Source organism: Phaethon aethereus (genome assembly GCF_964289735.1).
Source record: "Phaethon aethereus genome assembly, chromosome: 4".
Taxonomy (NCBI): domain Eukaryota; kingdom Metazoa; phylum Chordata; class Aves; order Phaethontiformes; family Phaethontidae; genus Phaethon; species Phaethon aethereus.
The window spans coordinates 22,854,481-22,926,569 of NC_138578.1; positions in this window are offsets into that span (position 1 = coordinate 22,854,481).

Below are 72,089 nucleotides of genomic sequence, written 5' to 3' on the forward strand. Positions count from 1 at the left end.
TCTGTTGCCATTTTATCATCCAGTATCCAAAGAACCCTTTGTCATTTGACACCTTCCCAGTGTTCACAGAATATCTTCACTTCAAGGAAACTCAGTTGCAGTCCCACTCACAGAATTTTGTCTTGGCAAGACTTAACTGCCCACGTGACTGACAGGCAGAAAGGGACCCAGCAGAAAGCAGTCCTCTGTCCTTCCATGTTGAAAATTGAGCAAAGACCTTGACAGATCATATGTGCTAAATGCCCTCTCACAGCAGGAAAGGGGACCTTTCCGTCCCATTCCTCTGGGATGGAAAATGTCTGTGGGGCATTTCAAGACAGATAGTGCTTTAAGAGGAAAATTAACTCAGCAGGGAAGAAACATCTGGATGTGGATCTTTCCTATGCCACTCCATGTCACTTAGGGTGTATATGAGAGACTCTCATAGTAAATCAGCATCTTTCAGCTGGGGCCACAAGACGTTAACTGAAAGTTAGAAGGTCTGCATATATGACTTGCTTGGCAAGCTGATTTTTGCCTTTTGTTACTGGGGTTATTTTTATAAGATCTGTTACATTTTATATTCTTCCTATTCCATCAGGTTTCCAAAAGTTAAGTGTAATATGTTTCCACAGGTTTTAAAACACACTTGCAAGGTGAATGCTAACCAGTTTCAGATTCCTGAGGTGATAAACTCCTTGAATCAAGACAAGCTCTGTTGCCTGTGTGGCTTTGCTTTATGGAAACAGAACGGTATCTTCATAATTGTAAGCCTGTACCTGATCTAAAATAAATAAATAAATAAAGGAAAATAGATGATGTGGTTGGCAACATGCTACTCTTCTATTGAAATTGTTTCCAAATTGTTGAAATGGCAAAGTATTGTCTCATCTTGTCACATTATTTATATTACACCCATTACATAGCCTATTTTAATGTGGTTTCATTCAGGGTTATATTGTTTAGCTTTTGCAAATCAACAGTTATGAGAAAAAGAAAATCACAGTATTGCACACTGTCTCACATTCCATTAATCCAACTGAAGCTACAGTGAACAGATGCGCAGCATGTTATTATACAAGTCATATGATATTTATTTGAATGGGACACTTTCAACAAGAAAGCATTCATAATGCAACAACATTATCAACGCTATAAGGAATGTGACATTGAAATGCGATGTATTTTTTTTAAAACCAGTTGAAACTACGTACATTACTAAGTTTAGAAAACCTACTAGGCAACATGGTATACACCATGAGCTGCCTAAATACCTTTGCATTGTGTTGTTCTTGTTCTTGAAAGGTATTTAAATGTCTAATTCCCAGTGACATCACTAGGACCAAGGTGCCTATGTACCTGTGAAGGTTCAGGTTTCCTATAGTGTAAGGATAATATTTTCAAGCCCAAGAGGCATACTTATTGCATACACCCTTGTAAAAAACCTTTGCTCTTCCACATCTGCTGTGCCTCACAATGACTTTTGTATTATTTGCTGTTACCTTAGGTATGGATTTAACTCCCAGTGAAATCAGCAAGGCCTAAAGTCAGACCTAAGATTAAACACGTGTTAATACATTCTGAATGAGAAGAGTACTGAGTTATGGTATTACAGAGGGATTACCTGGTATGGACTTCGTGCGTTTTCATTTGGGTTTCTAAATTGCTTGATATGTTGTCAAAGTGTTCCTTTTAAGAGCTCTGGATAAGCATATTTTCCTCTTTTTCAAGAGATTGCTTTCTTCAGTTCCTGCAGAGTCCCTCTAACTAAATCAGTGCCTCATTTTAATACATTTGACATAATAATGCTCTGCAGCTGCACACAGAAGCCATGGATAAACAGAGCACTGAATTAAGAGGCCTCTGAAAACTTCCCAACTAAAATTTTTAACATATTACAGCAGTTACAAAAAAAAAGGTAAAAAACCCCACAAAACCCTAATAAAATATCTATCAATATTTTATCATGCATTTACAATACAGATCCAGACAGGTTTTGTTTTTTCAATCATTCTTTCTCAAAGGCATTTCATTGATATCTGACCTTCTGATACATATTTAAAGGCACAAATTACCAAGACTTGGGACGTTTCTAAATAACAGGGGAATAACCCTATTACTGCTCTTCTTTGCACCTACTTGTCAATTACTTAGATACAGGAAAAGGATTTTGGACTGTTAAACAATTAGAATTCACCTTCAGTCAAGTAACAAGCCTGTGCCAAGGTTGAGCTTCCAAATTAAGTAATATTCTTATATTTAAATATCCTCTTTTATATCACTTGAAAGATTATATTTCTGAACTGAACCCATCCACTGCCTTTTGTATGCTGTTAAAGATTTCCCAGGCTGCTTCCCAGTAATGTCTGATTTCTACGTTAGAGATCCTTCAGGGTGACAAGTGCTGTGTTAGATCTGTATTATAGTAAGAAACTAATTTTTTTTTTCTATTTGGTTAAGGAATTTTGTGAGGGTTGGAGTTTTTTTTCTATGAAAAAATAACTTTTCAGTTAAATGAAAACTTGAATTAATTATATTTTTAATCAAAATACATCAGATTTATGGTAAAAGCCTCACATGTTTCAACTGCAATTGGCTATGAAAACAAAATAAATTGCTTTTGGTTAAGACTTTTGTGGAGGAAAAATTTTACTTCCTTGCTATTTCTAAATTTGCTCCTGATCCAATAAGTGAAGTACAAAAGAAATAAAAGCCAAGAGAATATAAAATGTAGCAATTAATAATGCACACACAATTGCCCCACTGGAAGGAGGAATAACGTGAGAGATGCATGTTACATTACCTTATGCAGAAACTTGTCAGATATCACAACGATGGGTATAATACACAAGCCTGTGTAAGAAACTTTGCCACCCTTGCAGACAGCTGCAGCACTTTAATGCAATGTGCTAAATGAAATTTTATGCCCAGAAGATTCAGTTAACTTCTGAGCAATGTAGTCTCAGCAATATTTAAAACTCACTCTGAAAGTCTCCAGCTGGCAATTATTTTCCCCTCACCAAATGTATTTCTCTTTTCCACGTTTTAGGTCAATTTCTGCTTGTCCCTCTACTGTGGTAGGTTGTAGCATGTGAATCTCTCTCCTTTCTTGATCTTTGCCTTGTGCACCTCCTCCAGTTTTAGGCAAACACCTGCAGCTATCCACCGGCAACCTTCTCTCCCTTTCCTCTCACAGATATCTCTTGCTTTGGCAGCTTTTTTCCCCAGCTGTTTCTTGAGTTCAGGAGCCTATGCACTGTATGGTAAAACAGATGTAGGGCAATGCCTGTGGCATATAATATGGAGGTATGACATGTTTTTATGCAGTCAGTACTACTGTCGTTGCTCCCCTGCTGTGTAGTTTCATTCATATCTGCTTTGTTAATCTGCATTATACTTATTGCTGTACTTTTCTGCTACAGAATAAGAGGTTATGAGGGCACAATTATAACAATTCCCTATACTTACATGCATATAAAATCTCAAATTTTTTCCACTGTTCAGAAAGGAAAATTTGTGCCTTACCAGGTCTGGGGTTGACTGTTTACTTGTCCCCCAAAATCCATGGCTACCTACCCTGGCAGGGCCAATTTATGCCTTTATTCTGCAAAAGTATGTAAACAGTGTTGGGGATCTGCCAGATAAGTGTTCAAAAAGTGATATCCAAGCCTCTTTGCATGGATATAAAACTCCTCATGAGATAATAGCTAAGAATGGGGATTCATCTTGATGTTCTTGCTTAAAGGCTCAATTGCAGCAACTGTTCAGGAACTCAGCAACTGATGTGTGCCAGAGTTGCCTACCAGTTGCCTACCAATTCTGCCAAGCAGAATTTGCTGATGCATTCATGTGTTCATCAGGATATCCAGGTGCTCCATGTATAGCCTGAGCATATTTATACTATTTGGGCTGGAAGATGTTAGGTAAGTGTGCAACATATGTGATGACAGTAGCATTATGCCTTTAAAATTCCTGTTTAGTTTTCCATTTTCAAAGGAAATGGATTCATTCAAATAAATGGATTCATTCAAATAAATGGATTGTAAGCCTGGAATTTTCAGAAGCACTTAGCATTGGCCTGTATTAGCTATCTGAACTCCACAGGGGGTCCTCTATTGACAACAGTGCCAGCAGAGTCAGGACAATTATGAGTGCTTTGAAAGACCCCATGTTCACACACATTTATTCAGATTTATTGTATAAAGTTAAATTGAAGGTACACATATCAGAAATACTCAGCACTCACAACTGGGAGCAACTTCTTTAGAGAATACAGTCTTTGTCTACAGAAATCAATTATCATTACGGTATCACAGAATCATTAAGGTTGGAAAGGACCTGCAAAATCATCAAGTCCAACCATTAATCCAGCGCCACCGTGCCCCCTAAACCATGTCTTGAAGCGCCACATCCACACGTTTTTTGAACACTTCCAGAGATGGTGACTCCACCACATCCCTGGGCAGCCTGTTCCAATGCTTGACCACTCTCTCTGTACAGAAATTTTTCCTGACATCCAATCTAAACCTCCCCTGGAGCAACTTGAGACCATTTCCTCTCGTCCTATCTCTAGTTAGTTGGGATAAGAGACCAACACCCACATCGTCACAACTCCCTTTCAGGTAGTTGTAGAGAGCAATAAGGTCTCCCCTCAGCCTCCTTTTCTCCAGACTAAACAAACACAGTTCCCTCAGCCACTCCTCATAAGACTTGTGCTCTAGACCCCTCACCAGCTTTGTTGCCCTTCTCTGGCCACACTCAAGCACCTCAACATCCTTCTCGTAATGAGGGGCCTGAAACTGAACACAGGATTCAAGGTGCGGCCTCACCAGTGCCGAGTACAGGGGCACAATCACTTCCCTACTCCTGCTGGCCACACTAGCTCTGATACAGGCCAGGATGCTGTTGGCCTTCTTGGCCACCTGGGCACACTGCCGGCTCATGTTCAGCCGGCTGTCAAGCAGCACCCCCAGGTCCCTTTTCTGCTGGGCATCTCTCCAACCACTCCTCCCCAAGCCTGTAGCGTTGCATGGGGTTGTTGTGACCTAAGTGCAGGACGCAGCACTTGGCCTCATTAAACCTCATATAGTTGACCTCTGCTCATCAATCCAGCCTGTCCAGATCCCTCTGCAGGGCCCTCCTACTCTCCAGCAGATCAACACTCCCACTCAATTTGTTAGTATTACTGGAGTACCTAGATGTTGTTTCCGTCACCAAGCCCTACAAAACAGGCTCTGCCCAAGCCCCTGTTAAAGATAAGAAAAATCCCCTAGCTTCAGTGGCTCAGAATCGAACCCAGGGAAAGAGACAGTCTATGACTCAAAAAGCTTATCTTCTAAATAAACAAGACAGACAAAGCCTGGTTGAAAACAAATCTGTCAAACTTGCAGAGACACTCAACAACTGCTGGCTTCTGTTCACTGAGTCAAGCTAAAACAGGGCTCTGATGCAACTACCTGAGTAACTGAGTAAAGATATAAGCACATGGCAGTGTATTTATAGGAATCCTTGGTCACTGTTTTTGTGTGCAGAGGTCCAGAAATATTGCATGTCTTTGTCGCCGGGATACGAGGATAGGATTCTGCACCCATCACAAACCATTAAAAATAATGTGCTGGATATTCCCAAGATATCATGAATTAGAATGTTTTTATTTCTTAATTAATATTTTTATTTCAATCTTAGCCAAGCAAATTTTCTTCATCAGAGGCTGTATACAGAACATGTCACATCTGAACTTCCTAATGAAACTAGTCTGATTGCTGAAGGTCCATCTGAACAACAATCTCAGAGCAAGAAAACAGAGATGTTCAGCCTTTTCATCCTTGATAAGAAAACTCTCTCTAATCTTTCACCTCTTCTCCCTCTCCTCCTTCAATTTTTAAAAAATAATTTCCAAATACAGAAAGATACTAGAATAAAAGTCTGAATGTGCATTAAAAGAGAAAAAAAAACCACAACAAAAGAACAAAATCTGTCACTCAGGAATTTCTGAGCAGAGAGGTTTGCTGTGAAAATCTAAACACAGAGAAACCAGTTCCTGGCTATTTTCCCTATCTGAAGGAGAACACACTTGCACTTTCATGTTCCCCATTGGGCTCAGATGGGACTGTCTGACCTCTGGTCCAACTCCAGAAATGAGCTTGAGCTCTCCTTTTGTCAAAAGAAATTTAGAAATATCTCCACTTTCACTGTCATTCAGTAGCAGGATGAGAGGTTGCAAGGGAAGAGAACATTGACAAGAAGTGCGCAGTTGGTATGGGTCTCTGTGAATAGCTCTTGGTATATCTAGTGAGCTTCCCTTTCCTGACACCTTTCTGCTGGCAACAGAATGACAGCAGGTCCCCTGAAAGACAGTTCAGGGCCGCTGAGGTGTGAACTTGGTCTTAACTGCCCTTACCAGGAGTCTCCATCTCTCTCCACCAACCACAGGGGGAGCTGACAGACACTGTCTACTAGTAGTCACTGTGAATGTATTGCTTTCCCCACAGGAGAACCTAGTCAAGACCCTCAGCGGGTCCTGGGCTAGCTGGATCACTACTGTGACCCCTTAGTGCAGTTTTTATGTCCTACATTGTCACCTCATACCTCTGTGGCACATGCCACATTACTGATGGAATACAGCCAAGGCAAGGTAACCAAGGCAAGAGGAAAGCGGCAGATACTGGCATCGCACTGCCATTGCCAGTCTTGTCTTGAGGCCCCTACATTGTACCAGATCAACTAAACTCTCTTTTGAGAGAAATAGTCTTTATTTATTTGATGACATGCGCATCAAATAAATCCAAAGTTATGGATTCCTAAACAACTCCCCCAGTGCCTCCTCCATAAGCTGAATAATAACCATCTGGTGGAGCAATTTTTAAAAAGTGCAGGTATGCCAGAATTTGCTTGGCAAGGTTTTATTTGAAGGAAACAAACCTGCAAACAACATTCTCCTTCACTCCACAAGCCTGATTCATCCACAGACATCATCCCTCCTGTGCTCTGGAGGAGGTAGGTGTCCTGTGGGGAAAAAAACCCACCACAGTGGGTAATTGTTCTGTTAAAAATAATACTTACTGTGGACCAGAATAAATTCCACAGATACTTGTATTTCTAGCACTTCTCAGTTCCAAATTCTTGATTCTGAATACTTCTCAATCTTCTGTGTGGGATTTTTTTGAGTGTGTAACTGTAATTGCCCAAGACTTCCCTGGTTTTATTTCAGTTTTGATTTTCTGTAGCATACTTGCATTTCAAATTTTTATCCAGTGACTTTACAGGTGAATATCAACTATTCAGATTTGGAACAGGGATGCTCACATACAAAGTCTTTCTTTGAGAGAGTTTCTTTCACAGTCCCATGTGAAGAAGAATCATTTTGATGCAGTTTGGATCAGGCTCTAGCAGCTGGAAAAGATGCAGTGACTCTACAAAATGTACACTGGCATCAGGGTCTTATGTGTTAAAAATTACCTTTGAACAGCTCACATCTAGACTATTCTGACTCCTTTCCCAGGACCAAGACATTTGTAGGGAATATTATAAAGTCACAGTTGCAAAGATGGTCATATACTCCCAGACCAACTTTGAGAGAGAATTATAGTATATTCTGGAGTTACTAAGCTCTCCAGAGCTGCTTCTACAGTCACACAGGCAAGTCTCTGCATTTTTTTTCCACTATTGCTTCCTGTTGAGCTGAAATGGAAATACCGTGTTCCTTTTTCTGAATGGGCATGGTCTGTTTTCATACTGTAACATTAGTGCCACTAGATTCCTGCCTGAGAACAGGATCCACCTGAGAACTAGAGCTGTCCTGCACTCTTGCAAAAGCATAAGGGTTCCTCCATACCACAAAGAGTCCTGTAGCATGCACCAGAACTTCTAGCAATCATCCATCTTCAGTTCAGCTCCTCCCTTTCCAGCCAGTATTTATACTACTACTGGGGAATGATAGGAAGGCAGCCAGATGAAAGTAATGGCTAGTCTTCAGTAATTGTCAGCATTCAACAAATACATGTATTAGAAAACACGTTGTGCTTGGCTGAAAGGTCAAGCTCCTGCTATCTCTTTATCTTGATGATCAATTTGCCAGAGTTTGCATTTTGAGGACTTTAATCTCTTCCCTACACAAGGGAAACAATATTTCATTTAAGATGAAGGCCCTTCTTCAACACCCCACCCACAGCAGGGTGTTGATTTCAATACCACATGTCAGAATTAATCAATCTACTTTTATTTCAAGGTTAGCTAAAGGAATGTTCCTAAATTTGAGTAGAGAATTAATGTTACAGAACAAAACCAGCATATCCACTCAAAGCAAAAATGATTTGGCCTCTGGAGTTAATGGAGAGCCCTCAGCAACCCATGACAGACTTTGTTAATCATTTGCCTAAATTTAAAACAATGTAGAAATAATTTGACACCTGATTCAGGAAATGGGATTATCTCTTTCCCCTTTTTTGCTTTTTTATTTTAGGAGATGTCTGCTCTCAGCAGCTGGATTCAAAGCCTCTCTTAATATTTAAGTTATATTAAAAAATCTACAAGTAACTGATGAAATGTTTTCAGTAAGTCCAATGAGCTGGCTGCTCATCTGTTTCCCCCATACAATATCTTAAGAAAGCTCTATTTGTGCAGTCAAGAACACAACACATTGAATTTGTACTCTTGCAGATTAGGCTGAATTTCTGCACAAGCCCCATCCACCTTGTGCTTAAGTACAGTGACTGTGTTTCTGACAGTCAAAGAAGAGAAACTTTTGTTTCAATGTTTTATCTGAACCCCAGAGAACAAAACTACCCTCACTTTGTATTTTGTAAGTGGCACTACTTCCCAATGCCACAACCACATTGGCATGGTGTCAGATGGGAAGATTTTTCCCAGTAATGGGCCATCTGACAGAGTTATCAGGAAACTCCAAGCACATCGTTGACATTTTCTGCCAGAAAAGCCTTGACAGTGTTTGTGCTCATTCATCTTTTTCCTTCACCCCACACCCAATTCATCATACTGAATACTCATTCTGCTGGGCTGCTAGTTCCTGATAAAAAACAGGGACAGCCCAGGTTGCTTCAGAAATATGTCTTAAATAAATTTCTTACTTGAATGAAGAAAAGGATGTTTTGTTTGAGGAGATAAAATGTGAGGGAACATTCCAAGCATCCTAAAAGAAGTTACCAGGCTTTGGTTATATGAGCTGGGAGCATGCCAGTGAAATCAAGAGGGATCACCCTTGCCATTTATCATTGACATCCCTGACAGAATGATACCCATATTTTTACAAACTCTAATGTGACAGAGATTTTCAGGGAAAGATTTACTGGGACTGATCGCAGAATAGGGTAGGAACAATTTTTCCTACTCCTTCACCACAATACAGCTGTATTCTCAACATTAAGTGGAGCCAGGTGCTACTAACAGAACATCTGCTTTGCTAAATATAAAAGCCCCAAGTGGTTGATGGCTTTTTGTATTGTGTTCTTCACTTCTGTGTTTACCTACTGTGAGTAAGTGATAAGGGTAAAACCTTAGTAAATATGAAGCAATTAAGGTGAAGTTAGAGTCAAAAAAAAGGGTGTTTCATTAAAAAGTTTGGGGTTTTTTTCTTTAAATACACTTGGAGGAAGGGGTGAAGAACCAGATCTTTCATATGACTAGATGGTTTGGGATGTGGTTCAGGTAAAGTCTCAAATTTAACTGAAAGGATTTAGTCTAATTTTTTATTGCTACTGCAATTTTTTATTGTAGTAGTATTTAATTGTTCTGATTTGTTCTTGTTCTGCTTTAGTTTGAAGTCAGTTGCATCCCTTTCTTAGTCTAATACCAAATCAAATATCTTTTCTGTAAGTAGTGCATTAAAATGCTTGGGGGAAAAGCTACTAAAAAAACACTTTTCTTCTTGCACTGATATCTTTCTCCTTCTCACATACATGTCAGTTATTCTATAGACTGAAAAGAACTTGTGTCCCAGAAAAGATGAAAGAATTGTATGTGTGCCATAATATTAATCATCTTTCTAATATTATAATAACATTTGGACGAACTCCCATAACACTGGATCACTTTACTATGTTATTTTTCTTAAGAGTTTTCATAAACCATTGTTCAGCCTTTAACAAAAACCGAATATTTGTACATGCCATGAATTTGGTCTGCTAAAAAATTTTAGTTTTCATTGACTGGTAGGATACATGGTTGAAAAATGTACTTCTTTGCCATAAGGAAACTTTTCCTGTGAACTGCAGCAATAAGTTTTATGATGCTTCTCCATAGCTTTGATTTTACCAATACACTTATCAGAACAAGCTCTGAGATGTGTGCTTGAAAACTGTTGTGAGATTTGGAATACTACTTCTATGGAATTTGTTTAGTATAACTTGCGTAGCATTAGTAGTTAAATTTGCTGAAGCCTTAGACCACAAGCTGTGAAATTTCATTTAGATATGCTGAACATTTACCTAGTTAAGTAAAAGAAGACCTCAGAGCCAGTTCAAGCCAAATAAGAAAGCTACAATCATTAGTAGAAGCTGCAACCTTAGAGATAAGAAACAGCTTGCCTAGAGACAATGAAAGGACCCAGTGAAGAATGGGAAGGTTGCAGACCCTAATATTACTTTTGGTCTGAACATGAGGGTTGGAGAACATAGACTGTAAGGGTGTAATTCCCCAGGGATTTCTTTGTTCAGGGTTCCTCTTTGGAGGCTCTTAGCTCGAGCTGTAGTGCTACTAAGAGAACTTCATAGAATAATTTCCTTTTTGGCTTATGGAATCGGTGAAAACCTAAAGTTGAACCCTGTTATGGTGGCTGGTATGCATAATTTTTATGACAAAACAAAGTTTCAAGCACTATTTCAGGAGCTGGTTGAACCACTGAGCTTCATTAGTGATGTAATTTGTCTCTGGATCAGATGGAAGAATTGCAGTATTCAATGCATCATGGTAGAGATGACATTTAAATCAGGTTTCTTAAATATGCACATTTAGTGTACTTAATTGACTGTAAAATAATTATTCTGTGCTGTAATTACATTGTGGTAGAGAGCAAGGCTTCTAAACATCTCAAAGGCAAATGATTACAGGACCAGAATTAAGACATTATTCTCTCCTAAAATATACAGCAAAGTAACAAAAGTGTTCCATCTTTGTAGTGAAGTCTTTGGATCAGACAAGGCTATTTTTAAGAAAATCCTCTTAATGTTGTCTTCCTCTTATTTTCTACCCTTCCTCATGCTATTTTAATCTAGCAATACAGATCGAAATATACTTCAAACCATGGGCAGGAATGAGGATTAAAACCCCTGTGTGGCATCAGTGGCTTCAGCTAGATCAGAATATCTAAAGATAGTCATGTGAGAATTTCAGTTGGTCAAAGAAGTAGGTATATCCCAAGTGTAATTTGGGGCACTTGAGTTGGGTGATGAAGGTGGATGATATGGCAATATCCTTTTGAACACTGATCTGTGGGCTGACCAGAGTTAAAGATTTCTTGCAGGGAAGATAGGAAAGAAATCTATTTTCCTTACCTTTGAGAATTTTAGCCTAACCTGGAGGGTGAGGGCAGGGGGTGCAGTGTGAGGGTGTGTGAGAAGGAGGAAAGATGGAATGGAGAAAATCCTTTTTTCTCTAAAGAGCTCTCACTGATGTGTCTTGCCCATGTCCCATGGGGAGGATAGGGGTTGGTGGCTTGCAGGGAAGTGACATCTTGCACTTGGATAGGAGCATTAGCTCTTTCAGCACGGTAGCTGTACTGCAGACTGAGCTGGGATGTTCAGCAGCACTTTGTTTATTCTCCTATCTACTTTTTGCTGGCTTAGAGCAGTCATGGTGTCATTAATTAAATTGCTGTTCCTAGTGAGGAGTTGGACACTAGGGAACAGAGGAAACACTGAGAATCAGAAAATACGTTTGTCAAAAGCCATTTCTTTCCTTGCCTTATTCTCTACTCCCCACTCCAACTAGCAGAAATTGCATTTTTCTTTGAAATAGGATCCCTCCCTTGAGGGGACAAAAGGAGAAAAGCCAACTGGGAGCACCAAGCAGTTATATTTCACAAAAAATGTAAGAGTCTAGGAGTCTGATTTCCACAGCCCTCCTCTGACACTGTTGGTTTATTTGTGAAGGTATCACCAACCCAAAGCAGTGTTTCTCCACATAAGTGTTGCCATATTGACCTCCATAAAACATCCACTAGGTCTTATATCCTCTAACTGGATGCACAAGGTGTTGAACAGTCATATTTTCAGTTTGCTTTCCAGCAACAAGAGTCACTAGGCCTTTCCAGCTGTCAATCTTTTGTTGCTTTTGATAGTGTTTCCCAACAGTCACATTCTATGGACTACATCATTCTTAATCCTGAAAGCTTTTTTGGTGTGATTTGATGTTATTTCACCAGACTGCAAGAAAGACCCACCTTGCTACTAACTAGCCTCATGTTCTGCCCATCAGGGCAATGTGAATTCATTGAATTAGGGCTGCCTCTGCTTATGATGGGTACATGGGGAACTGCATGCTATCATCATGTTAGGAAGAGAAAATTAGCAGCTGAAGCAGTGGGAACAGCTGTATTCTAGATTAGTCTTATCAGAAAGTTCTAGTCCCTCTTTCTTTCCACTCCTAAAAGGCTTCGGAAACATCAGTTTGTTAGAGGCAGTGTTCCTCTGGGATACTCTGCAACACAGTGTGCTCACCATGAATTGGATGTAATGAAAACAACTGTCTCTCCACTACAGATCACAACTGGAGAGAGATCTTTAGCATTGGAACTAGCATTTTTGTCAAGTCCCATGTCTGACCTGCACTCAGCTACCTCGTTATACTTCTAAGTATATATATATATACTTCTCAAAGCCACTGAGGCGAAGGGCTACGGAGCGAAGGATCGCGCCGGGGGAGCCTTCCCGACGCGGCCAAACCGCGAAGGCGGCAGCACAGGGAGCGAGAGAGTGCCCCAGCTTCCCCCCCCGACCCCCGGCCGGCGGAGCGGGCTCCTAACGAGCGGCAGCTCTGACTCAGCGTGGGCAGGGCCCAGGGCGGCGGCGGCCAAAACCCCTCGCCTACAAGAGCAGCCCCCGGGAGCGCGAGCGACCTGGAGCGCGTCAGGAGGGCGGGCAGGGCGTGCAGGGGAGGCGTGCGAGCGGGGTACAGTACAAGTGTCCATCGTCCTCCCAGAGGAGGCTCAGCCATGGTCGCCACTCGGCTGAAAACCGGGGCCAGAAAGACTGTGGCGACACAGACGGAGCTCCTGCTCAGGCACGTGGCTGTCCAAGTATCTGGCTGCAGAGAGTGCCTGAGCCTGTCGGTTGTTCCAGAGACCGACGGGGACACTACCTGCGTGCGGTGCGACCAGGTCAGAGACCTGCTCAGCCTGGTAGCAGAGCTGAAAGAGGAAGTGGAGAGACTGAGGAGCATTAGGGAGTGTGAGAGAGAGAGAGATTGGTGGAGCCACACCCTGGCGGCCCTGAGGCAGGGGCAGCTGGTGGAGGCTCCACAAGCAGCAAGAGATCCCCTGTCCTCTTGCTGCCAGGCAGAAGGAGAGGACCTAAGAGATGAGGGGAAATGGAAGCAGGTCCCTCCTCGGAGAGGTCGGCGAATTCCCTCCCGGCCTCCCTCACCGTCCCAGCTGCCCTTACACAACAGGTATGGGGCTCTGGAACATGAGGGACAGGAACATGAGGACCCTGACGAAGGTCCGTCCGAGGGGGTGCCTAGGGTGAGTCAACGAGCCCCACGCATCAAGACGTCCTTAGTTAAGAAAAAGAGGAGGGTGATTGTTGTAGGTGACTCCCTCCTAAGGGGTACAGAGGGCCCAATATGTCGACCAGACCCAACTCACAGGGAAGTCTGCTGCCTCCCCGGGGCCTGGGTGAGAGACGTCACCAGGAAACTCCCTGGTCTGGTTCGGACCACTGATTACTATCCGCTGTTGGTCATGCAGGTTGGCAACGATTAGGTTGCGCTAAGAAGCCCAAAGGCAGTCAAAAAGGACTTGAGAGCACTGGGGCGACTGGTCAATGGAGCGGGAGCACAGGTAGTGTTTTCGTCAATCCCTTCAGTGACGGGGAAGAACGCTGAAAGGAACAGGAAAGCACACCTGATCAACACGTGGCTCAGGGGCTGGTGCCGTCGTCAGAATTTTGGGTTTTTTGACCACGGGGCGGTTTATACGGCACCAGGCCTACTCGCAGCTGATGGAGTGCAACTGACGTCGAGGGGCAAAAGGATTCTTGCTCATGAGCTGGCAGGCCTCATTGAGAGGGCTTTAAACTAGATTTGGAGGGGGGAGGGGCTAAAACCAGGCTCACTAGAGTTGAACCTAGGGATAGGTTCAACGTGCCAGAGTTGAAATCGATAGCCCAGCTCAGGTGCATCTACACCAATGCACGCAGCATGGGCACCAAACAGGAGGACCTGGAAGCCATTGTGCAGCGCGACAGCTATGACGTAGTTGCCATCACAGAAACATGGTGGGATGCTTCTCATGACTGGAGTGCTGCAATGGATGGCTATAAGCTCTTCTGAAGGGATAGGCAGGGAAGGAGAGGCGGTGGGGTGGCTCTGTATGTTAGGGAGTGTTTTCATTGCATAGAAATCGAAGATTGTGAAGACCAAGTAGAGCGCCTGTGGGTAAGGATGAGGGGGAAGGCCAATGAGGCAGATATCCTGCTGGGAGTCTGTTACAGGCCACCCAACCAGGATGAAGAGACGGATGAGACATTCTATAAGCAACTGGCGGAGGTCTCGCATTCGCTGGCCCTTGTTCTTGTGGGGGACTTCAACCTACCAGACATCTGCTGGAAGTATAACACGGCAGAGAGGAAACAGTCTAGGAGGTTCCTGGAGTGTGTGGAGGATAACTTCCTGACACAGCTGATGAGTGAGCCCACCAGGGGAGATGCCTTACTGGACTTGCTGTTTACAAACAGAGAAGGACTGGTGAGAGATGTGGTGGTCGGAGGCTGTCTTGGGCTTAGCGACCACGACATGATAGAATTCTCGGCTGTGAGGGAAGTAAGGAGAGGGGTCAGCAAAACTGCTATCATGGACTTCCGGAGGGCAGACTTTGGCCTGTTCAGGTCACTGGTTGAGAGAGTCCCTTGGGAGACAGTCCTGAAGGACAAAGGGGTCCAGGAAGGCTGGACAGTCTTCAAGAAGGAAATCTTAAAGGCACAGGAGCAGGCGGTCCCCATGTGCCGTAAGAAGAGCTGGCGGGGAAGGCGACCGGCCTGGCTGAACAGGGAGATTTTGCTGGGACTCAGGGAAAAGAGGAGAGTTTATCACCTCTGGAAGAAGGGGCAGGCAACTCACGAAGAGTACAAGGATCTCGTTAGGTCAAACAGGGACAAAATTAGAAAGGCAAAAGCCCAGCTAGAGCTCAGTCTGGCCACAGTCGTAAAGGATAATAAAAAATGTTTTTACAAATATATTAACAACAAAAAGAGAGGCAAGGAGAATCTCCATCCCCTACTGGATATGGCGGGGAACATTGTCTCCAAGGACGAGGACAAGGCTGATGTACTTAATGCCTTCTTCGCCTCAGTCTTTAATAGCCAGTCCAGGTATCCACAGGATATTCAGCCCCCTGAGCTGGAAGACGGGGATGGAGAGCACAATGTACTCCTCATAATCCAGGAGGAAACAGTTAAGGACATGCTAAACCACCTGGACACCCACAAGTCTATGGGGCCTGATGAGATCCACCTGAGAGTACTGAGAGAGCTGGCGGAGGAGCTTGCCAAGCCACTCTCCATCATCTATCAGCAGTCCTGGTTAACAGGGGAGGTCCCAGAAGACTGGAGGCTTGCCAATGTGACGCCCGTCTACAAGAAAGGCTGGAAGGAGGATCCTGGGAACTACAGGCCTGTCAGCCTGACCTCTGTACCAGGGAGGATTATGGAGCGGTTGGTCTTGAGAGTGCTCACAGGGCATCTGCAGGACAACCAAAGGATCAGGCCCAGCCAGCATGGTTTCATGAAAGGCAGGTCCTGCTTGACCAACCTGATCTCCTTCTATGACCAGGTGACCCGCCTAGTGGATGAGGGAAAGACTGTGGACGTTGTCTACCTGGACTTTAGTAAAGCCTTTGACAGCGTCTCCCACAGCATTCTCCTGGAGAAACTGGCGGCTCGTGGCTTAGACGGGTTTACTCTTCGCTGGGTGAGGAACTGGCTGGATGGCCGAGCCCAGCGAGTTGTGGTGAACGGCGTTAAATCCGGCTGGCGGCCGATCACAAGCGGTGTTCCCCAGGGCTCGGTTCTGGGGCCGGTCTTATTCAATATCTTTATTGATGATCTGGATGAGGGAATTGAGTGCTCCCTCAGTAAGTTTGCAGATGACACCAAGTTGAGTGGGAGTGTTGATCTGCTGGAGGGTAGGAGGGCTCTGCAGAGGGATCTGGACAGGCTGGATCGATGGGCAGAGGCCAATTGTATGAGGTTTAATAAGGCCAAGTGCAGGGTCCTGCACTTTGGCCACAACAACCCCATGCAATGCTACAGGCTTGGGGAGGAATGGCTGGAGAGCAGCCCGGCAGAAAGGGACCTGGGAGTGCTGGTTGACAGCCGGCTGAATATGAGCCGGCAGTGTGCCCAGGTGGCCAAGCAGGCCAACAGCGTCTTGGCCTGTATCAGGAATAGTGTGGCCAGCAGGAGTAGGGAAGTGATTGTGCCCCCGTACTTGGCACTGGTGAGGCCGCACCTTGAATACTGTGTTCAGTTTTGGGCCCCTCACTACAAGAAGGACATTGAGGTGCTGGAGCATGTCCAGAGAAGGGCAACGAAGCTGGTGAGGGGTCTGGAGCACAAGTCTTATGAGGAGCGGCTGAGAGAACTGGGGTTGTTTAGTCTGGAGAAGAGGAGGCTGAGGGGAGACCTCATTGCTCTCTACAACTACCTGAAAGGGGGTTGTGGCGACGAGGGTGTTGGTCTCTTCTTCCAAGTAACTAGTGATAGGACAAGAGGAAATGGCCTCAAGTTGCGCCAGGGGAGGTTTAGATTGGATATTATGAAAAATTTCTTCACTGAGAGAGTGGTCAGGCATTGGAACAGGCTGCCCAGGGAGGTGGTGGAGTCGCCATCTCTGGAAGTGTTCAAAAAACGTGTGGATGTGGTGCTTCAGGACATGGTTTAGGGGACATGGTGGTTCTGGATTAATGGTTGGACTTGATGATCTTAAAGGTCCTTTCCAACCTAGTGATTCTGTGATTCTGTGATTCTAGGTTTCTCATTGCTGCACAAAACATTATGGCTTACCTGGCCAAAAGGCTGGTTTTGGAACAGGAATATGCTCTCAAAAAATGCAACATTGACATTGAAGCCTAATATGTCATTATCATGCAGGTTTCAGCCCTGAATCAGTGAAAGCATCTGTTCCTTTTCTAGGGAGCTAGATGTAGAATGGTAAAAACTCTAAAGCCCCTCAGGAGCAGAAACATCTGGAGCTCCACTAACAATGAGATGTGGGAACTGGAATATTAGCAACCCTTTTTAAATAGACAAGGATTACCATAGGAGAGGAAAACCTGATTTATTCTTTTGATTAATAATAAATCATGTTACCCTTTATTAGACATCTTTAACACTTAATATTTGTCACATACCTTAGATAATAGAACAACCCAAATATAGCCCATTAGCTTTAAGTATTGGAGGACATTAGCAGAACAGTCTTTTGTATGTGAAGAAGAAACAGGAGACAGATTTGATAAATTATTGGTCATGGAGAATTTGAACAGCCCATCTTCTCCGTTCTCCAAATGCAATAAATTTTTTAAGATCAGAGTGTATGTCAAATGGAGTTCATAAAGTGGAAAATGACACTATTTACTTTCATCAAATAAAATGCCGTCAAAATTTATGGCTCTGCACCTCAGAAAGCTGTTTGAATGCTACTGGTATTTTGTGTAACACTTTAGCAATCCAAAGTAATAGGGCTATAAACCAAGTTATCCCAGTAGAAGTTCTTAAAAAAATTAAAATTTAAAAATCCTAAATTCATAACTTGAAGCAATACTCCAAGTTTTTGACTGCTGCATAGGGGAAAATGGTGTAACTTTTCATAATTATCAGAGATTGGAATTTCTTCTAAAGTCAGCTGAGAAACCTGACATGTATCAGGACCATCATATGCCTTTGGATGAGATGTGGTGACTTTAACCGTCTTAACATGCAGACACCCACATGTAATGGTGATAAAATGGCCCTGTTTCAGTTTTGCCAACATGATATTTAATTTCACTGGATTTCTTTAGTATTCATCCAGAAATCACTATAACAGTAATGTAGCAGTATCCCTGTTCCAACTGCATTGAGGCAAATTGAGCCTATTGAGTCCCCAGTCACATCTTTCCAACTAAAAAGACCTTTTATACTGTAATAATAAAGACAATCATCTTGATCCACCACAAAACTTTTTTTTTTTTTTGGTACATTTTTCCCCTCTGCCTGGCAGTGACCAAAACTGTTCGGCATTTACCATGATTTGCCCTTAGTCCTTTAACTTTTGTTCTACTTGTCCATTTACTAAAAAAGATGGGTTTTAAAAGGGGATCATCCAAAAATACCCTTGCTTACTCGAGAAAGCATCCAAGTTCACCAGATTCAGTCTCTAATGTCATCATCAAACCTGAAAATAGGCTTTAGAAACTACAGTTGGAAAGTGCTTAGAGCAAAGTGCAGTATTTATAAGTAGGGATTACTGTCCTCTAACTGCTCCTTTTTACAATGCCACATACTTTTATTCTCTTCTCTCTGAAGTCTGGAAATAGATATGTCTACTGCAGGTGCACGTTGGAGTGAAGCTGGTTTGCCTCTCAGAAAAGATTGAATGCTTTTAGTAATAGAAGAATCTATGAAATAATCCCCTTGTAAGTGGACTGATGTACAGTGGTGGCTCTATCCTCTACATCTGTTCACAGATCCCCTTATTGCCAATGATTTGTTTGGAAGAATTCATCTTGAATACAGGTCCATCTAGTTAAAAATTCCAGGTGTAAAGTTAATGCCACTGCAGGTAATATTCTAAATTACCTCGATAGATGCAGCAGCCTGGTAAAACATCAGTAGATGTCTCAGTTAAAAGTCTGTGCCCTATATCAGAAGGGTAACTTAAATATATAGTCATCCATACTTGTGAGGAGTTCAGCTACAAAGATAGTCAAGGGTCTTTTATGTTTCCTTCTATAATGTAATGCACTGAGTAGCTGGAGATCCTTAAAGGGCTAAATGGTGAGTCAGCTGTTGTTTTTACTACCTGGTTCTCTGACTGTAGCTCCCGTTTCTCTCCTCCAGTCTGTAGTCAGAGCATCCGCCCACTACGTGAGCAAAAAGCACCAGGCTGGTTTCTGTGACCCGACTTTCTCTCCAGTAATGTATATCGATCTGCTACAAGCTCAGAAATGAACCATCACTTGGCCAAGAGGCAACAGAAGGGAAACAGAGCAACTTGCATGAATGCAATAACTTTCAGCAGAAAGCCTCCAGCGGCAATAGCTCCCCTTGATGTTAAACAAGAACCAAATCCAATTTAGGAAAAGCTTTTTTTTTCCCTTCCTCTTAAAACAGTTTGGACTGAGGCTTTTTTTTTTTTTTTTTTTTCTGTGCTCTAGCTAGGAATTCTCAGCATTCTTGCTAGAGGAAATATAGTACCTGTGCTGCATACTGCTGAAGAGTCTGGGCAGAGATGAGCCACCAACTCCACCCACACATACATACACAAATTCATCTTTAAAATCCCTGTTTAATTTGAATGGTAATCAGTGTGGGTTGTTACCATCTGATAATTATATGGCATTGAGATGTTGTTATCCAGATTTCTCCCATTTCAAGACACTTTATAGAGTTGTGTGATGATGGGTGAGGGATTATAGCTAATCATGGGCCAGAGAGTGCATAACATAACCTCTAAAATGAGTCTAACGCTTATTAACAATGCAACAGGGCACAGAATTTCAAGTGTGAGCAAATAAGATTGGATCCAGAATATATGGGCCTATGTGATCAAACAGCTTACACATTTCACCAAACAGAATGCTGCCATTAATATTTATACACTGAAACTTGAGATCTGTGACTCAAAAAAGGACAGCAAGTTTATTATTAATCAGTGCTAAGTGCTGTTTATAGTTCTGCAAAATTAAATGAAATGTTTTCTTTCCACGCATGATTTTTGACAATACGTAATTATACTTAAGAATGCATATCCTACAGGCCTTTGTAAACTAATGTTACGAGCAATAAGGACTTTTCCTTTTTACCTTGGGATAAAAATTCAGCTTTTTGTGGTAAACTTTCTCAGCAGCACTAGAGACTAAGATAGGGAAAGACTCAAAGCTTAGCTTATCAGATTGTAACTATGAGAAGAAATTCAAGACATGGGGAGCTTTTATCTTGACCTGCCCATACTCTGTCACAATATTTTTCATGTCGTTACTTCAGAAAACGTCAGGAGTACTTAACATATGCTCTCATTTCTCAAAACCAAAGACATCCATGCTGAAATCAGCATGGTTCTTGCCATGTGAAAGCACTTGCACAGTACAGGAGCAGAAGAATGCTGTCACAGGTGTGCACAACACCGTTTGCTCAACCGATGCTTGTCCTGACCCACGCAGCTCACTGACAGACTACTTACTGGCTATGGATCAAACCTTACCTTCTCCTTGTAAGTCCAGGGTGTTTCCATCCATAGATCACATTTTGTGAAGTTCCACCTTTTCATATTAGTGGTATACCTGCAGGAAATTATTTTTGCAATTATCAGATGCTTCAGATTCACTCTGACATTTAATCAACTACAAACACAGTTTATTGTTTGATGTGTTCAGGTGCCTTAACATTATCCCTTAAGTAGTACATGTCTTGTTTTATGGTTTAGTTAGTTACTGTTAAAAGACATTATTTTATTATATTCATGCTTCTCTACATTTTCTATTTGCTGTAATTAGCACATGAAGTGCAGGTATTAGCAGAAATCAAGTCTATATAATTTCATCCATTCTAAAAATTTACAAAGACATTTTTCTAGGATAATGAAAGAGTAAGAAATGGTTCTGAAACAATTAGCAGGTTCTGATGTTATCTTAGAGAACACGGGTGGAGCCAAAGCAAAGGGCATTTTGTTTTAAAAAAAAAAAGCACAGCACAACAACCATTCAGAAGTACAATGTGTTGGAACCCACTACATTTTTCAAATTCCTAGGACTGAAGTTGTGTAAAAGGCAGATACTCTGCTCTCATTTCAATGATGGAACACAATAGATGGGATTCTCTGTAGCGCTTTGTCTTATCTATCTAAATCTACTCCAGCTAATTTCAGGAAAGGGGTCAGGCTTCAACAGTCTTGTCCATTGAGGTTTGCTGGCTATTTATTTGCTGCTACTTCAACCATCTGTATAATATGATCACACTCACTGTGCATAGTAAATCTGGGAAAGCAAATATTGATCTTCTCTTTTTATGCTAGAGGCGGTATAATATACGTTGGAAGAGACAGGTTAGGCCTCCATTCCAGTAGTTCCTACATGATGTGCTTAAACATAATTGTGACTTAGCTCGGCTGGTCAAAGGGGAACACAGACTTCTTGCTCTGCCTAGCTCAGTGTTGCTCTGTACCACAGCAATTGGGGAATCTATGGACTATTTGTACGTCTTGAAAAAGGCAATTAAAAATAAGCTGGCTTTCAGTAAACTGAATTCATTTAACAGCAACCCACATCTCCATTGGAAAATCTAGAGTTGTCGCAACTCAGAGACAGATGAAACCTACATGTCTAATTCAGTATGGTCCCCTTCCAGAATTGCTACCCCTAGAACCTGATATAACCAGAAGTGCTTTCTGGATTGCAATATAGTGTGGAGGATGCCTGAAACTTGCTGCCAGTGCAATGTTATAATAATTTAAGACATAAATTCAGCAAATATGCATTGAGATTTGAAGGATGCATCCTTTATTACTGAAATCTGAAAATACAGCTGGGCAAATTCTTTTCAGAAGATAGTAAGCTTAAAAATGTGATTTCATGAATTTTTGGGCTGAAGTTGACAAATTGTTTTGAGGAAAAAACTGTAGGCTCTAACATCAAAGCATGTCAATGTTTTCTAAAGTAGAGTTTTCCAGTAGGAGTGCTGTTCGTAATTCAAAATGGAAAAAAATTCAACAATCTGAAGCCCTAGGAGAACTTATTTACTTTGAGGCTTGCCAACATGTTACAAATATTCTCCACTGTTTCCTGTTGGATTTTTTGTTTAATAAAAGTTTGTTTTCTATCTGCCCAAACCAACACTTTGTTGTTTATTTCGTCACCACTACTACCACTGCATATCTTCATGTTGCAACCGGGATATAACAGAGTTTCAAAACCTATCAAGTCACAAATGAAAGTCAAATATGCTAATGCTAACATTAATAATTTTAAGATGTTTGCAGGCGGGATTAAAATGCAGCAATTCCTTTGACAGAGGAAAAAAGGCTGATCAATTCTTGCAGACAAGCTTATTCACAACCAGTTTTTTGTAAGGGAAGTGGTTTTTACTCTTGCACATGCCGGCTGGAGACATTCATCACACTGATTTCTTCTCTGTCTCTTTCCTCCTCTGGCTTCCTCCAGCTCATATCACAGTTTCATGGCTGGCTACAATGGCTGCATTCTCAGAAGTCCACATTTACCACTCTCTGCTCACCTATCAGGGTTGCTTCTGTATTTGCAATTGAGTTATTAATTAGAATCATCTGGGGAGGCACAGCTCATCACTGTTCCCCGTTCTGGGAATTGACTTGGGAATAACATCAGTAACCAGATCTTCCAGAACATACATACATGGAAATGCCTTGAACAGTACTTCGCGCATACATTTTTCTCTGCCATGGGTATGTTGTTGACCTTCAAGCTCTAGATTATTTGTCTCATTTCAGAGTAGTTCTGCATGCTATTTATTTTGCTATGTAGGAGAATGCAGTTTGACCCATCATTGTAGCTCTGACATAGGAAATACCCTTTATTCTTGCTTCCAAAATGGAAAAAGTCAGATTGGTTTTATTTTGAGAGCTTAAATACATTAACATAATCTTTAGATAAATACACTTTAAGACTCTGTAAAAAAGAATAAAAAGCAATGGAGAATACATTAACTGGAATGTTCTAATTTCAAACTGATTAATGACAATCTATATTTTAACATAATTAGTCAATTTATTATCCTCATTATAAATATCAAGAATCACAAGGTTAAGAGCATGGAATCCCTTACAGTTTCTGTGCATTCCAGGTTCTATTTATTTCTATTCTAATTTGAGAACTTCAATATACTGAGCTTATTAAATCTTACTAAATAAACAACATATGGATAAAGGGGAAAAATGGTAGGTGATATAAAGATCTTGTGCTCAGTCCTTCTGAAAATATTAGTATCTTTTCCCTGGTCTTTCAGACAACTGTCCTAATTTGTGGTTTAAAGAGACAAGTTGAGCATCATCAAGACCCTGTATAGGAAGCAATGCCATAGGAAGTGCTTATGTGTCTGATACAAACACACTCCTTCTCAGATTATTAGCAGACTTTTTTCTGTAATTAATTGATATTTATGTTGTGCTACTTATATACCGGCATACAGTGATATTTTCTACTCTTTCCTTGCCAAACATGATTCAGATTTCTGGGAATATCTCTTGGAGCTGGACACCCAGATTGTAGAAAGGAGTTTCAGCAAGGCAGTCTGCAGAAGATCCTCAGAGGTCCTCCCACAATTGTAAGTGATTCTGAAAACTGCTAACCCCCAAATAGGCTACAGCTTCTCTACTTGACCACATAGATCTCTTGAGTCTCAACAGCTGCATGGTCATGGCAGGTTTATTCTTTCGTGCATCTTGTTTTGGAAAACAGCTTTATAAGCAAAAAGTCACTTGTGCAGGTGTTCAGAGAAATCAGGTATCAGAAACTGGGAATATCACTGCAGCCAATGTGAGTTTGGGCACATGAATGCATTAGGGAACAGTTTTCTGCCTTCTTTCTTTAAATTTCCTTTCACACTATATAGCGTAAATTTCAATATCCCCAGAAAGCCCCAATGTCAAAGCCACAGACTTCAAATCAGTATCCTTCCAGTCTAGCATCATTTACACAACTTTACCAAAGCCGCCTTCTGCTGATTAACTAGTTTATCACTTAAACCAGTCATTTAATAGCCCAGAAAATCTGCGATAAAATGCTCTGCTTGCAATTATTATAATTAGGCATATCTGTCATTTTAAATCTGATTCCTCATGCATCTCTAGAGATTTAATCATTCAAGGTAGATCACCAAGTAGCTGGTTGAATTAATTATTTCCATAATCTACAATTCAGACACTTAATATTATACCTACATATTCCCAATGTGTGCCTGCATTTTCTGCTTGTGTCTACAGGAGTTTGGAAAAGCTACAGGGAGACTTTGCTGTAGGTTGTATCAGTACAAGATAAGGGCACTGTTAATCTGTTGCCACTGTGGCTGCTTCCGTCCCCAGGTAAAAGGGATTGGCATGAAGACTGCAGGTCTAGGCATTCAGATCAAGGCATGCAATCAAGAGGTGAGAAGCTGAGGCTACCAAAGTTGAACAATTAAGTTAAATCTTGACTTGTCACTTTTAGTGTTGACAATAAAGGGACCCTGAATCTTAGTTGTGGCTCTTATCAACAAATCCAAGATTCCTTCAGGTTTCAGGGGGGAATATTTCAGTCTAGTGGTAGAATCTGGAACTAAAATTCACTCAGATGCCTGTGAAAGACGCCGTCTAAAGCATTTAAAGGCGCTCAGGGAGACCATCACTGTAACTTTCTTGTTTAATGGTCTTATCTCTAATACATCCTTTTAGGGAGGAGAACTGATCACCTCAATCAGTCAACCTAATAAACATTTTAATCCCTCACTCTTAGTCTTCTGAAGGACAGCCCACAAAATATCTTTTTTTCCTGAGAAAACATGGATGGGAGAATAGCACTTAAAGATGAAGGACACAGAGATTTTTGGAGATGACAAACCAGCAATATGTTGTACAGTAGCTGGAAGCATGTAAAACTTGTGGACAGCAGAACAAAAATGGAAGAGAATAATACTTTGAATTTGGTGTCAGTGTACAGATAGATTTGCAAAGTTAAGCCTGCTACTTATTAGTGCAATGTGACTTCAAAATACCTTTTTCTTTCTACATCCCATGTCACAGAAAAGACTGGCAACACTGCATTGTAGCTTCCTCAGTGTAACACCGGATGAGCTTTCTGCCTTCTACTATGTATCAGTATGGCCTCATCAGTGCACTCCTTTCTGAGCTCCATTATAGGTAATTGGTTTTTCCCAGTCATTCTGGGCTAAGTCTTATGCTTGTACAGCACCCTGTGGCTGCCAGGGTCAGATAGCCCCCATTTCCATCTTGCTTTCTGAAGTAGTGTGCAGGCAGCCCAGATGAGATGCAGGCAGCTTCCTCCCTTCTGTTCAGCTGGGTCCTGCCATTGCATCAGTGGCTGGCAGCACTCTGCCTGCTCACTGGTACTCATCGCCATGTGTACAGTGCGAAAAGGTTGCTCTAGTTTTGGCACCAGGCAACAGGCAGCAAACTTGATGCCTTCTGATCTGAAAGTGCCTCTGCTGATGGACTTCGGGGACCCGCACCTGGCTGTGGTTACTGTCCCCTGGCCCAGGCTCTGCTGTGACCCAACTACTGCTAGAGGTGAGCAATGTCAAAAACAGTGAAAAAGCTGTTGGCACTGTCATTTGGAAAATTTCAGTGTCCTTCCTCTTACTCATTCTTCTTCCTCCTCTTGCTTGTAGGAGGTACAGCCCTTCCCTCTAGATACAGATCCCTGAGATCGGGAACAGGCAAGGCAGCTCCTGAATTGTACTGAGAAGCTTTCAGCAGATGGTTCAAGATAGCACTGGAAGAATGAGTCCCTTGAAATGGAGGGGACAAATACGAATACAACATCCATTAAAGAAAAGAAAACAACAATCCTCATGATTTTTAAGTCAGTCTTGTGATTTGGGGAGGGAGAAGGGAGCTGACCTGTGATCTGCAATGTCTGGAGGCTGCTGTTTATACTTAATCTTCACTTCCATTAAAAAGAATTTTGTCTTTGAAAATAAGATATGAAAGAAGATTACAGTGACTGCTTTCTCCCACATAATAAAGGTAGTAAAGCATTAGGTTCATAAAGGTCACTATGCCTTAGCAGAGGAGGAGGAATGCATTTCTATTACTGTCTTTCCCTCCCTTTTCTGCTTTTGAATGAATCACATGCTTATGTAACTTGAACTCAGAAGACACTTGGTAAAAGGATAAGGCATGTGCTTACCCCACTGTGTTTGCAGACTACACTGGACTGACAGAGGCATTGCTACCTACAGGGACGTGGGAGAGGCAATCCATACCTGCAGATTTCAGCAAAGGCTCAGGAATGTTGAAGGCGTTGAGAGCAACATGAGACTTTCCCCCTCATCTGTGCATCTTGGGGCTGGGCGCAAAGACTATGTCTGCCACAGCCTTGTGTGCCCTTTTCCTGATCTGCAAGCAATAGAGAGGGCAAGGGCTAATCTGGGAACTGCAGAGGGGTCACCCCATCCTCGTCTTGTTTATATGTCTCCTTTGCTATTGTAGCTAATTCTCAGGCCAAGCAAATGCGTGTAATAGCCCAGCCCTTCCTCACTGTAGGGCAAATAGACAATCTTCTAAGTTATCACGTGTGAAACTGTATTTTTTAACAAGTATTTAGCATACAATATTTCCAAGTGGTGATGTGCAGCAAGCAGTTCATTAAGATGTATATTCATCTAATTGAGTGTTTTCCACTTACAGTTGAACTAAAGTATCATTTGGGTAAAAGCCAGATGCAAGCTTATGAAGTAGGGTACGTGTCATGTTCAGCACATCCCAAGTCCTGCAATACACCCACAGGACTACATGTTACAAGGCTGATGTGAGCTTGGGAGAAGGGCTCAAATTGAAAACTTATGATCTACATTTTCACTGCCACCTCATGCACTCCTGAGGCTATAGGCACACAATTCTAGTCAAAGGCAGTCTTTGCTATGGTAACTTTTTTTTTTTTGGCCAATAGAGATAGATTAGAATAATATACATATCATCTTCTATTGAAGCCAGATTTTAAACCAGTTGCATGGAATTATAAATATGTACATCTCTAAAGAGAAATATGAAGAGTAAAATAGTTTAGCACAAAAAAAGTAAGAAATAACAATTTGAAAAATTATGGATTCCACCTGATAAATGGTAGTTCAGGGAAGTTCAGTGAGCCTGAAATTTTGACAGCACTCCAAGTTTAAAACCTGACCCTTGGTAGGTGCATTCTTTACAGCTACTATATATCTATGGAAAACTTGTGTTTTCTGTGCTAAGTTTGACTGGCTTCTTGTGGCATCTTTATGCTTTCTTTCCTGTAGAGAAAAGGAAATAGAGACTCGCAGGCTGAGACTTTGAAAACAGTCAGCATGGATCTGTTATCTGTTATGGATCCCTTAACCAAGGGATCAGGCCCAGCCAGCATGGGTTCATGAAAGGCAGGTCCTGCTTGACCAACCTGATCTCCTTCTATGACCAGGTGACCCACCTAGTGGATGAGGGAAAGGCTGTGGATGTTGTCTACCTGGACTTTAGTAAAGCCTTTGACAGCGTCTCCCACAGCATTCTCCTGGAGAAACTGGAGGTTCATGGCTTAGACAGGTACACTCTTTGCTGGGTAAAGAACTGGCTGGATGGCCGAGCCCAGAGAGTTGCGGTGAATGGCGTTAAATCCGGCTGGCAGCCGGTCACAAGCGGTTGTTCCCCAGGGCTCATTCCTGGGGCCGGTCTTGTTCAATATCTTTATTGATGATCTGGATGAGGGGATCGAGTGCTCCCTCAGTAAGTTTGCAGATGACACCAAGTTGGGTGGGAGTGTTGATGTGCTGGAGGGTAGGAGGGCTCTGCAGAGGGATCTGGACAGGCTGGATCGATGGGCAGAGGTCAACTGTATGAGGTTTAATAAGGCCAAGTGCTGGGTCCTGCACTTAGGTCACAACACCACCATGGGGAGGAGTGGCTGGAGAGCTGCCCGGCAGAAAAAGACCTGGGGTTGCTGCTTGACAGCTGGCTGAACATGAGCCGGCAGTGTGCCCAGGTGGCCAAGAAGGCCAACAGCATCCTGGCCTGTATCAGAACTAGTGTGGCCAGCAGGAGTAGGAAGTGATGGTGCCCCTGTACTTGGCACTGGTGAGGCCACACCTCGAATACTACGTTCAGTTTTGGGCCCCTCACTACAAGAAGGAAGCTGAGGTGCTGCAGGGTGTCCCAAGAAGGGCAATGAAGCTGGTGAGGGGTCTGGAGCACAAGTCCGAAGAGGAGCGGTTGAGGGAACTGGGGTTGTTCAGTCTGGAGAAGAGGCTGAGGGGAGACCTTATTGCTCTCTACAACTACCTGAAAAGGGCTTGTGGCGAGGTGGGTGTTGGTCTCTTCTCCGAAGTAACTAGTGATAGGACGAGAGGAAATGGAGTCAAGTTGCATCAGAGGAGGTTTAGATTGGGTATTAGGAAAAATTTCTTCACCACGAGAGTGGTCAAGCATTGCAACAGGCTTCCCAGGGAAGTGTTGGAGTCATCATCACTGGAAGTGTTCAAAAAATGTGAGGATGTGGCACTTCAAGACATGGTTTAGTGGGCATGGTGGTGTTGGGTTAATCGTTGGACTTGATGATCTTGAAGGTCTTTTCCAACCTTAATGATTCTGTGATTCTGTGATTCTGTGATCTATGTCTGATCCTGCTGAGTTAAATAGAAGCCTTACCTCTGATTTTTAGAAAGGAGAAGAATTGTATTTGCATTGGAGGGTTTATACATGCTGTTTTCAATCAGCCTTTTATAAAATAATTACCTATATTTTATGTTCTACATGTTTTTTACCAGCCTTTGTAAAACAATCAGGAGTTTACTATTGGAAAAGGCTGAGCTGTGTTTTCCAACACAGGAAAGAAACCTACCAAAATGTAGTATTTCTAAACTTAATAATATATCCAATTTCTATTTGTCTGGGCAGTCAACTGATAGCTGGTCAGACTCATGAAGCCACTCATTTGCATATGTGTCTCCACAGCTAAATACTGTCAAGCCAGATTTTCAGGGTTCTTGCCCAAGGAGGTTAAGTCCTTTTCCTGCTTCCAGCAAAGATGACTCTTAGATGGAGCCCAATGCACTTTTATTTTCCGCAAGTAAAGCCTAATGTCTTTGGAAAAAAAGATTCTACCATTTTTTCCACAGCACTTGCTCAGGTAGCTCTAGACTCCCTGTAAAGTACATAATACACAATAACATTTATTTCAGTATACATTTTGTGATGCAGGAAATACTCCTAAGGAATAAAAGCTGTTTTTTTGCTTCTGGTCAAGCACAAAATACCTATTATGAATTTCCACTTTCTGTATGTAACAGGCTATTTTTTGGTTCCAGCTTTGCCCTCAAAATTATGCATGCAATTCCCAAGTAATGCAAGAAAATACTATTGGCTCAATGGGAATCAATTAACAAGGAAAAATCATCAGCCTCAGTAGGAACAAATGGTCTGATGGGAAGAAATGCTGGCTTTGTTTCTCAAAAAGGCCAAAAGGGAAACCTATGGCACAATTAAGAGAACACTGCATGGAGGAACAAGCCCAGTCTTTGACACATCTTATTTTTTGCCTTCTCACACAAAAAAAAAGAGAAAAATTTAAAAACTGTAGTCTATTTAAGTGTCCTTTGGACAGCTAAAGACGTCATCCTTCCCAAATGAGGGATGTGATCATCTGAAGCATTTCTGTTGCTAAGAAACCTGCTAACGCTAAAGCCAGACAATACATTTATCAATCACCTCCTGCATTTGGTAAGGCATCCTCCCAGTGTCCTGTGCCTTCTGTGCTCTTGTGCATTGGCTGGAGGTTGAAGCTAATAAGCTCGTTCCATGCTCTGAAGTGGCTGCAAACAGCAAACTAACCATTTCACCTCTTTGCAAACTCCCAAGAACAGGGATGGCTGGGTCAGTGAAGTAAGTATTTGGCTTCTCATAATAGGGAGTTTCACCCAAAGTGAACAGTGAATTGAAAAATACTAGATAGTTATTTCAGTGATCTTACACAAAACAGTCCTGCAGAACTTCAATGTTTATCGCTCACCTGTAGCTGGACAGTGGTCCATACAGTTCATTCAATAAGGTAATTAATAGAGAATGAAACTTTTTAAACCACAGTATCAAATGCCAAAAATGTTGAAAAGAAAATGCACAGCATGGGCTGTATTAAAAGGGTTACTTAAAGGCAATATGATTTCCCCATATAGCACTGATTACTGTGGCACAGGTTCAAGGAGTTAAATGATGCATGCTTAAAGAAGTGACAGCTGATTTTTCCAGAGAAAAGTAGGATACTAGGCTTTTAAGACTGGAGAGTTCACTTGGGTAAGTCTATAATTGGAGAAAAGCACCAGGGGTTAGTAACCTGAGCACAGAACTGATCACCAGGAGCACTTGATAAATGTATATTCCCTGAACAGCTTTGCACAAATTTTACATTTCTTCCCTTGGGGGTTGGTGATAATCAAGGCATTGTGAACTAAAATGCACTGAGAATAATGCATTTCAGCCCATGCAGAGTTCTCCAAGAGATCAGTGATGTTCTTGTAATGGCTGAAATTTGGACCCATTTCCAATTATTCCCTGTTAGTAAAAGTATTGTATTTCTCTGAGGCCTGTACACACTGACCTGTACTCCTGTCTCCACGTATGGTGTCCTTCTTCCAGAGAAGCTCAATAGCAGCAGAACAATTTGTCTGTGGATTCAAAGTAAATAAAAAATGAACTGCCCAGAAGCTAAACTTTGAGTCCATCTAATTGAAAAAACATTCCAGTTGCTAGGTTGGATTATTCACATAGAGTAAATGTATGGCTTGCTTATGACTACAACTACAGATTGGAGTCACCATTTTTAAACACTCTTTCCAGTGAAAATGGGTGCATAGCATGGCTTGCAGAAATGAGCCATCACACAAGGAGTGAGTTTGATAAGGATATTTTCTGTATGTCCAACCATAGAGTCTGTGGGCCTGCTATGGCTTGCTCCTTCAGATATTTCTTTGTAATGGGGTGTTTTGCTCCCAAGCTGGGGAGAGAACAAGATCTCTACCTTGCAGTGGTGGGGAAAAGCAAGAGATTGGTGGGCTTGAGTGAGATCATATCCAAAGGTTGAAATAAAATGGCCTTCTGAAGCTTATTCTGACCCACGCAGCAAAAGTTCCCCTATCGCTCCAGAGCCAATGGGCTTAGACTTAACAGTGAGCCACTAATGATATACAGCTTACAATTATCAAAGCACTAATGAGAGAATTTAAGATCAGAGTGCCTCTTGGGTTACAATTTATTATAGCTGATTTTTTTGTTTATTTGTTTTTCCAGCGAAAAAGAAGACATTAGGAATATTGCCTTACTTTAACCGCAAAAAAAGAAAAGAAAAAGGGCCATCCGTAATAAAGAGTTCTTTAACCTCTAAACCATTCATGAGTATTCAGTCATCTTTCACCATTCTTGTGTAATGGTGAAAGCTTTCTTTAAGTGTGCTGCATATCTTTATTGACAGCTCTAACCTCTACACTATTACAGAAATGATGAACTACATCCAAATTTTGAAGGAAACGACTGAGCCCAGCATCTTATCCTAAGCACAGGATAGCTTTCCAGTCCTTCTTTGTAGTTTTTCAGATGCACCTGATTAAACAAGTGTTTTCCTATCATTCTCCTCTCTTCAGTGTTTGGTATCAGATGGTATAAGCATTATTCATCTATGTTCTCTGTTGAAAATCCTGTACTGAGACATGCAGAGGTCTCATCTCTGGTTCTCATCTCAACATTGTGGTTGTCTGGTCCTGGGGCCTGGCTATTAAACTTTAAAGTGTTATACAAATGAACAACATAAAACTGAAGCCACTTTTTTTTTGTTCTGTCCTTTTCCACAATGATTCCTCTTTAAACTCTCAGAGAGGATTTAGTGTATCTTCATACTACACTAATCTGTGCAAAGCCTTCTGTTGTCCTTGCTACAGCGGTGGGTATGAACAAGTACCTTCTGGGGAATGTGAAGAAACCAGATGATATCTGCCTGGGCCAGCTGAAGATCCAACCCATGATCTCCATCCACCCACCCACAACAAATCCTGGCACCTGAGTAGTCTCAGCCAAGCCATGGCTCTTCATCAGTGCATGTGTGCAACAGCCAGGGTACGCTGTAGATCATCTCATATGGTTCAAGTGGAACTATATCAACCCACACAGGGGGAGTCCTGTCCACCCACATGGTGATTAGCCCAGAATGATCTCTGGACTTTGTGATGCCTCTGGCACTTCTGAGTGTGAAATGTTGTTGGCTGGGAGGGCAAAACTGGCAGGAGGATGTGAAACAGCACTCTGCTGTCTCTATTTAATCACAATTATATTTTGTTCATTTTCATCTGCAGAAACCTCTTAATTCAGTATGGATACACAGCTACAAGCAAGAGAGAATCAGGCTCATATTTTACAGATCAGGCACCACTGGAACTGAACACTTACTTAACTTCATGAGGATTTCACGTGTTAGCCTGTGCTTGCCAGAAATAAAGAGCGGGAAAATCCCCAAAATTAAAAAACAGTGCCAAATCTGGCCACTCAAATTTGTCAGAAAAGCAGAAAAGTTTGTACTGCTAAAAATCAGCTGCCTACAGAAAAGAGGAGTAAGGCAAAGGAAAGGAGAGCTGAGCCCCGAGAAGCAGCCTTCTAAGAGCCCAGTGCAACAAAAACACATTAAGGTATAAAATTTTACTAGGAATAGTAAACAACAAACATGGGTGATCAGAGAAATACCAGGACTGACAAAGAAAAAAAAAGAAGTGTATATGAAGACACTAACCTTGTAGATGAAACACTAACCCTGTGTTGATCAGGGAACACAAAGTACAGCCTTAGAAAACCACTAGTGAAAATAAAACCAGGACTGCACAAGCTGTGAAGAAAAATAAAAGCTTTTGCAGTCATATAAAGTAGTCATCTTGCTGAGGGAACACCGTAGGCTTTGAAAGACAGGGCAAGTGTACAGAACCAGGAATCTCAATGACTTCCTTGCATCTGTGCTCACCAGGGAGATTGAAGGAAGTGGGAAAAATTTTGCAGCACGCAGACAGGGAAGGAAAAAAATAACTAACAAGTGAGGAAGGTAACAGAAGAATTAGATCAGTCAAAAAAACTTCAGATAGCTCCAGGACTTGGTAGAAAAGGATCTCAGAAGGAATTAGAAACAAACTATTTTCAGATATTTGCAACATTTTCATTGATGTTAGCTAAGGACTAGAGAGAAACTAATCTGACACCACCTATTTAGGATGGTAATGAGGCAGGAACCATGAAAATACGGCCCTTTACAAAAAGGTTAACAGATGTTTTCAGGTAAAATAATTAGCTGATTTTGCTATTTACTGGATGGGAAACTGGCAGAGAGTGTTGATTAACGAAATGCAGATTTAACTATTTATTTTTGTTCTTTAAAAAAATTAAATCCCACCACAACAAGCCTCAAAGGAATAGAAGTTTTAGGTCCAAATGAAGTTCTTTTTCTTTTTCTTCAATTGTCAGTCTGCTGTTATTTCAGAAACCTGGCTTTTAATAAGTGCCCTGATGGCCCAGCTCTGCTTTCATCTGGAGACTGCAGTGAAGTCACAAATCCATGATGATGACATCAAATTGTTGCTATGGAAACAATAGCCATGTCACATGTTCAATGTCAGCATTTCACCAAGATTCAGAAGAGGGCGAGAAAGACTGTGGAGGTGCCAGAGCTTACTTGAAAACACACCCTTTGTAAACAAGTCTATGGAACAATAGTTGAAAGATAACACTGTAATTAATAGGAGACACTTAGGTATTTTTAATCTTGATGCCTCACTAAAATATAGTAACTACCTATGAAATGTGATAGAGCCCTGATTTGTCTCTTTGCTGGGGAACATGAATACTATTAAACTTGTGTATGAGTGCTACAAGGACAAATGTGTTTTGCACATCATATCTAAGGTCAGATATTTCCTCTGACACATTGATGACAGTTTTTTGCACTTATGTTACAATATGTGAGATTTAACTTTAAAATTCAGTTCCTGGCAACACATGGTTTCATATTAAGATCATAGCTTTTCCTTAAAATATGTCTATAAGAACAAATTTGAAAATATGAACCAAGCATGCCCTAAAAGGAAATAAGGAGAGACCCAAACTTTAAATTTTTTTCAAGAGAAATATTTTGTCTTTTAATTCAATCTCATTTTCTCTAGGACTGGCTTCTGACCTTTTTTTGTTTGGTGCTAGCAAAACTGCTGTATGAATTCATGCAAAATAGAACTTGAACATTACAAATAACATATCTGCGCTGCTTACTTTCAGCTGACACTTTCTAATATACTTGCTCTAATTGCTGTACACAACTTTGTTGCTTGATTCTCTCTTGCTGTGTGACTGTTCTAATCTTGGTGGGTTTACGTGATATGTAGAAATGGATGTATAAACCAAAAGAAGAAAAAGAGCAACTTTGCAGACCACTGAGCAATAAGCAGTGCTTTATGTGGGACCTTAGTAGGTTAAACAACATCTACATGAGCTTTCTGCCTGCTGCAGAACAACTTGAAAAAATACAGCACAGAGGTCACCTGTGGATGGAAGTGATGACATTTTTAAGCTATGTTTGCACCTTCCAGCTTTTGAGGACTGCCAGAGAAGCAAAGGCAAGCCCTAGGGCCCCTTGTGAATTATAATGGCTTTCTCTGGTTGCTTTGTAAAAATTAGCGCCATCTAAAATCTCTGCAGCACTGCAAGGAGGTATAAACTGTCTTCTGCAATGCCTGTTCTGATGGACCCCACAGCGGTCTCAGGGTGGTGTAGAGCTACATCCCACCACATCAACATTGCTCCCCAGGACTTAAAGCAGGTTGAGGAGCTCTCCTTGCAAAACTTTAAGGAGTATTGGAGTGGAAAGAGTCATTATTTCATAACAGATTTGTTGTGGAGCTAGAAAGACTCTGTGAATGTTTACTTTTTCAAGACTAATGTTCCTACCACTCCCAATAAATCATTCACCCATTTCATAATGATGGAAGAGACTATATAGGTCTTCAGAAACACCATGTTGCCATAAGTAGCCCCCTGAGAAAAACAGATTCTGGGTTCTAAACACTGCTGCTTCTATTTAAAGCCTTTTAGGAGTTTCAGTAAGAATTTGGTGAGCAAGACAAAAGGTATTTATTGTAACTACATCACACACACAGAGCCTTATCCTTTCTCCCTTCTTCAATATTTTTCCAGCCAGGGTCTCAAGGACTTCAGCAGTAAAGCCCACTGGGTTCCAACAAAGCATCCAATGCCAGGCTTTGATTGTTTTCATTTATACGATAGCTGTTCTCTACTTCCACGCCAGCAGCACTGATAGTGCTGCACTGCCAGATACTATTGACCAGTTAGGTTTGAACATCTCCACACCAGTAAATGGTTTAATCAGGATGGCAGGTGGTTGTGTGGTCTCCAAGCACACCCTAGTGTGTCCATAACAATGCAGTTTTTGAACAGACTCCACCTTATTCCATATATATGGTTTCTAATCAAAGCAATGGATGATTTACTCTAACCAGCTGTTATAAAATGCCAGTCTAATTAAGCTGAGGCAGAAAGATATTTTCTAAAGTTATTACACTTGTTTACCAGTTTAAGTATGGGGAAAAAAACAAACTCAGTCTGAAGGAATCTTCTGCAGTTGCCACTTCTGCCAACCACGCCATTGGTGAATAAGTCAGGAAAGTATTCCAGCTATCTATCATTTTAATTAAAAAAAATGCCCAGAATGCAAACAGATGGGAAAACTTTATTCCATGTGCTATGAGCACTACTGAGCTGAGGCTGGTATCGGACTTTCCTCAGAGTTTATTTTAAAAATAACTTTTTTTTTTCTTTTTAGAAAATTTACTATCAGCCCTCAAATCTATTAATTAGTGGTTCAACTAGTAGCTTAGATTTGCTGAAGTCAAATCTTTATTCACTAAACCAAAAGGGTACTCATTTTGCAACAACCCTGGCTATATGCAAAAAGAACAGTAACAGAAAACCTTTGTTTTCCTTTCCCAAACACTACTTGAAGAATAAGCATCTTGACAAGCTTTGGAAGAAATGAAAAATGACCATGCACATCTATTGGAAACTCCAGTCTGCCCATCCAGCAGTAACAAAACAGCCAAGCTGTGAATCCTGGAGAATACCATTCCATTATGACTGTGCTGAAAGGATCACATAAGAGCAAGCATCAGGTCCATGTGAGAAGCAAAATAAGCTAGTAGATATATGGAGGGAATACAGCACACTGAAATGTGGTGAAACATTGTAACTATTGAATAAAAGGCATGTGCAATTTATTTTAACATTCAATCTGTAGAAGGAGTGTTCAGCTGTACTAATTTCTCCCAAAGCTTTGCATTTAAGAGTATGTGTTTAACATTAAGTCAGATTTTCCAATGCAAAAAGTGACATTGTTTCCAGATGTAGATTTTAGTTGATCATGTCTTGAATAATTAAAGTCTGTCAGATCTGAACTGGCTAGTAATTGAAGCTGTATAGAATACAATTTATTGCCAAACAATACCAGACCTTCAGTGAAAAGCAGAAATCCCATCTCTCTAACACGGGCTTTTCATTCTGCGAATAAGCTTGGAGATATGGATTGAAAATATCAGATTTCTCCTTCCAAATGGAAAAGTTAAAACAAACAAAAAGCAGTTCCTGGAAATATATGTACTGTGTTGTCTCCCCACATTCCTGTGTTTGCTTGTTATTTTCTGTTGGAAAATGTGTACAAATCACACACTTTCCCTAACCTACTCTACTTAGTCAGAGGAGACAGACCTGAACATCAGCTGTTTGTATTCAGCTCAGTGCTGCTCAAAATAGTTTATAGTTGAGTATAAACTGAACCATCAGAAATAGGATCTCAATCCTTTGAAATGTCAGCAGATCAAGTTCACTGCACAAGCAGGAGCTGAATTTTCAATCCAGAAGGCTGCATCATTGTCAAAAGCTCAAGATTATTTAGGTGAGCTGATTTACTAACATGGCAACTAACAAGATTTGTGCTCCAAAGTTTGATTTATACTTTGGATTCATCTTGTCAGACCAACTGTAAATAATATCTGCTAAGAGCAACATTTTAAACGGTGCATTTTCAGTTTGCTCAGGTTGTTCATAAGCCCATGGTAAGGCTAAAAGGTGTCTCAAGCATTAGAGCTAAATTCTGCTTTGTCTTGGGCTCACATGTAAGAAAACAAAAAAGGATACTGGCAAATGGGATATGGGTGGCTGGCAAGAGCCTGACCCAGGATCTGCAAAGGCTAAGCAGGTATCCCCGCTCAGGGTATCATGGCTCACCTGCTCCAGAAATTGGACAGGCCCGTGATGGAGGGAGAGGATCAGACCAGAGGCTGGTCTCCCCCACTTCTCTTTACTGACATCTGAGCAGGAGTATCTAATGCTGATATCATGACTTTACTGAAGCCAATGGCAAAATGGTCTTAAACTGCAGCAGGTCTTTGGTTTTACCCTAGGAGAGAATAAAATGCATGCACCCTTCTCTTGGTCTGCCCTACAAAAAATGAGGTGACTTGGGCAACTTTGTCACATCAGTGTTGAGGCTAAATCAGAGAGCAGAGAAAGGCAAAAAAGGGTGCTTTCTTTCCTAAATCCTGTCAGGCAGCTTCACAAAGTTGTTCTTTCACATGTTCATGCCTTTACTCTTTTATTGTTGACTAAATCTGAATATCACAATGAAAAAAACAAGTGTTGAGATGAAGAATCTTTTGTTTTTTCCTTTCACATTCTAACTTTAAAAGTTGTTGTGAATGTTAATAAATGAATAAAACAGAAAGACATTTTAGAGAGAAGGCAGTGCATTTTCAGGAAGGTTTGGAAGTACAAGTTACAGTTCAGGTACATAACATGAACTTAAAGTAAGATCTGCAGAGAGATTCCCACAGGGAAATCAGTGCTATATATAGCAAAGCCAGTTTGCTACATATTTTTCTGTCTTCAGCATGTTTGAATAGGTAGAAGTTCATCAAGGTACAAACAGAAAATGTAGCAAGGGCAAACAAACCTCTGCAAATGGCTGCACTAAAAGGCTGCATGTCATAGGTCCACGTGTCCCATTTCCTTTTGGATCCAGTGGCTGACTGGGTTAAGCACAATGTGTGTCTACATTTTTGTACCTGTGCCGGACTCAAGCTCCCATAAAGAGGTGCCATGTTTCTTCAGATATGTGGCTTCATTTCAGCAGCAGGCAAAGACATGTCCTGTTTGCAGCCAGATGCTGCCAAGTAACAGCAACCTAAGACAGGAGGAGCTGTGTCACCTCTGAAGTCCATTCCAGTGCCATCAAAAGCAGAGCTGTGGCTAAACATCCCAGTATCCTCTCTGCAGCATCCCCAGATCCCAAAACAGCTTCCCTAGCAAACCTCAAATCCTTAGTACAAAGCAGTCATTGAAAAGCAAACCATTTTAATCTGTGGGATAGAAAGAGGTTCTGCAGCTGAGCTGACAATTCTTGCTCTTTAGTATTGATTGCATGGTCATTTGTTATAATGATGGCTAAAACAATCAGGTAGATGCTGCAAATACTGCTGTTTTGATTTATGAATGTGGAAACCTCTTTGTCTGCATGCTACAGAAGAGTGCAAAGCTTCATAGCCTTTGTTCCCCAAACAGAGAGGTGTCCAGGTAGATTTTTGGAGGTATTTTTCCATTTGCTTTTTGTGTTGTAAAAACAGAATATTTCACGGACCGATGGCAAATTTGTGAAGGCTTATGATATGGTGCCAAATGTCTACCCCAGATCTCTACATCCAGTCCTAGGGTAGACAATGACTATATAGTCTGTAACCCAGGATAACTCAGCAGGCTTGCTAACTTACCATGTCAATAGGGAATGTTTATCCTGCACATGCGGGATCAGGTTTACCTCAAGCAGTTTGACACAGAAGAGTGGATAAATTCACAGCACGTATTCAAACACTGCTTTCAGCAAAACACTTCCACTTTTATTCTGGGGATGCTCAGATGTGGCTGAAGAAATCTCCACAAAGCAGAAGAGACGGGACCATGAAGTACGCATTAAAGAGAAACCATAGCTGAATCATGCATAATCTTTCAGCTGCATCAAATATCAAGGGCTTGCTCATTGCACAGTGGAAAGAGGCAAATGAATGTGGCTGTAACATAGACAAAGTCTGGACAATAGTAATGGTAATGACTATAACTGATAAAAGGAGGCAGTACAAACACAAGTAAGCAAATTAGCGTGACGTTGCTCAGAGCAGCTTCAAAATATTCAAGAAAGATGCAAAGACCTGTGTAGCATAAGGAAGGTAAAAACACCATTTCATCACGCCAAACCGAGAAAATTACCCCCAAAAACTGAATGTACAGCTCTAATTGATGCAATTGAGAGAGACAGTGAAGATAATCCGAGTACATAATGACTATGGTGGGAGCATCACAACGTAATTGCCATGTACCTTTTTTGCCACAATGTATCATTACACCACTGTTCCTCTGGAACAAATATATATATTTGAATTGAAGCATGTAGATTCCCAAATCCCTTTGTTTCATGCCAAAACCTGTATGCCACCTCCTGTCATTTTGTCAAGGAGCTGCAGTTGTGGATAACTGTGGCTATAGCACAATGGGTTTTTTTGGCTACTTTTTCATATCTGTGCCCCCAAAATCAGGAATTTGCTTGGTTTGTTAACTTAACTGGTCCAGGGAGACCTATGGGAGATATTCTTCAAGGAAGCATAATATTTCTTCCCCAAATGCAGGTCCCTCGTGTATAACAAAAGTACCTTAGTGAGATGCCTGATGCCAAACCTCCTCAGTGAAGGAGAAAGCTGATTTTTCCCTTTCGTCATTTAAACACTTCATCTATCGTTTCCATCATGTGTAAAATGAAGTCAAGACTTGCTTTCTTTCCATAGGCATCATTAGACCCAGCTCACTAGTTTTCTCTAAGAGATGCCGCAGACTAAAGTAGAAACATAGAAATGTATTATTATTATTATTATTATTATTTCACCACTATCAAGAAATTACGTGCAGTCATAAGACAGATACTGATGAAGTAAGGGAGAGACAATATACTTTTCTCTGGCATCTTTTTTTTCTCTGTGATATATGTTCTATAACTAGTCCTGTCTCTGCCAAACATATAGCAGTATGCCTACCACTACTCTCCTGTGACATGTTACATCACTAGTGAAGAGATGTGGTGGAAAATACCTTGTTTCTTGCCATGTTTTTCAATGGAAATTTTCCCCCCTCTCTTATAGCAACTTTCCAAAGATTGCTTTTGATCCTGTTGGGGGAAATAAAAAATAAAAAAGAAAAGGAGAAAGCTGACATACCTCCATTTTATTTTTTTAAAAGAGAAATGGTTAACTTTTGGATAAACATGTTAAAACACTCCTGAAATATTTCCACCAAAGCACTTTTTACCTATGAACTTGCAAATTTTTTCTTAACAAGGATTTTCCCTTAAAAGCACTTTTTAAATAAATGAAAAAAGGAGCAGACAAAAATGTTTAACCAGCTTTGCTGACCACATATGTGCTACTATTAAAATCAGAAGTGTGTGTTTGTAATGCTGTTTGCTATTTTTCATTAAATTTGTACATGCATTGCAAATAATTTCTGTGGACCAATGGTAGATCTTTCTAAAATTTTTGTATATCAAATTACTGGGAAAAGTAAAAGATAAGGGACTGGGAAGCCTCAAGATGCCTACTTCAGCCTTTCCCAGAAAGAAATGATGGTAAAATAAGGATTTCCAGCAGAATACCGGAATGAATAAACAGAAACAACCTATTTCCATGGAAAAAACTTATCTAAAACCTGGACAAAGGAAGCACGTGAGTGCCTACCTGACTATATGTCATCTTTAACATGAAGTCGGTGAGGTGAAGCATCCACTGATGGGATGTGGCTGGCTCCTTAGAGCAGGAGCACTATGGTCCCTAGCCGCAAGCCCCAGTGGGTGAATATCTCCATCCTGGTGTCCTAGGCCCATGGAGGGTGGGAATAAACTTGCTGTTGTAAAAGGGATAGTGGCACTAGGAGGATGCCCTTACCTACTTTCCTTGTGATTCAGGACAGGACATCATGCTTGAAAGATGTATTAATCACTGCAAATCAACTGGGCGCTTTGCCTTACTGATTTTATACAACAGATAGAGAAAGATGCAACTGTATCTATTGCAGCTAAAATGTTACTGGCACGCAGAGTGAAGATCAGTAGAGCGTTTGAATTATATATTTCCTGCATTAGCACTTTTGTTATTTCCTCCTGAATTGAACTTTTCTGAAAAGCAAGAGTAAACACAGAGCAAATACAACTCATATTGCAAACATGAATGCATGCTGTGTTTGTGGGAGAAAGAATGCACTTCTTCTGGTCCTTAAAATAATCTTGAATTTTTAAGAGGTTTTATAGACACTTCACAAGAGCTGGGTACCGGCAGAACCTGCTTGGCAAGGGAGGCAGGGCTCCCTGAGAAAACCATGGGAGTGGCCTGATGAAAATGAGCTCAGATTTGGCCAAGTGATGAGTCTTTGAGAACGGCATTTTGCTTACATGTGGCAATTTTTTTTCTTTTTCTGTAACAAAAGCATTTGGAGTGAATATAAGCTGTTCTCTGCATGCATGAGCAGCTGACAGGCAGGCTGAATGTTCACATCTTCTGAGATACATGCTGCATGAGCCATATTCTTCCTCTATTCACTGCTCAATAAAAATCACATAAAGAGCCATATTGCTCCACTTGGACTCTTGCAATGATTAAAAAATGAGGTTAAGCAAGCATGGGGGTAGCACTGTGATGATTTAGAGGTTGCTACAGACCCAGAAATTTCAGAAGGCCCTGCTGTGTTCTCTCCGTATCTGCTAAACGCAAGCCTGCAGTCACCCTATAATAAGGCAGCAGGAGGTGAGAATCCTCCTCCTCTTTAAAAGCAGAAAATACCAGGAATGCCCCAAATCTGGCCTCAAGGTCACGGATTGCAGGATTCAAGCATGAACACAGTCGCTATCTGGATTCTCCTTGTGGATTACTGAGATTGCCAAGTGTAGTGGGCTTGCCGTGGCCTTTGTGCTAAAAAGATTTTTTTTTTTTCCGGTCCTGTGCTGGATGTACTAGAATATGACTTAATCTTTGTGAGATTAAGTCTGGAACACTGTGCTCTTGATTATGTAATTTGTCAAGATGTACTACTTAAGGGAAAGCAGGCACTATGTACAGCTTCTCACATCACAGAGTTCAGCAGCTAATCCCAACACACACACTGATTTTGTATCAGCTGAAGGTGTCAAAAAATTGATAGGTCACACTTTTGTGCCCAGTTTGAAATGTCCAAGCTAGTCACTTTGCAGCTGACTGGTTTTCAGTAGCCAGGCTGCAGATGACGTCTGTGTTGGGGAATAGGAGAGGAGGGATGCTTCCTGTGGGAAGGTGCTCCAGGAAGGATGTCTTGTAGATGCTGGATTCCTCTTCCTGTGACCATTTAAGGCTGCTGGGATTTTGTTGTTCCTAGTAACTCCTTGGGCACCCACAACCCTGATTAGGTATATTTACATTTTTGAGTAATGCATCTTTTTCTTATAGCAGGGATGGCCAGAAAGACATACAAATCGATCCCATCTGCTTTCCAACATGTGACAACACCTGGCAGTGCTAGGACTCAGAAAAGGGTGGAGAATCAGTACATTTGGAGGTCATTTCCTTATATTTAACCCAGTCTTTCACACACATCTTGACCAAGCAAGCTGCAATGGAAATTAAATACTAAAAGATAGCATGCTTACTGCGCTTTACTTTCATAGGTTTCCAAGAACTTTCCATAGATGGGTAAGCATTATCTCCATTTGACCGAGAATGTGGCTCTGGGGCACTCAGGGACTAAGTGAGCAATCTAAAGCATTAGCAGCTATTATTACTATTTGTTTTCATATTGTATCACTGACCCATTCCTGGGTCAGTTCCCTAGTCACTGCACAGTTACGAAACTAAATGACAGTTCATGCACAAATGAGCTCATAACCCAAGTTACAAGATGTTTTAACAGCAAATGTATTCAGAAAAGCCTTCTGTCTTTTCTGGTTAGCCAGGAAATGAGGCTTTTTTCCCTCTGTCAAAGGCCTGGCAGGAGTCATCCTTCATTTGGACACATCCGTAACAAACAGCCCTCCCTGAGACTGGCCACAGACAGTACAGCAAAAAGTGAACCTGGCTGTCACATTAAAAGTTATTCTGGAGTGCAGGGAAGCAGAGGCATAGCATCAGCCTGCCATGCTCCTCACCACTGGGGATGCCGGCGATGGTCTTTTGCACTCTAAATGTTGAGCTGCCTCAGGCTCACTTCTGCATTCACCTGTCCAGCCATGACCAGGATAGGACAGGGAAAAGCAAAAGGAAAGTTACTTACGGTCTCTGCAAAAAACACTGTATTGTTTTTCTGGAAGTTAGCAGTAAAACTCTTAATATGACTAGATACTCATGTAAGTGCAGGCAGAATGATATCTTGACATATATGCATATTGTGCCAAAAAGAGAGACAGAAAAGAAAACGCAGGTGGCCTTGAAATTACAGTGTGTGTTGGTGGCAGCTTTTAAATTCCTGTGCAAAATATTTCACATTCGAAACAAAATAATGTCTAAAAATAGATCCATACAAGATATGCGATGGCATTGTTCTATGTGAGTTCACCTGCATTTCACAAACATGAGAATCACCAAGCAAACTATAGGTTTCCTGCAACATGCTTACAAGCATTCAGGTTTTGTGACTGGTCCAAATTCAGTTCTTACTGTGGAGGAGAAAACATTGATAGATCCCAGAGCGAAGCAATTGTTTCAATAGAGTAAATTGAATCCAAACATGAAAATAAGATGGAAGACCTATTTTCGAGAGCTGTAGGCATGCCTAATTAGAACTCTCGACTACAGACTCCAGAGAATCTAAATGAATGGGAATGATACATTACTAGAGGAAGTAAAATAATCTGAGCAGGAAGACAAGGCATAATTTTGTTCTAACAGATTACTTAAGTAAAGATTATACCGATAGTTAAATGATCTGAAATTCTACCAGTGCAACTAGAAACATTGAAGCACACTGCTGTCTTCTCAGGCACTATAAAATCACGGTGTTCCTAAATACTATTATAACTTCCCATATGTAATCCTGCTGTTTTGCACAATTGTTTTAAAGTGCTTGTAACCATACTTTGTGATGGCATGACAAGCTTGCAGTATCTGACATGTTGCAGACCTGCATGAAACCAACTAATGCAACAAAATGTTTTCAGGTTTTGAATGGACATTATTTTTGCCCACAGCTTATTGAGAGCACTATAAAATAGTAAGGAGCTATCAAAAGTAACATTATACTTATGGTTATGACATAGCTTTCTTGCAGGTAACTGCTACAGGACTGAGACCTGGTTGCTGTGAGTGCAAATGGAGGCTGTTCATGACTTAAAGTGTTCCTAAAACACTGGGAAAAGGAGACAAAGAAAATATTAATACCCTTTTGACAGATGGGGAAGAGGATAGAGAGACTAAGAATGTCCCTACCAGAATCACATTAGGGATATTCACACTAAGAAGTCCACATGCCCACACAGCAAAGTTGGGCACCCGCCAAAGGTAATTAGCATGGGTGCCAGAAGCAGGTTGGACATGTGTGTACGACAGTCAAACTGGGACCCATCAGGCAGTGCTACCAGACTGACACTGGTTAGCTCAGAGGCCTCTTCATGATGCTACGCTGGGCAATGCAAACATCTCCTAAATAATTTGCCCCATGGGAATGAAGCCCAGAGCACTGAAGCTTCAGTGCCTTTAAAACAAGAGAAGCCTTTTCATGATGACCTGCTTAATTTTGATGAGTGTCCTGCTCATCTTTATCCTGCTGTCCTTTTTATGTCTGTCTCCAGCTTTGCAGCACTAACATTTGAACATGTAGGCTGTTTTCAACCAAGCATGGCAGAAGTGCAAAAGAGATCTGAATTTTTTTTTTGCACGCAGACAGAAGAGCAATCCCCTAAATGTCCTCTGCTGAGGGCCACAACATGAACTCAACCCTATTATTAGGCACTGCAGGAACCTGGGCTTTGTGTTTCGCTGAACACAGAATGATTTATGTGTTACTCTGGCAAAATTTGGAGCGCTGCTATAGGAGAGATAGCTACGATGGCTGCCTTGTGAGACATCTCCATCCTACCTTCCCCGACCCTCTAGATATGCAGTAAAGGCAACAAACAACTATAAGCCAGGACGATGCTGATAATGTTACAAGACGTGGGTAGCAATGCAAAGAATGGCTAGCCTGAAATCATTCTGAGATAAAGGTCCAGCACAAGAACATGGGATAGACACTGATTTCTGCTGACAAGCAGCTAGCACTCAAAGTGGATGGAGTGCTGTCACACAAATAATTAAGAGGAAAGATATTTGCAATATAAGGAAGAGGAAAGTAAGTAGATGGAGCTTTAGTCCATTTTAGAGGGATGACCTAAATAAAAAGAAAGGAAGATAAATTAAGCTGAAGCTAAAGTCTAAGGGAGAAATCCTGACTCTGATCTATAATTAATAGACTAATACCTTTTAAAGCCAAGAGAGACCAAATAATCATCTGATGTGATGTCCTGCACTAAAGCTCTCTCTGATTTTGAGAGTTTTGACATTTGGCTTTTTTCTAGTTAAGACCTAAAGCTGACTATTTGAAAATTCTCCATGAGGTAAAATGCTGAAAAGGTTTGTCTGAACTCAAAAAAATGGGTGAAAAAGAAATAAAACAATAAATTAATGGAAATCTGATTTGACTAACCAATTTTATTTGAAAAAAAATAAAAATGGCATCATAGAATGTAGCATGAAGTGCTTTTCATAATGAAAAAATGGTGTTTGGCTTTGAAAACATTAAAATGATAAAATTCAGAATTATGGGAGGTCTTTTCCCTGTCAGAGGACATGTATGAAATGAGCTTATTTGCGGTTTACTTTGATTCACATGAGAATAAATTTTCCCACGAAGACAGGTACTACTCAGATTCTTCCAGGCCCACCTTTATCCCACAGGTCATGCTAGAGAATCCTGCCCAAAGTTCACATCTTCTGGCTGTGCAAAGGTAAACTTTTTAAAAAGATATCTGTTCAGGGCAGAAAAGCATAAAGGGATAAAGAATTCACCATATTCTCAGCATGACACTGAAAGACTGTGAGCCAAACACTTAGAAAGCACTCCAGGGGAACAAATGGATCAAAATGGATCAAGACTGACCAAAAAAGGGACAAAATTGTATCCAACTTCTGCAGTTCTTTTAAGAGGAAAAAAGACCTTCTAGAGGACGTCTCATGCAGAAAGAGGCAGGCCTTCTCTCAAGGATAGCACATGGTGATTTCTCCCAATTGGTTGAGAAGATGGTAGACAACAGTGAGGACTTTCAGTGGAAATGGTTTTGCAGATGGCTGTGCTGTGCATGTGTTGTTTCCAAGGTTATGCCATGACGAGTCAGGGAATATAGCCACAGGATGGTGCAAAGTTCCTGGAGGATGTGGGGTTTTGGGGGGTTTTTTCCCCCTCTGTCAAAGACCGGCAGCAATAACCCATCCACGAAGTTCTGGAGGTGACTGATGGATATGAGTGCTGTTGAATCCCAAGAGAACACAGAAGCAGCAGGTGATGGCAAGCAGGGTCAAGAATCACAAAACTGAATGTCAGGTCATCTAAGGACCCATTGTGTGAACAGGACAGCTCAGGAAGAGGCATTCACAGCAGCAAAGCTCAAAAAAGCTAACCTGTTTTACTTTGCACATCAACAAATGAGGAGTGCCCACACTGGTACTTACTGCACTACATAGGAGAGGAAATGAGGGGTTTTTAACTCCTAACCCTCTTGAATGAGATCACGGTTACATACCCAACTGTGCAGCTCCCCTACACAGGGTTTTCTGTAGATCTGGGAAGAGTATATCCCCTTTAAAAGCTTTTTTACATGCAGCCACTCTTCCAAGTTGCTTAATACAATAAGAGAGTAACGAAACCAAAAGAAAAAACAAAGGGAAATGCAAAAAATTGCATTTGCACATTGGAGAATTTAGAGGAGTGATGGATTCTCTAGTTTCTCTATTTCTGACCCTTTCTATAGTTAACTGCAGTATAAAATATGTTCCAAAATAATTGCACTCAGGTTAGAAAATGTCAGTTGCTCACCTGTGCATCCTAAAGAAGTGTCTGGGTTGTGCTTTTAAAGCTACATGAAAAGAAACTCAGGTAGAACCTTTTGTAATTCAAAATATTTAGCTGAATGACAAGAAAACTAATCCTTGGTTTATTATTAGACATGATAAAAGATTTCTGAACATCCTGGATGTTCATATTTTTCTTCTGCTCTTTTAATGCAGTGCTACTCTGAAAAATGACTTTGTCAAAAATGTAGCTGAAGCTTTTAAAAGTGAGAAGTGGTTGTGGAGACGCAACACAAAATGCCTTGAAGAGGACTAATGTTTGGAGATGCATGCTCTGCTCTTTCTCATTTCCACACCCTTCAAGGATGGCATCAAGTCTGATGTCCAAAAATTGAGGTGCTCAGAATCATTAGTCTCCCCTGAAAACCTGAGACAGCTTCTCCTTGCTTGGTGTATCTGTCCTTGGTGCATAATCAGTTAAAATCAGAGACTTATTTCAGACCCTGAAGTAAGTTTTACTGCTCCCATTAGCTCCAGAGCATTAACAAAGCAGTGGGAGAGTGCAAGTGGACACACTGGGTTTTTTGTGCGCGTTTTCCATTGAGCACACTGCAAGATAGATTAACAACGTCTGCTTTTGACGGTGGAGGCTCCTGGTCCTGCCCTTAGCATCAACCGAGACACCAGGCATCACACATCACCAGCAGAATTGCTAAACTCCTGGCTAATACCTCAGTGAAAATTTGCTGACAATGACATTAATTTGCCTCAGGACCCAAAAGCCATTGACTCAAAGGTCATGAGACCTAAACCACAGGACCAGCAGCTCCCATCCCTACAGAGATGTAGATAGCAATAGTCTCCCTTCCCAGCTCTGGAAGTGAGGGCAAGGAAGCTAAAAAGTGTGATTGCTGAGGAAAGCAGGGGGTAAGCTTAGGTGGAGGGAAGCAGCATCCTAGGATATGCCACCAATCACATTCACAAGGAAATTAGAAGCAGTTTGTGAGACCTGTTGGAAATTCACAATGATGTGTGAAAAGGAACAAACAAATGATTCACCAGAAACAGACTGCTAGCAAGGCAAGCAGCTGAGGAAAAGGAACCCTTTTACTTGTAAAAGGAGCACTTTTTGTGCAGGGTTAGTAAGATACAATAAACATAGCACTCCAGAACAATATTTTAACAGAGACAATTTTTGGACCTAAATCACATGTTAAGTGTCACGCTTAAGCAGACGTTGGGCAAAATCAAATTAGGGCTGGATTAAAATGATGTTTTGAAATTATTTTAGTGGTTCTTATTGATTAGGAAATGTAATTTTATAGGACAATATTATGCATAATCAAAATGTAGTCATAAAGAAAAAGGTCAGGATATTACTGAGAAATGGCCTTTTATCTTTATAGTAGTTGGTGAAGAAGACTTAAAAGAGTAAAACCAAGCATCTTTTCCCAAGTATGGGTTACTACTTTTCCTTAATTTTAAGTTAGCAAAATTAAGATATTTTATTCAAACCACCAACAGCCTTTAGGCCTCTTTCCCCTTCTGCGGTATTTCTGTTGGCAGATCTGTGGAATTTCATGTTACTATCTTAAATATTTTTCTGATTTCATTTTAGTAGAGAGGTGATAAATTCTGTTTCATCACATCTTGTAGTGAGTCATGTGCTTGTGGATTAACCCCAGCCGGTAACTACGCACCACACAGCCACTTGCTCACTCCTCCCTGGTGGGATGGGGAGAGAATCGGAAGGCTAAAAGTGAGAAAACTTGTGGGTTGAGGTAAACAGTTTAATAGGTAAAGAAAAAGCTGCACGCACGAGCAAAGTCAAACACGGAATTCATTCACAACTTCCCATGGTCAGGCAGGTGTTCAGCCATCTCCAGGAAAGCAGGGCTCCATCACGCTTAATGGTTATTTGGAAAAGCAAAATGCCATAACTCCGTATGTCCTCCCAGTCTTCCTCTCAGCTTTAGATACTGAGCATGACATCATATGATATGCGATATCCCTTTGGTCAGTTTGGGTCAGCTGTCCTAGCTGTGTCCCCTCCCAAATTTTTGATCTCCCCCCACCTGCTCACTGGCAGGCCAGCATGAGAAGCTGGACTGTCCTTGACTGCTTAGCAACAACTGAAAACATCAGTATGTTATCAACATTATTTTCATCCCAAATCCAAAACAACACCATACCAGCTACCAGGAAGAAATGTAACTCTATCCAAGCCAAAACCAGCACAGTGCTGAATGTATTTGGCTTAATTGTATTAATATCGCATAATCACTGCCCCAAATCGGGAAGATTTCCCAGGTTACAAATCCACCTAATCAGTGCCTCAGCAAAGGCAGCTCTGATTTGCAGGGACACAAGAGGAACAGCATCACACAGGATGGATCCCTGTACAAACCCTTTCTGTGTCTGTGCTCAGGTACCCAGAATTTCAGTTGGCATTTCATAGATTGTATTTACCCACTGAGGAGAAGGCATGCCCTCTGATGAGGAAGTCCCAGGAATTAATCCGTTATGGGAAAAATGATGGGAAAAACACAGGTAGTGGTACATGCTATTGGGTTCAAACAAGGGCAAAGAGATGGTTCAAAATGGACTAAGAAAGATGATCCACTTTCTACTGGCAGAACCAGTGGTTCTTGCAGATTGTTAGTGAAAGAAAGGTTACAGAACAAAAATGCTGGTGAAAATGAATTCTGAACTTTCAGAAACTGTTCATCTAGATGCGTTTTACCCTGTTCCCTCAAGTACTATGAAAACATCTCATTCAGTAAGATAAAAATGTTTCATTTTGATAATAGCTCAACTACATCATTTATTATCAAAATTATGTGCTGTATATATGTAATAAAAGAGGTGTGTAAATTCAATATTATCATGCATATTTTATTATGCCATGCAAGCTGAAATGAACAGAACTGGAAAAGTAGAAAGAAAACACATTCACATTATTGAAATGAAACATTCATGCCTTATCAAAACAAAACAAAAAAATAGAAATGGTTCATTTAAACATTTTCCTGTCAAGAAAAAATAAGCTGAAATTGACATCCTCCCATGAAATGTTTTGATTTTAGAAATATTTCCTTCTCTGCTGGGAAAAAGTTTTCTGCAAAAAGATGTCTGCTAGCTCTCATTGCTAGATACATGCAATGTAGCATTGATTACAATGTTTTCTAAAATGGAGATAAGTCCTGATGGATATGGCTTGTTCCAAGCCGCTCTACTCCAATTTGGAGATGCAGGCTGAGGTGTTAGCAGCGTCCTTGTGAGAGGTGATTCTTAAAATGGTACATCTGGACTGGTCAGGCGGTGCACCCAGCAGGTCCTTTGCAAATAATACAAGAAAGGATCTGACTATAATGTAATGGTAAATTAAAATGACTGCAGGTGAAAGAGTTTTACCTGCTCTGAAACTACCTGATACTAGTGAGCAGAATGTTTTAACATCCACTCCAAAACACATTGCTTTCAAGTTACGGAAAGGCTGGAGGACCTATTTCAAAGCCCTTGGTCTGTTGGTCTCCATTTCCTGACTTGAAAGGACTTTGCACCCTAAGAAAACATGATAAGAACATACATATTTTTATGTGATGCTTATTCAGCCAGCTGCTCCCTTGAAACTGGTCTTCCCCAGTCACATCCTACTAGCCTGGTTTCCCTCTCACCTTGGCCCATTAACACCAGGTGATAACTATATCTGCTCAAACACCCAGGCTGAATGTTCAAGGGAATCACTTTGCTTCCCCCAAGGGTAAATTTCTCCCAAATTCATCCAGAGAAACAAAGTCGACTGAATAAAAATAAGTAGGAGTGCATCTGACAGGTCATTGTATGAGCTTCATAAATTAGTTTATTTCACATCACTTAGCACACTTTGGGAACGGGAAAGACAAATGTGCTTTCCTATCCCTCTGAGGGGGCATGTAGCTATAATTAAGAGGGTATCATTGCTGAAGTCTAATTACATTCTTTAAAGTGTGTTGATAAGAGCATGTGAAGAATTGTTTTAAAACTTGATTTCACCACTGGCTCTTTTATCTATGCTAAAACTAGCCACCAAAGAAATAAAATCTGGTGAAAGCAGATCTCACATGATAGCATTTTTACTGTTCTTCCCAGCACAAAATGCAATGGGAGGGAGGAACAGAGGAGAATTAGGCAGATTTTTAGATATATTTTTGTGCAGTTGAAGTTTTCCTTCTGGTGGTTTGGGTTTTGGTTTTTTTGGTTTGTGGGTTTTTTTTTTCCCCAGTGGAAGAGTTTTTTCTTTTTAGTAGCAGTGGTTTATATTTGTACAACAATCTCAGTAGGGGCTAGCTGAGTTCATTGCTTGCCAATCTCCATCTGATTACTACCACTGAAGTCTCTTTTGACCCCTCTTTTGTTTCCACTAGTGTGATCAGATAGTGAGCAGTTTGAGACCAGGGCAGCATGCCTCCTCATTTTCCTATAGCATGTAACATATGAAGACTTTACCCTCTGACCAAGGTTTCCAGACACTATCAGAGTACAATAAGTAATTCACACAGTGTTTGCCATCCAGGTGGATGGTATTCTGCATGTTCATTTGCTTGAACACTGATTCTATGCATCCATTTTTCTCAGACTTGCCCAGGGAGTATACTGCAGTTTACCTGTTCTTCCCTTTTTTTTTCCTAATGAAATGTTTCTTTGACCTTTAAACACTAATGAAAGCAGATGACAATGTGCACAAAATGTTTATCTTATTTCTTTTGGGTCATGTGGCTTCACTATGAAACTTCTTTCAGAAGCTTAATTACTCCCAGTGCTGCATTTACAGCAAAGGGAAGGTACCAAATGAGACAATGAAGGGAGTTCGGTGGTTTTGATCCTCTTTTCTGAAATCAGATGATCTCACACTCTTGCCATTTATTAATACAGATCATTTCCTCCCATTTCTCACAATTGAATTTAGTCGCTGTTTGCATGCTGATGGGGCAAGAAAGTGGGGAACTGCATTCATCGCCACCTTATAATGGATGAGACCCGTTTGTTCAGAGGCAGGCAGCTCCTCTGGAGGCCCTGCGATTTGCCAGAATATATTACATTTTTCCAAGATTATTGCACAGAAGATGATTAATATTACCTTTTCAAGGACTAAGCTCGGGGAGGGGGGAGTGTATGACTAAGGGAGAGCCTCACAAGACTAATTTCCTATCTGCACGTTGTGATAGAAATGCATAATTGCAAACAGCATTTTGTAACTTGCCAGTATAAAAAAGGAAAGCCACTTAGCAATGTGTAGCCAGAGGAAATATGTCTTTAGTTGACAAAACCATCAGAGCCCTGTTGAAATCAATGTGGCTTCACTGGTTTGCATCAGTGGAGAACCTAGCACAGAAAGCTTAATAGGGAAGTGCAGCAGGGAACTACCATAAGTAAAGCAGTACTTTTAGCAAGATGGGGAAATATAGACCCTAAATCAAGGCCAGCTTGTGGTGTGGACTCTACAGGAGTATGCAACTGGAAGAAAGATGCCTAGAAAAGTTAGGTGGTGTCTGCAGTAGCAAAGGAGTGTGATGCATCTCAGTCTGAGTGGGAGAAGTAAGGAAGAGATAGTAGCTCTCTGCCATGGGCTGTGTGGAGTGGACGAAGGGCTTCAGTTGGTTTTAGGGCAGCTGTGAAACGTGTTAAAGATGTGCCTGAGACTACATTGCTCTCATAGTCAGCAAAGAGCTCTGCAAAACCCATAGCAGGGAGATGTAATACTAGTGGAAATGCATTAGTAGAGTTGAGTGGTGTAGGTGTATGGATCATTCCTCAGCTCTTGCATCTCTGGTGCAGTTCAGATCATGTTTTGGCACTGTTGGAAAGCAAAGCTTTGTGAAAATGTCCCCACATGACTGAGATGGGTTTTGATAAACCTTCAGGAGCTCTGTGCTCTTTATGGCTACAGCAACAACATTTTTGTAGCATGTTCTCTACCTTTCAGGCACAAGAACTCAACCAAATTCAGGTAGAGCCTAAATAATGTGATAAAATGTCTAAAATTATTCACTCCCCCCTTCTTTAGACTTTCCAGGAGCTATGCTCTGAGCACTTTTGGCTAGCCGCCTATAACATGACTCAAAACCTGAGGTGCACATCCAAACTGGAACTGCTTCCCCCTCCTTCCACTCACACGTCCCCCCAGCTGTGCTATCTGCAGACAGGTTGTGCTATTCCTGAGATGCGCAAGTTTTTGATGCCACCTTGTCTTGGCCACAGATTTCTATCTGGATTTGGCTTTTACCTCTTCCACTTCCTTAAATATGTATACTGCTTTAATCGAGGTTCCCTCTAGGATGATACTGCCAATGTTTTCCTAACTGTCACAAGGAGAAAGGTGGGATGTGGGGTGGGGTGTGCTGCTGGACACTTGAGTCTGCTACAAACAAATACAAAGGCTGCATACAGTGTTTACTATCCTTAAGAGATCAGCCGAAATCACACTTTATATATACACTTGGGTGAATGTGTAACTAGCTGTTAGTTGCCTAAGGGAGCTGCTCCGGAGCCAGCCTGACCCGCAGTGCAACGGCAGATCCCAGCACACAGGCTGTTTCCTGAGGCAGGGAGACACCAGGGCAGTGGAGAGACCCACTAGGAGTCAGCAGCTCTTGCAGGAGAGGCTGACGAGGCCTGGGCCTTGCCAGAGCAACGGCGTCCCACCCCAGCACCTATAAAAAGCAGCCTGGGGAGCGCGAGTGACCAGGAGCATGGCGCATCAGCTGGGGTGTGGCATGGCAGTGTTGCACAGAAGGGCAGGCAGGGAGGACGTAGTTGCCATACCAGCTCAAGAGGTGAGTTCAATTGGTGGTTATCACCCTCTCAGAAGGAGCTTAGCTATGGTATACCCACCTGGTGGAAAGCCAGATCCGCCAGAATAGATGTAGCAACTGAAACATCTCCCATGAAAACACACAGCCATCCAGGTCTCAAGCAAGAGAGCAGTATGGCTGAGTGGAGACATGCTGGTCAAAGTAAAGGGCAAGAAGGAAATGCACAGGCAGTGGAAGCAGGGATAGGTGTCCTGGGAAGAGTACAGGGACATTGCCTAGCTCTGTAGGGATGGGGTCAGGAAGGCCAAGGTGTGTCTGGAGCTGAACTTGGCAAGGGATACAAAGAATAATAATCAGGTATATTTTATATATATATATATATATATATATATATAAAAAAAATACATGTATGTCAGCTGGAAAAGGAAGGTCAAAGAAAGTGTATTGTCCTTGATGAGCAAGACTGGCAGACTGGTAACCACAGATGAGCAGAAGGCAGAGGTACTCAACAACTTCTTTGACTCAGTCTTCAGTGGCAGTGTCTCTTCCCACACCTCTAGAGTGGACAGATAGCAAGATGGGGACTGGAGGAGCAAAGTCCCTCCCACTGTCAGAGAAGATCAGGTTTGAGACCACCTGAGGAACCTGAACATGCACCAGTCTATGGGACCTGATGAGTTGCATCCCAGAGTCCTGAGGGAATTGGCTGATGTAGTTGCCAAGCCACTGTCCATGATATTTGAAAAGTCATGGCAGTCAAGCGAAGACCCTGAAGACTAGAAAAAGGGAAACATTGCACCCATTTTTAAAAAGGGTGGAAGGGAGGACCCTGGGAACCACAGACCCATCAGCCTCACCTCTGTGCCTGGACAGATCATGGAACAGATCCTCCTAGAAGCTACGCTCAGGCACATGGAGGATAGGGAGGTGATTTGAGAAAGCCAGCATGGTTTCACCAAGGGCAAGTCCTGCCTGACCAACCTAGTGGCCTTCTATGATGGAATGACCACATCAGTGGACAAGGAAAGAGCTACCAATGTCATCTATCTGGACTTCTGTAAGGTCTTTGACACAGTCCTCCACAACATCCTTCTCTATGAATTGGATAGATATGGATTTGATGGGTGGACTCTTTGGTGGATGAGGACTTGGTTGGATGGTCACATCCAGAGGGTAGTGGTCAATGGCTCAATGGCCAGATGGAGATAAGTGACGAGTGGTGTCCCTCGGGTGTCCATATTGGGACCAGTACTATTTAATATCTTCATCAGTGACATAGACAGTGGGATTGAGAGCACCCTCAGCAAGTTTGCAGATGACGCCAAGCTGAGTGGTGCGGTTGACATGCCTGAGGGACAGGATGCCATTCAGAGGGACCTGGACAAGCTCGAGGAATGGGCCCGTGTGAGCCTCATGAGGTTCAACAAGGCCAAGTGCAGGGTCCTGCACCTGGGTTCAGGACAACCCCCAGTATCAGTCCAGACTGGGGGATGAAGGGATTGAGAGCAGCCCTGCTGAGAAGGACTTGGGGGTATTGGTGGATGAAAAGCTCAACATGAGCTGACAATGTGCACTTGCAGCCCAGAAGGCCAACGATATCCTGGGCCGCATCAAAAGAATGGCCAACAGGTGGAGGGAGGTGACTCTGCCCCTCTACTCTGCTCTGGTGAGACCCCATCTGCATCCAGCTCTGGAGCCATTAGCACAGGGAAGACATGGACCTGTTGGAGCGGGTCCAGAGGAGGGCCGCAGAGATGATCAGAGGGATGGAACTCCTCTCCTCTGAGGAAAGGCTGTGAGAGCTGGAGTTGTTCAGCCTGGAGAAAAGAGGGCTCCAGGGACACTTTATTGCAGCCTTCCAGTACTTAAAGGAAGCTTCTAAGAAAGATGGGGACAGACTTTTTAACAGGGCCTGCAGTGGCAGGACAAGGGGTAATGTCCTTTTAAATTAAAAGAAGGTAGATTTAGACTAGTTATAAGGAAAAAATTTTTCACAATGAGGGTGGTGAAACACTGGAACATGTTGCCCGGAGAGGTGGTAAATGCTTTACCCCTGGAAACATTCAAGGTCAGGTTGGATGGGGCTCTGCGCAACCTGATCTAGTTGAATATGTCCCTGCTCATTGGAGAGGGGGTTGGACTAGATGACCTTTAAAGGTCCCTTCCAACACAAACTATTCTATGATTCTATGATTTCCTTACCAGTTCCCACCTATGCAGGTAGGGTCTGGTAATACCTAAGCATCATCATTTTTGCTTCACCTGTGCTGCCAGCTCTGAGCTGAATATAAGGCCAGGGAAAGTAGTTCAACTCTCACACTTTTTGGTCTTGGCTTCTCACGTATGAGTTGAAGAAAGACTGAGAAGCAGATTCCTCTCAGGGCTTTTGTTTGTCCAATTTTGCATCCATTGCACACTAGGTGTATTTCTACAGGGATCTGCCTAAATATGATTCATATTCCCCCCAGGCTTCATCAAAGCAGGTTATCTAAAGCAAAAAAAGATGCTCAGATATTTTTGTCAAACAAATGTGGTGAAGTCACTATACTTGTAAGGAGATTTTCAGTGAGGGCTGGTTTTGTTTTTTTGGTGTTTCTTTTTTCATTAAAGCTTCTTTTTTTTAATGCTGGGTCCAATTTTGTTTCAGAACTATTGGTCTGGAAATCACTCTTTTTGTATTTGATGCTTAGATTATCCATTTGTTTATTGTTCCAGGAAAAATGCTGAAAATTTAAGATATGACCAAAAAGATCTAGGAAGAAACTGGTTGTAGCATATGACTAGTGAATAGTGAAAGTTAGTGGAGAAACCCATGTACCCTGGGACTTTTGGCTTCCTGATATTGTTTCTGTACAGCTAAGCTTGAAAAGAATTTTGTTTTTTTTTTAAAAAACCCATGTGCATAAATTGATCACTCTGAGACTGTTGTGTTACATCAGGGTAGGACTGTGATATGGGAGCAATATTGCCTTTCTTCCTCACAGTCAATTATCTGGCAAATATTTGGGAACAGTGACACTTTCAATAAAAGTTAGATGGGTGAATGGGAGTGGAAAAGGTCATATTCAAGGTGATTTATCTGCAGGAAATAACACAGCTACTTCGTAAAACCACCTCTGCATCTGGCCCTTCAATTGCCAAAGTATTCATTTTTTCTAATGCAACAGAGAAATGCTTATTTGAAGAAAGAAAATAAAGAGATGGTACAGTAAAGCAGAAGGCAGATAATTTAAACACGGAAAAGCTGTGATATCATGGAAGGTATACAGAAGCATTCCTTTGTTCCTTTGTCCTCCCCATTGTGGGAACAAGCCAAACCTTTATAGCAAATGTGTTAATTCAGTTTCTAAGTTAGGAAGAGGAAGTTAGGAACCTCTTTGGGAAGAGGTTTTGCACTGTTGGGTGGCTGCCCCAAAATCAGGATTAAGTCAAAGAGATGTTACAATGAAGGGAAAGGGGGCTATAACACAACTTCCATGGTGGGTTTGTTCTGTGCAGATCAATAGTCTTTGTCAGTGTCAGATCACTGGCAATAGGGCATGAGGGAGGAGTGCAGGTCCGCTTCTGACCAATGCTAGCAAACTGCTTGTGAACAGTACACATTCTTTTCTACTGTATTTACATAGCTTAATGGAGTTTTAAAAGGCCAAAATCCAAGCAGTGCGCACTTTGGAGCTGTGAACTACATACAATTGTGTTGCTACATTCTTAATTGCATCTTCAGAGTGGTGGGGTTTTTTTCTTCTTTTTTTTTTTAACTATGGGACTTTCAGAGACAAGAGCTGCCCCTTTTAAAATTTATGAGTTGCAACAGGGACAACAGACCCCACAATTTATCTGACAAGAACGCTTTTAAACCTCTGTCCTCCTTTGTTTGCTGTAAATGGAGTAAATGTTCATCAACTCAGTACTAATGAAGTTGGATAGCATTTGTTTCGGAGTTTCAGGAAAAGAGGACAAGGAATGGTGATGGTGGATAATTAAAGACTAAGGACTGATTTTTTGGTGCCCTAAAGCAACCTCTGTTTTATGTTGATTATGTTGGGAGCTGGCTGAAACATACTTAGTCTTGTTTTGGACCACAGCTTAGGACCATAAGACCTTTAACAAGCCCTCAGGCTGTTACCTCTGGAGGGAAAGGCTCAAGCTAGCCAATCACCAGAGAACAGAGCCACACATATTGAGTTAGAGTATAAAGGCATGAACTGCTTTAAAGAGCAAGTGTGCAGTGTCCTGCATTTGCTGTGACTGATCAGGCCATCCTAGAGTTGAGTACACATTGTTTTTTAAACCTTAATTATGGGATGTGTTGTCCTTGCCAAATGACCATGTCCAGCACGGAGGGCACGACATACAGCAAAATCCCAGTCAGCTCTATCAAGTTCTTTCTATCAACTCTTCCCCTGGGCCTAAAACTTTTGGCATATGAGCTAGTAATGAATCAGAAGCTCCTGTAGATAGGAGGTTAGCTCATATTAATTCTTGCCAATGATCATTAGCCCTGTAATTGATTTACTTCAGCATGGTCCATGCACAGACTACACTATCCGCTCAGAGGAGTCTGCCATAAAGCCTTTACAACAAGTCAGACAAACCCCTGCGCAGGTAGGGGGTTTATCACAGCAGGTCTGATAAGGTGATGCAGTGGTGGAGAGGACCTGCTGCACCATTCACTTCCTTTCTAGCCATTCCCCATCCCTGTGAGTTTCTGCCATGGCCAGAGCACAGGTTGCAGGTAGGCAGTTTGGTGTTGGTCTTTCTCTGCTGAGCTATTTTTCAAGCAGAAATGAAAATGTATGCATTTAACAGTTTCTCATAACTTGTTGCTTGCTATTAGAGAATCAATTATCAGTGAGATTTCAGCTGTTTATAATATCTGATCACTTAGGTCACTGACAAATTAATAGTGCATTTCAGCTGAAGGGTTCTGTTTGTGTTACTTTGATAACTGTGGGAGCAAAAGCCTGCTTTGTTCTTCTTCAGGAAATAGAAAATGGCTCCTCAGTTTAGGCTTTTGACAAATTATCCACAATTTATATGGAGGTTCTTCTACAGCCCTTGCAACTTTGTAATGGTTCTGATGCAGCAAATGGGTTCCTTCAAGTGCTTTTCCTTCGGGATAAACTGCTGGGGAACAGTCACTGGAGAATAAGCTGGTTTTGTAACAAGTCTCAAGTGGCTGCATGGGAATAACCATCCTGTTTAATCTCATCATTATCTTGGAGAGGTATGTGGCTTCCCAGCAGAGCTCACTGCGCATTTGCTATCTCAGAGCTCAGCCACACATCCCAGATAATGCAGCTTATCAAGATACCGTGAGTCAGCTGAGGTGCGGTAGCTGCCTATGCAACATCCTTAGACCCTGCCAAACGCAATGTAATGCAACTTAAATTAATTCTCATTCCTTGCAGGCTAAATGAAATCATTTTATTGCGTTGGCCATTGGCTAAAAATGTGCACACGTGGTTTTCTCTGCCTGTACATGATGTCCTGTTAAGGAGTAGTAAATTGAAGTCTAGATTAGGTCCTCCCAAACTTCTTCTCCAGCGTATTTTGCAACAGTCTTCACAAGGAAGCTTGTTCTGTGACATGCAAGATTTCTTGGTCTAATGCATTACTCTGCAACCTCCTGCTCCAAACAAATAAAATGTGCATTTTATTTTATGGGAAATGGTAGACAGACATTTCATGTGAGCTTGCAGAGTGATCCAGGTGTTAAACCGTATCATTGTTCATTAAATGTGTTTACTTTCTTACAGTGAGGCAGAACAGAGCTAGAAAAAAAAAGTGGAGGGTGGGGCAGGAGTGAAGTACAGCCATTCAAGTTTGGGTTTATGGGCTTTTTTAAAGCCCAGATGAAATGAGAAGGGGGCAAGGGGTGACAGAGGAGGGATAACAGGAGGCAAAAGGTCTGCGGGCTCCTCATTAACCTAGCTTTTATTTGTTCCCACCATTGTATTCCCACCATCCTGTCTGCACTGGGGGTCCTAAAGGAGGCTGTAGCACTAGGGCATGGCATATGTAGTAAGAGGTGCTCAGCCTCTGTCCTATTCCTTCTTTCTCGTGGTACCACAGGAAGAGGCCCACTGTAGCTCCTTCCTCCTCTTCCCCTTTTTCTCTCCTGTTGATAAGGTGACATATTTTGCCAGACACAGTGAAGAAGTGACGTGCACAGAAACAGGCAGGTCACCCTTTCTGCTGGGACATATAGGCTGACTTTTCAACCAAGACTGGAAGGCACCTACTCCTGCTGCGTTCAATTCTTTTCTAGTTCTTCCTTTCCAAATCAAGGTGAAATGCCTCATCAGCTCAGTAAGGCCCAGGTGTTGCCAGTGCCAAGAACTCTTCAATGCCTCTCTTTGGCAGGCCATGCCAGGGAACAAGGATGTCACTTCAAAAACATTTTTTTTTCTGTTGTAAAGCTGCTGGACCTTCAAAGCAGTTTCTTACTGTCTGTGCTTTCATGCAGCTTGATGCCTGTGCTCATTTGGTTTATAAATTAATGTTAGTTTCAGGCAGTCTGCAATAGTTATTTGGCTCATTCCACATAGGGCTAAAACTCTCTAAGTATAAGGCCTTTAGATACTCTGGCTTAATTCAGTTCAAAAGACCATCTCACAGGATGAGAAAAGAGAGATCATTAGTTCCTTAGGTCCATAAGAAGGCAGGAATTAAAAGAAATTGCTCTGCTACCCTGTGAAGTAGTAAACACTCAGCGCTAGAGAGGGGCAGGGGTAAAAATTCGTCTTTTCTGATCTGTTCTTAGGGAAGAATTATTTTCTAAGCACAAAATAGAAAATATTTCTCTCGGTATTTTGAAAATGACTAGTAGAAGTCATGAATTAATGCAGTGTAATGAAGGGCAACAAATCAGTAAAACACATGTCCACAAATCCCCTTTCAGCAACTTCTTGCACATCCTAAAATGCTGCAGCTCTGGATCCTCTTAATGCCAACTTCAGCTTCAAAACCAACACTATTTTGACACTTAAAATGTCAGGTTCCTGCCATTATCTTGCTGTCATTGTGCCATGCCATCATGTCTGAGAGGAGATGGCATATTTCCTTTTTAAGACTGCATTTAATCTACTTATGAAAAGTATGGTCTTTCATCCATTAAGCTATGCTCCCTGATCAGAGCTCTTCAGAAGGAGTCTTATTTTGTAATAAATGTTTTGCTCCAAAGACAGGAGGAGTTTAAATAAGTGAATGTTCTACTGCTCTTAGATGTCTCCATGCTATATCCTCTGAAACAAAAGCAGTGGGCCTCAGGTATCCTGACAGTATTCCAGTATTATGCTGAAATCAATGGGGGTAGACAGGATAAAAATGGAGTAATTTAGCAGTGAATTATCTCAGCAAAAACTTGGGTCCTGTAGGTTCCACCTCTGCAATGCTCCATGGAGTACATTGTTGATTAAACTACGGGTGCTACTGCTAACCTTAAATTAGTTGTTGGAACTGCATGAGGGATAACTTCCTCTTGGTTTTCTTGGGATAGCAAGAAAGTGGAAGAGTAAAGGTATGATATTATCCTTATTCATTTTTAATCTTTTTTTCTTGTGATTTATTATCTGAGACACTGGATTTTCCCCTGAGAGCTGCGATTCTCTGACGCTTCTGTTCAGTGTTGCCATTTATTTGTTTAGGCCGAGAGATCTGAGCTTACAATATTTGATGTTACAGTGAAGTTCTTGCAGGCTCAGGGAGTTTGTGAAATGGAAATTCCTCTCCTGTTAAAAGAATTCTGCTTTCCTTGAAGAAAATGTCTTTTTTTGTAAGCACCTTATTTTTATCCACACCTGTTGAAAACTGTGTAATGGTTTCATATTCTGAATATTGGTTTTTTGGTCTGCAAAGGTTGAGGGAGGAATCAGAAATTATCACATTGCCAGAAGGTATTAAAAATATAGAGGGTGATGAGAAGGGCTCAGTGTAACTACTAGCAGCATATAAAAGTGAATAATGTGCAGCTTAACAGTTTTGATACTGTTTCCATTAGCCTTACCTATGAAAGCTACAGCAACTTCCCGCACTGCCAGTTAGTCCTCTCATCTACCCTGACTCACTGCTATTTGTCCTCTTAGCTTGTCCTGGCTTCAGCCTCAATCCCCAGCCTTCCCCACAGTATCCTCACTTCCAGTAAAGTGCGGGGAAGGAAAAAAAAACCACCAACCAAAAAAGAGCCTAAAACAACCCAAAAGTGTGGGCGAACTGTTGGAGTTCCCTGTGCAGTGCTCCTGTCATTCAGAGAAATGAGGTTTTTTAGGAGCTTATGTACAGGCTGTGCTCATTCAAAGATGTTCACATGTCCAGCCCAGGAAGCATGTTGATCTAAATCTCTGTATCTGAACAACAGAGATGATGGGAATTTCAATGCAAAACAGTCGGCAAGTGCAGCCAAATACCATCTGATGAATAACCAGTGCAATTCACCAGTATCGCAAGCCTATAACAAAAGTGACTGGTAATAGTTTTTCCCAAATGGCACAAAAATTATGCATGTAGTATTCATAACATCTCCAAGCAAATAGTCTTGAGACTGCTCAATATGGAAACAAATATGAGCAATTTCTGGTTGAATCTCTGCACAAAATATTTATTTAGAAATCTGGTTGCAATGTATATGCCTAATAAAATGGATCACAGGGTGTGAGTAGCTAGCACAGAGCATACCGTCCTTGTTACTCAGCTTGAGAGAGATACAGAAAGGTTACTTGCATTAGAAACCGGGTCAAGCAATCAGCCAAGGCACTGGAAACAACAACGTTATGTGCTGTCAAACCAAATCTAACCTGCTAAAAATACGAGCAGGGCAGGCAGTGATCTTGCCTGTTAGTTCAGTGCCCCTGATGATGATGAGACACTACAGAAATGCTTTATCTCACCGAATATATATACGTTTTTTAAAACGTAAACAGAACCCAATCCTCTAAATGAGGGCAAGCTCTAAGGGAAACCCAGGTATTATACTTGAAAATGTTAAAAAACCTTAGTTGATATAGCACAGGTATTTAGAGTGGAGCTTTCTATACCTAGGTATAGACACCAACAGTGACAACAGTCAATATGTTACCTAAAACCTTATACTGTACGTTAATATGCTTTTTTTCGGTAGAAAATGTATAAATATGATCCCTCTCCCTGAGTAACAGAAACAAATAATTTTAAGCATAAGATTAAAGGTTTGGTTTTGTATGTTCCTGAGATTTTTTTTTCTTGGGGGGGGGGCCTTGTTGTGTTTTTGTTTTTTTTTTTTTAAGTACAGGTGGTGTTACCAATACTCTGAACCTTAAAAAGAGAAAATGACCTGAAACAATGAAGAACAACCTATTGAAGTACAACCTATTTTCATTTCTGAGTCAACCAAGAAGCAAATTTTAATTGAGTGTAAGTTACTTAGGTTTTTAAAAAATGATTTTATTTGAATAATACATTTGTTGCTAACACTCATGATGGGGTTTCATTTTAATACGTAGATTTGCCTCTTTTGACCTGGGAGTTCCTCTGAAGTCTTCAGTTTCAATTTATCTATCTTCATGTCTGTGTTGAGGAAGGAACATAATGGTGAAAACAGGTTTTGCAAAACCTCTCTGTCCTGGTTTTCTGCCCAAAGATACACTAGCAGACTTGGCTACATGAATGTGTATGTTCTTGAAACATCAGAGGTGAAAAGAAATGGAAATCAGCGCTACATTTAGAGGAGGCTTTCCTTCCTTTCAAAAACACATCTGTAATATGATCTCCATTTGTTACCATGCCAGGCTATGTCTAGTCTAATTCAGCTGGCAGGTCTGAAGAAGACCTCATACGCAGGAGCTATCAAGGTTCACCTCCTCGAATTTGCAGTGAATTGAATTTGATGGATCAGTAATCTCATCTGCTTTTGCAATCCCGTCTGCTTTTTCAAATGGTAACACTGGGGCCCCTCTAGAAGCATTTTCGAGCTAAAATGTGCCTGACCTGTCAATGGTGGGGTCACCTCTGCAGATGGCATAGATGGAGATTACTGTAGCAGTCCCTTGGTGTTTTGTTCCTGTCTGAATAGAGGTTTCAGGAAACATCATCATTTCCCACAGAACCTGCCCAACAGAAGACTGCTGTTTTCACATATCTTAAGGATCCAGTGGCAATATTCACGTAAAGTGTTGATTCTATGTGTGTGGATGGTAGGGGACACTGCTTTTAAGACAAGAAGAAAAAGTAGTGGATGGACAGAGATAGTCTTAAGATTTTTTTTCCCCACAGGAAAGAAAGAATCTTCATTTTTTTCATATTTTCTTTAAAAAAAAACCTCACACTTTTTAAACTTGAAATTTTATTTTATATCATTTTTTGGCCTCCTTATAACTTTTTAAGTTTATCAGCATATTGAAAGATAGAGGCTTTCAAGTGCTTGAAGGCTCAGACTACTTTTATTGAAGTCACTGAAAGCTTAATGACTAATTTTAGTAGGGAGGGGGAAGGTGAGCAATCCTTGCCAGCTGACATCAGACGGGGAGCTGAGTACCTCCACGATTGCTCATCTGTTGACAATTCATGAGTATTTTCCTATCTTTAAATAGATCACATAAAAGGTTGCTTCTAGACATGCCTCTGAAAAGAGGAGGAAACTTGCAAAAAGGTTTTTTTGTCTGCTCTGTTTTTGCTTCTTTGCTTGGAAAAGCTACACCAATTTATTGTCTGTTCCCCATTCTGTACCATTTCTGTCCCCATCCTTCACTCACATAGCTGCATATGACTAAAGGTCTTCGTCCCTCTGTGATCCAACTCTTTAAACCACAGAAATGCTGAGTGGAAAGGACCTCTCGAGGTTATCCAGTCTAATCTCTCGCTCAGTCTCTCCTTAAACAATATTTGCACAAGAACCTTAGGAGCATCAATCTTCTTTACCAAGTGACAGCACCTGATGAAAAATTCAGGACATCTGCAGCTATATTATCACTCCAATTTAAAGCCTGTTCCTCTTCCCTATCTCCTCTGCTTGTCTGTGGCTATGGTAGGCCGCTAAGCCTTTCAGCTGGTCACTTCTACTTTTTGTTCTCTCCCTCTCTACTGAGTTGTCCAACTTTTTTTTAGTTTGAAAAACTTAACTCCTCTTGTCTGTCTCCTCTACAAGTTAGTATGTCTCTTTGGCTTTATGCAGAAGAAGCATCTAACCAAGCAGTGCTTTTTTTTGCTTTAATGCTGGAGCGCTCTACAACAAAACAACATAATCTCTGGAGTCTTTCAATACCTGTTCTTCCAATAGCATATACCAAGATAGCAACTGCACTGCCTGGTGATTATGGTCACAAAAGCAGAGTAAGAAAGCTTGCTTGTTCTTTTTACCCATCTTGGATAACAGGACAACCATACCATGAGTTTTGCTTGGCTTGAAATGGCTGCCTCTTCCCTCTGTTGAGGAGCTTAAAGCCATGGAGATCATATTAGGGCATGTGGGAGGCAGAGAGCCACAGGAATAAATGCACTTGCTGCAGCCAAGGCTTCTGCTGAGTTATTGATGCTGGGCAAGCACTGTTGAAGCATGCACTTTGAGGTACAACACACAGGGTGGAAGGTGGGGAGGGGAAGGTTGTGCTGAGATGGTAGGCCTGGGGAAAGAGACCAAAGCAGAAGAGACTCTGGGGTCTCCTCTGCCAAGGAGTTGTGGTGCTGCAGGGTTCCAGACAGAGCATGATGGGCGAAGACAGCAGCAGAACATTCATTATAATGACTGTTTTAGCTTTATGGACAATTAGCTTGATAATTATGCCACTTATTTATTATAATAGCCTGCAGTTAATGGATGCTATACAAGCAAATTAATGACTCTAAATTATTTTAGAAATACCCTGTATATGCCATCTTTTTAAATAATAATGCATGTCTCCATAGGATGTTTAAATAAGTTGCAGATTGCTGTCAGGGCACTCTGCTATCCAGGCATGCAGACTCCTGTTCAAAAGCCATGCTTGCTTCTAAAAGTCAAACATACATTAAGGAAAAACATCCCTTGCCATGGGGCTGGGAGCAGGAGCATGAGGCTGCTGTGTGCACTACCAGAGCAGGAATGCTCTTCTGCTCTGTGGCAAGTGGTGCACATTGGTCGACGACCTGCTAGTGCTTTGCTTCCATCAACAGCAGGGCAATATGTTGCTTGCCTCAGCCTTGGCTTTGTTTGTGTCCTGCCTCTTTGTCACATATATGTGGTGCCTTTGCCTACGGGCTGTGGCAGGCTTATTTATGATCTGCTCAGCAGACTGTCAGGCAGGATACTTTCACCCAAGGAAACGTACTTTTTATTCCCTTGTTATAAAACAAAGGTCATTTGGACTGAAAATACCTCTGTTCCTAGCCAAAGTGGGGTAGAGTTCTGTATAGCTGCTGCTGAAGCAGTGTAGTGGCCATGGGAGTGGGGCAGGAGCAGAAACTGGAAGCTACCACAGCTATTGCCAAAGCACAGATGACGGTGACTGAGTTTGCATGGATAAATCAAGCAGCATAGCCCTCCAACCCTCAGCCCAAGTTTCAGCTGGCTGATCCAAGGATCCATTTGGTGCAGTGCAGCTGTGTGACCTTGTCTGATTTCACTAATTGCCATTAAGATGTGGGAAAGTCTATGAGCTAAAAGACTTGCAAGATGAGAGAAAGGGATAGTCAGCAGGTCCAAGGATTCAAAAGAAGAAATACAGCCTTGACCAAAGTATAAAACTCAAAGGAAAAAAATAGGGAAGAAAAAGATGGCAATGTCAAGCATCAGACTGTTCTCATGCAACACAGACAACACCTTCCCCACCCACTTTGCTACAAGGGATTCAGCATCCGCCTTGTTGGGGTGGTGAATGTGCCCGAGTCAGCCCATGCTGGATGGCCAACAGCAGAGCTGCTTCAGCAGTTGCTTCATTCCCCTACCCCACTGCCCTGCCTGCCCTGGTTGTATTTTGCAATCCAATTAGTTCTTATCTCCAGCTCCCTCTTCATGCTGACACAGAAGAGAGAAATGAGTGGTCTAGCAGTGGCTGCTTAGTGCCACACTGCTCTTTTCAGATACCCACAGCCTGCATTAAGGGCTGAAATGCCGCGTGAACCCACAGCAGCATGGTGGTTGTACAACCTCTGTGCCTCAGGGCTGAGATCTGTGAATACTAACTCAAACAGCTATGCTAGTACTCAAGCTATGCTTCCCAGCCAACAACGAGTGATTTGCACTGATTTGTATGGAGCAACCTGGCTCCTGGGCAGCTGTGTGTGTAAAGCTGCAATATTTAACACCTCTGTTAACTGCCTTTATATCAAAGGGGCAGGATGGTGCACACCTTTATGCATGCCTTGGTTTTGTGACACTGTCTTATATTTTTAAAGAAGGACAAGTTCTACAAAGCAGCACCTGCTGAATGAGATGAACTAGCCAGGTACTTAAAATTAAGAGTGTGTGCTTGCCTAATGGTGGCTAACCTCTAATGGACTGAAAACTGTGTAAACCTGACAAACCCAATAAAATAAAGATAATTATGCCTTCTGTACCAGGCATTTTTAGAACATGAACAATGTGTGTTCAGGAAGAATAAAGCTTCATTGAAACTACAGGGGAAATAATGGCACCTAGTATTCATGGGGCTGTAACAAAATACGGTTTACAGATCTCCACTGGTTGTGAAATTATCTATACTGAAGAAACTGGATGTACTCTAAACCAAAGATTGAAGGAGTATAAAACATGTAATATTGTAGTTACAAGGCACATAAAATCTTATTGGATCTGTGATAAATATTTGTGCCTGAGCAATTTTACTATTTTACAAACTACTTTCCCCAGGGGATGGTTAACAACTACAAGGACACCCTATTTATCAGTTTTAAAGTCTAGCAGCTCCCAAGACCTATGATGAGGGTATAATGTACCTGTTCTCAAAAGTGTCCAATTAATTATTTACTTTTATGTTGAAAATATTTGGTTTTGATTAAAGCTGCTATGAGTAGATAGATGTATCATCTCTTGGGCTGCATAAATAAAGGTAGAGTAGGTCCCTAAACTGATGCTGTTTTGAAATTGAAACCATATATTAAAGAAAACTCCCCATGGGGGGTGCGGAGCCCACAGTGCAGAGTTTAATGGAAACAGAGATACTGCATTCAGCTGCAGTACAACACTTTCAGAAGTTGTCTGTGGGACTTGAAAGAGGCTGTGCTGCACATTTAAAAAGTGTTTACCTAAAAATGCAGGCACGTACTTTGTGAGATTTGGGGATGGGGAGGGAGGGCATTTGAAGATGGAGATAAGACTCCCTGAGTGGCAATGAAATGTTTTCTCCAATCATGTATTTTAAACTTCATAAGGATCTCATCTAGACAAGTTTCTTTTTTTTCTTTTAACCTGTCCTTTTATGCATTTACACCCATAATTTTTTAGGTATTTGTCTGTGTCCCTCACTGATTGTTCCTCCTTCTGAAGAAATCCTCACCTTTCTTCATGTATGGAAGGAATTTAAAATACTAGAACTAAAATAAATCCTCTCTGTAGATTACTTTCTCTTTTCCTGCATCACTTTTTTTTTTCAAATTGCAAGCTTCCTCCTAGCACAACTCTCCAAAGGAAGAGCTTACCCTCACCTTTTTCTAATAACATCTGCCAAATTCCTTTTTGTTCACTAACCAGTGTGGAGGTTTATCCCTTGTTCTTGGAAACAAGTATTTCAATCATTCCTCATAGACGTGCTTGCTAATTACCTTTCAGGTCAAACAGTGTCAGGGTGTGGTTTGCGTTTTTGCACTGAGTCATCAGTGTGGTTTCTGAAGAATTCTTTTGGAGGGTAAAGCAGAAGAGGCTGCCGAGTCACCACGCCTGATCTGCCACGGTTATATTTGGAGAGGGCAAACACCGCTGAGCCTGGTGCAAACCTCTGTGTAGCTGAACGCCTGGCTGACAGTATGTAAGAAAACAGAAAGATGAGTTAAAATGGTGTCTGTCATTGCGCAGCAGAAGTGCAGGAGGTTTGGTGTAGGGCTGGCGCTGTGTCATACAAGGTACCAGTATTGCCCCTGAACAAGAGAAATCTGCTATCCACCTTTTGGGGAGGGAGGGAGTAATATTTTAAGGAACTGATATATCTGCATGGTTACATGTTGGAAGGTGACAAGAACAGCAATATTTGAGGGAAGGTGTTTCTGTTTCAGAAGCAAAGCCAGCTGAGAAGCTATCCAGAAATCTCAGTGTAACCTCATGAACTCAGGGCATACAGAGGATTCAAGGATTGCACAGACCTTTACTCATTTAGACTTTTGTCAGATGAACAAGCAGGGGCAATGGGGAGAGGCGGGCTGCAGTGGGTCCCTTGCAGAGCAGTTCCATACAACGTATGTGTATATGTGTTTGTTGTCACCTATACACTATTGCTTGCACCCCTGGAGTTGTTTTGGGGGTTATAGCAGAATATTTTGTATTATGGAGTAAGTGCCACCACACATATGTTCTACCTCTCATAATGCTGAAACTGGAAAATGTAACAAGTGCATTAAAGTAACCTAAGCCCTAGCCAAAGTGATCAAAGGCAGACAGTTCTTTTTACTAGGTTGCTTTTTGGAGTCATTGATGGGCACAGCCTCATCGAGGCACTTTTACCCATCTGTTGCAGTCAGGTGATTTGGACAGTGAACACGTTTGGAGGGTTAAACGCCAAGGCAGGAAGCTTAGTGCCGTGCAGCTGTAAATAACTTCTTGGTATCCCATCTGCTTAAGCATCTTGAACTGCCTGATCACTTTCTATTAGTTATCCAGTCAGGGCTGAGATTAAATTAAAGTCTTGCAACACACTGGGACAGCTCTCAAAACCACACAAACTTACAAGCAATTTGGCCACCAGACACCTCTGTAGGCAGCTCACAGAGGCAGAGAGGTAAATTCAATTACTAGCCCTCTCACCCATTTAATTTCTGAAACAGTGACTTAAATAGACAAACAAAGGTATCCGTAGGTAAAGCTGAATGTCTGGATTGAATGATCAGACCTGCAGAACATCTCACAGTTTTTGGGTTTGTGTTGTGCATCATAGTTCTGAGCCAAAACTGCATATTTGTTATTTCTTGACTTGTATTGACACACCACTGGGGAAAGCCCTTACCTCTAGCTGCTCTTAACAGATATTTAAACTAACTATTTTGCTGCTATCTTCATAACCAGAAAAAAGTAGCCAGAAAGATAAACAGAAGATATCTATCACATCCAACAACAGTCATCACTCTATCTTTCCTGGTCTCTAGTATCCTGAGGAAAGAGCAACTGTATTTTGCATCATGTCCTGAAAGCCAGCAGTCCACTAAGAAGTGATGCAAAATGCTGGTAGTCCATGCCCAGCAAGCAACTAGTGTCCAGGCTGGTAGCTCCTGAAAAATGTGATCTGTGTAAGGAAGCAATTCCTTCCTACATCTCAGTTATCAGGAGCAGAGAGCAGGTTGGCCTCATTTCTCCCAGGTTTAACTTGTGCCTGTATTTGTGCTTTGTCATATGCTTATATTTGTTGCAGAGAAAAGCATAAAAATCTGAATTCCCCATATTGTGGTGTTTATTAATTCTGTTCAGTTTTTTAAAGGCAGTAAATATTAAGTTGTAACCTCAAAGGAAATAGTAATTTTTCTGTTTAAATTCATGCTTTGAGTCAGAATCGAAGACAGACTGCTAGGCCAACATTTCATCTGTACAAAATACAGTATTCCAGCCTAACTCCTTCCTTAATGCATTTGATGAAGACTTTTCTCTGCATTGTCTTCAACAGGAGAAAGCTGTTTTTTTGCAGGGTGCAAAAATGGTTTGCTTTTTGATCTGCAGTGGGAAGACAGGCATATAGCAATCAGCTCTTCATCTACAAAAGTCAGTAATCTGAATCTGTTGATACAATAATGAAAAACCCAAGGCTAGATCCTCTGTCTGTACCTGAGCTCCAATGCAGCCAGTAAAGAAATGCAGATTGCTGTCAGGCAGGGGCCTAACCCCTACCCTTTAAGCGGTGCAAAGCTTAAAGTTCAAACATGGTGTTTAACACTTCCACCCCTTGCTGCAGGAGGGACAGGCAAGGTGTCTCAGTCTTACATGCTTGCTCATCTAGCACCTCTAGGACAACACTGGGGACCAGTCCTGCCAGCTATTTGCACACATGGAAGGTGGGCTGATTACCATCTTCCCAGTACTGTCTGGAAGGCAGGGAACATGTCTGCCAAAAATGGGGAGAAACATGATTCTCCTTCTAAAGATGACCAAGTGCTTCTGGCCTTCTAAAGATGACCAAGTGCTGGAGCAACACTCTTGTTTGCTATGTGTGCAACCCCAGCAAGTGTTGCTCTCCCAGGTATTTGAGCACAGGGCATCTCCTGTAGCCTGTGCACTCCCTGGCCACATTGCAACCTTGCAGGCAGCCAGGAGGTCACCCATGGAAGCATTCATCAGGACACCTGGGCAAACCAGAATGAAGGCATGGGGTCCAATATGCCAAGAGGGGCATGTTTGTTCAACCCAAAAGGTCATCACCATGCTCTTGTGTCATGGAGGTGGGAGATGCTGCTGGTCAGGAAGGCATTACTGAAGAGACAACATAACTGTTGCCTTCCCCCAAGCTTGCAGACAAAATGCCCCTTAGGGCTCCAGCTTCTTGCTGAGATGGTCACAGGGGCTCATCGGGATTATATGGCTTCCTTGATGTTAGCCCAGGTAAACTTTTATTGCTTCCTCTACTCATGCTCACTCTTAAAGCTTTTATTGAAGGGAAGAGGACATTAGAAAAAGTTAATGTACAGTAAATGATTTGATTGTGACTATTGCTATCACAGTTCCACAGGTCATCGTTCTGTTTTGTTAAGACTTTTCTGGGAAATTGCTTTGACAAGTTAACTTAGTGAGTGCTGTTAAAGGCAAGCTAATGGGAGATCTTGTCCTGAGCGTTGCTCTTTCCTGGACAGGAGAAAAGAATTATGTGGGAACATAGCAAGAAAACGTGTTGGAAACAAGGGACTGAGATTTCTCCCCTGTAGA